At 35.7% G+C, this 72,089-nt stretch overlaps 5 protein-coding genes across 6 annotated transcripts; 1 reads left to right on the top strand and 4 right to left on the bottom strand.

Annotated features, from left to right (window-relative positions):
* Nucleotides 1-27,556: 27,556 nt before the first annotated feature.
* Nucleotides 27,557-31,454, top strand: LOC128210300 (sodium-dependent glucose transporter 1B-like). Its single transcript, XM_052914566.1, has 3 exons — nucleotides 27,557-27,622; nucleotides 29,867-29,983; nucleotides 30,389-31,454. The coding sequence occupies exons 1-3, from the start codon at nucleotides 27,562-27,564 to the stop codon at nucleotides 31,429-31,431; spliced, it is 1,221 nt and encodes a 406-aa protein (XP_052770526.1). The 5' UTR covers nucleotides 27,557-27,561; the 3' UTR covers nucleotides 31,432-31,454.
* Nucleotides 31,455-38,053: 6,599 nt separating this feature from the next.
* LOC128210565 (uncharacterized) lies at nucleotides 38,054-38,963 on the bottom strand. Its single transcript, XM_052914916.1, has 2 exons — nucleotides 38,910-38,963; nucleotides 38,054-38,533 (listed from the first exon to the last, which is right to left on the bottom strand). The coding sequence occupies exons 1-2, from the start codon at nucleotides 38,961-38,963 to the stop codon at nucleotides 38,054-38,056; spliced, it is 534 nt and encodes a 177-aa protein (XP_052770876.1).
* A 1,790-nt stretch (nucleotides 38,964-40,753) lies between these two features.
* On the bottom strand, nucleotides 40,754-43,338 carry LOC128210564 (uncharacterized). Its single transcript, XM_052914915.1, has 5 exons — nucleotides 43,207-43,338; nucleotides 42,708-42,876; nucleotides 42,137-42,253; nucleotides 41,344-41,877; nucleotides 40,754-41,082 (listed from the first exon to the last, which is right to left on the bottom strand). The coding sequence occupies exons 1-5, from the start codon at nucleotides 43,312-43,314 to the stop codon at nucleotides 40,754-40,756; spliced, it is 1,257 nt and encodes a 418-aa protein (XP_052770875.1). The 5' UTR covers nucleotides 43,315-43,338.
* A 1,546-nt stretch (nucleotides 43,339-44,884) lies between these two features.
* Nucleotides 44,885-53,562, bottom strand: LOC128210563 (uncharacterized). The gene is made up of 6 exons (XM_052914913.1): nucleotides 53,455-53,562; nucleotides 52,453-52,621; nucleotides 50,955-51,071; nucleotides 46,019-46,504; nucleotides 45,470-45,562; nucleotides 44,885-44,892 (listed from the first exon to the last, which is right to left on the bottom strand). Exons 1-6 carry the CDS (start codon nucleotides 53,560-53,562, stop codon nucleotides 44,885-44,887), a joined length of 981 nt encoding a protein of 326 aa, XP_052770873.1.
* Nucleotides 53,563-60,050: 6,488 nt separating this feature from the next.
* On the bottom strand, nucleotides 60,051-66,767 carry LOC128211868 (threonine synthase-like 2). 2 transcript variants are annotated; one of them, XM_052916977.1, is made up of 10 exons: nucleotides 66,746-66,767; nucleotides 66,267-66,495; nucleotides 65,276-65,470; nucleotides 64,669-64,821; nucleotides 63,679-63,830; nucleotides 62,544-62,610; nucleotides 62,136-62,284; nucleotides 61,514-61,639; nucleotides 60,721-60,857; nucleotides 60,051-60,604 (listed from the first exon to the last, which is right to left on the bottom strand). In XM_052916977.1, exons 2-10 carry the CDS (start codon nucleotides 66,487-66,489, stop codon nucleotides 60,376-60,378), a joined length of 1,431 nt encoding a protein of 476 aa, XP_052772937.1. In that variant the 5' UTR covers nucleotides 66,490-66,495; nucleotides 66,746-66,767; the 3' UTR covers nucleotides 60,051-60,375. The 2 variants fall into 2 exon arrangements, with proteins under 2 accessions (XP_052772937.1, XP_052772938.1); XM_052916978.1 differs by having other exon boundaries at nucleotides 66,629-66,763.
* Between the last annotated feature and the right edge of the window lie 5,322 nt (nucleotides 66,768-72,089).

Below are 72,089 nucleotides of genomic sequence, written 5' to 3'. Positions count from 1 at the left end.
AATAGACTGAAATGCTTACAGCTACGTAAAGACATTTTAAAAACGAAAGTGTACGTTTTAACATAGGCCTCTTTTGATGAAGAGGCTGCAGATACTTTTGCAAATATCGTTTTGTCTGTCGCTCTTGCCCAATAACTTACGAATGGTTTGAATTGAATTGAATTATTGTACGTCAAGAGTAGATGACCTCTCTTGTTAAAACTGTCGAAGAAGCATGTTTGATCAGCATATATAATTTCTAATAGGATTGAATCATACTCTACAAAAGTGCCTTCGCATAAATATACTTCAAATATTCCAATGGAAACTACATACAACAGCCATTATTTTAAATGATTTTGCCTCGAGCCTCTTTAATCAAAGCACCATTAAACCCTTAATTTAATACATGTTCGTGTTACCGTAAAAAGTTAATACATCTCAGCATTCAATGAAAAGTTGGTATTTGGCGGTTTATTTAATTCATCAATGATTTATGGTTCCAATCATATCACATAAATGTCATGACTTTATACTACAAACACATGTCAAAAATGGAAAAATAACAATAACCTTTCAAATAGAAACATGGATATCTACTTCTCTGGATCGCCTTCGTAAAAATGAACTCGTGATATATTTCTGATAATAAGGACTTGATTCAAACAATATTTTAATTTGAAAATAGAAAAGAAATGAATAAAACGGGTAGAAAGATTTCATATAATCATTATTTCAAATACTTATGCACACAAAAGTAATTATCTACCATGGGAACACAACTTTAGTGGTTAACTTAGTGGTAGGGAGCAAACCAATGACATAAAGCCATCATATTACCTTTTGTAAAGCCATCAACAACGTATTCGCATTGACAAACACCTTTAACAATTCACATACTTAATGACGAGGTCTGGGAATGCAAACTGTTTTTGCCATGGCTCATTACTCAAGTAAAACAATAGTATACAGATTGATTGTTTCCTACGCTGAAAAGTTAGCCTTGTAAAACATCATCTGATATCCATGGGTTTGGCTGATGGTGGTAAACATTTGTTTGACTGTCCGAACATTAAGCGGAATACACACGGCTCACTCAGTTGCTTTTCTGCCAAACAAGCAACGTTATATTCGAGGCTGGTACTTATATGTGCAGGGGCGTAGAATTAACAAATGATTACTCTGGTTATATTTAAAATTCTCACCATGCCTATCAGGAAATGAAATATAAGCACATGTTATTTCTTTCTAGTATAATTAATAGCAATTTGTATTCGGTCTTGTTACAAACTTTCTATTAACTTCTACCTCAATAACTTTAACAAAAAAAACTGATTGCCAAAATGTTTGATCATTTTACGACAGTAGATCTCTTTCATCCTATTAAAATGAAGAACTCGGACCGACTATCAAAGTAACAGAAACAAAACACAATAGTGTATTACCTTTGTATGTGACGAATTATAAACACAAATCCACGCTTTACTGCGTAAAAGTATCCTTTCCAAATGCAATTTTAGTTTTTAGTAATTTCAATATTGACATAATCATGTTTTAAGAGATGTTTCAGTCGATCAACAAGGTTTTCAAGTCTTTTGATGTCTGACCTTTATCTGCCTCCACTGCCATTTACATGCATGTGTATTGTCATGAAGTCATTTGGATGAAAATCATAGCAATTATAATTGAAGTCCCAATATGTCTGGCTTCAGGCAAAAACGTGCAATATTGACTTCATTTCCTGCGGCTGTTGTACGGCATAATATCAATCTCGTATGGCGATGACGTGAACACATCAGGATTAAAACAAAAGGTTAGGGAATTGATATTCTAATGATATCAATAATACAATGAAAACTATAGATACAAACACAGTAGGCGAAATATAAGGTCCTGGTACAAATAACAGAGTTAAATACCGAATCATTAACTGTACGAAAGGATCACAAAGTACAAATGATACAGACCGACGACAACGCATTTACTAGTGTAACAACAAGAGTTCAATCAAATCCAAAAAAGACACACACTAGTAAATAAATATGCTGTCGAATATTCTTGGAGCTGTGTAGGCTGAAATGTAAAACAGAATAATTCCAAATTCTGCCTTGCTTTGTCAGTTGAGTATTTAAAAGATAGGTATCAGTTTAGTTTCATAATCAAAGTATGAGTATGTATATCTCTTATTCGTATTGGCGTATATGAAACAATAATCTTCGAACACATGTTGATCGTATTGTATCTTACCGATATTTCTATTTCTATCTTTGTTTATTTCAGTATTATGTTCGGCTACTGGATTAAAATAGTGTTTTTCTTTTTTTTCTTTTTTGACCGTACACCATCTGCTTTGTCAAATGTATTAAGAGGTTTAACACTTTTAAAAGTTGTGTATTAAAAGTGTTCGTTGTGCTCGTCCTCAGCACAAATCAAGACACTTAATGTTATGCTTTCATAAACTATGTCCTAGGAAACATCACATTTTGCTCTACGTTTCTATTGTCTGTAAACTAGCAGTCTGCAAATCATCTTACATAAGTTGCTTTTACAGATAGATGATCAGTCGTTATATGAAAATGCTCTGTAAGAAAAGAATTTATGCTGCGAATTTCGAAATGACCAGATTTATGGCCCTTTGTTAATCTGTTCTTAGAAAGTTAAGTAATAAGTCAAACATATTGAAATTATGTATGTACATGATTTCTATCCAACATGTTTATAATCAGGTCTTTCGTAATATTCTATTCATTAAGTGTAGGAAAAAAATGTTTTGATGTTCATTCACAATTTTATTCTGAATAAAGCACATACTCACTTTTCAACGTGTTATTTATAAGACAAATGCATGGTCATGGGGTCATCTATGGACGCATCTCTCGTCTAGCTGCCGTTTTATGAATGGCGAATGGGAATGTTTTAGTTCCAACAAACGGCACGCACCTTACCATCGCCGGATAGATTGGCTGTGTTATGACCTTGGGTCAAACGATCACGTATTTGTCGGGCAGCGTATCAGCTTTAGGAAAATATGTTATCACACAAGAGGACCCTGGATAACATTTAGGTGCACTTATTTGCTGTTTATGTTACTTTAATTTAGATAAATTGATTTCAAAGAAACACATCGTCAATGATGACTTAATTGAATTAAATAGACGGACTCTTTAGAAAAAAGAGAGATGCAAACGCCGACACATACTCATGTGTATCTGGACTTATAAACGATAAGTGTACGAACTATAAATATACTGTTTCTCATTAGTCCAGACAGCCAATGTTGATATCATATGCAATGGGGTAATGGTATGATCCTCATCTAAGTATAAAATGTCAGTCTATTAATAAATTCAATGGTTATTTCCGGTTTGGTTTTTCAATTTCTTTTCATTTTCCCATTGGCTAGCGAACAAAGCGGGGACAAACTGAATAAAGAATTTCCGGTTTCCGAGTGGTTTATGCACCTTGCTTGCGACATTTCAGGAACAAAAACAGAAAAAAATGCTTATTTATTTTGTTTAATTAATTGTTATAATCAACGAAGTAAAATAAGATTAATTCAAAAGATCATTTAATTTAAATTGTAGATGCACGTAATGAAATTAGATGATAATGACACTAGCTTTTTAAAAAGGGACTAGATACCAGATTATACAACTGCAAGAAAACAAGAAAAGTGACAAAAACTTTCATACATAAGTTAGATATCGCTGAGTACAGCGCATTGAATCTTTATTACTTATGTATCACACCGCGAGCGATACTTTTATCTTTCGACCTTTTTTATTATTTTTCCAATGCAGAAATTTAGTTGTTCTGTGTACCAGGTAAATCTCAGTGAACTTTAAAAAATATTGTCAGTGTATGTATTTGTACTTATCGTGTGACTAGTTCATGCTTAACATACACAATAAAAATCTAGGAATCCATTATGCACTATTTTTAAACGGGTAAACTCAGTTCGGACAGCGACAAAATATTATTTCAATCATGCAAAATGATGTATAATCGGCCTCAAAGTAGTTCGTATTGACAGTTCTATTGAAATACTGCATTTGCCGATTTCGAAACTATCTGGTGTCTGGTCCCTTTAAGTAAATGTGATGAAACATGAGGTTGTGTATCTAAAAACAAATGTCAAACATTTGAAACATTGAATATGGTATTTCTGATATGCAATGACAGAAAGTCACATTGACTTTCCGCTAGTGAATGTCACTTCATATTCAATGGCTCACAAGTCAATATTTGTATGATGTTGACAAATAAAATGTCAGTTAGAGTTCAATCACATACAGACACTCCTGCCTTATATTTAATACATTGTGGTTAATTTTCGGAAGATCCGCCATCATTGATAGGTACGATGTTAAATAAACCATAGCCTTTAATTGACGAGTTTCTTTGAAATCTGCTTTGTTTGAAAGAAAACAGTAGGAGTTTTATGATTGCCTTGGTTTCGTCGTCGGCGTCCTCGTCTTTAAGTACCAAAATGTAATCTTGGCTGTAAAAAATATTAATAAAGTTAATTAATTTGTAAACGGAAAAACACTTTTGTGTAGAAGGGCTCATTTTCTGAATTATTAATGGGTTATGCCCCTAGGTATCCAACAATAAAACTACATCTTCTTGAGGAGCTTTTGTTTAAATTATGCTAAAATTTCGGCAAATTTAACCAATTTAGAGTCAATTCGTTTTCATATCGCATCCAATTTGTCAAGTAACGTACTAAAGATAAATGAACCTCCGAGTAAAATGGGTTCCACCCTAATATCATAAAATTAAAATGATTTCCTTCTTTTGCATGACATTGCTAAATCAAAGACTGACACAAGCGTTATTGATGTTTAAAAGCAGACGAGAATTGTACAGTAATTACCAGACATAAAACATTCGAGCGTTATTTACGTCAACAAATATTTCCTAAATTATACCATCAGACGGTTTTATTGCTTAGAAGTACTCATTAGCGTTCGACCATCCCCTTAAGAAAGTATTATCAAGGGCACGTTCATGTACTGTCAAAAAATGTGCGTAACATGACTAGTGCATTTGCTTTGCGAGTTATGTTTTACCTTTTGTAATCTTTGTAATAAATTTAAATAATACTTGTCAACTATAGGGGACACGCCCAGTAGTCAAATGTTAAAAATGAGCCCCGTTAAAAAGCACAAATTGACACAACGACAATGAACTACTAAAGACAAAACTACATAAGTCATGTTGCGTATTGTAAGCCTAATATGATATAGCCAGAACGTCATAAGTTGCACTAGTCAAATTCACCCATGTACATTGTTATAAGTAAGCCGAAAGTGAAATTGGAGTTATAAAGTGTTTATTAAATCTTGTGTTACGAATCAATCAGAATCTTTTAGCGGGGCTTAAAGAAATCAAATGTTCAGTGAAGGATTGCATTTTACAATGTATTTTACATTTAAAGATAAATGTCCGGAGCAAATGATTCTTCTTCTAGGAAGTGATGTGCAATATTAAGTATTTACGAACAGTCTCATTTGTATAATTAGTTGGTAATTTAGGTACCGGCATGTACATGGGTAACCACCCTTGTCATTGTTTCTGATATATGTTATCAGGAGTAATATTTCCTTTCATAAAATGAATGATGATATCATTTCTGTTTTTGTATTCTTGTATTGAATACAATTTTATAAACGTCTAAAGTATGTTCTTTTTACATAAAAAGTATAAATTGCCGATCATCAGCATGGGCATATACATAAGCTTTATTCAACCATTCTCCTGGTTCACTTGACCTCATGGCAATGTTTGTCACTCCTTCTTGAGATATTTATGTAACTGTATTCTCATTAGGACAGGAAAAGTAGCTACTTGTGCAGGACGCAATGACAAGCGATCGATATGAGGACATCTAATTTCGATAGCAATGTTTTGGAGGATTGTGATAAAAACCCTTAAATTCACTGTAAATTGCTTTCGCTAGTTTACCTTGTCTGCAGGAATTATTGGATACCGTCTGGCAGTCAGGTATGTCGATTTCTTTTGTGCAGCTCGTTCGTTTACAGATTTTTATATATTGTTTTATGCACAAAGTGCCTCCTTTTTTCTCTAAATACACAAACCATCAAGAATTAAATTTCATCAAATAAAATTTGAGGTTAATTTACCCATCTTTCAATTTCAATGTACATAGAAAACTAGTAATGTATATGAAATTTGTTTCAGGCTATAGATTAAAGAAAAGAGTATTATAGATATAATTTATAAATAATTATACGTTATACCCTCGGCATAAAATGTATTGTATCGTATTACTTGAGTAAACAATTGCAGATTTTTTTATTATTTAATATCAGTTAAGAAAACCTTACAATATTTATTTTTTACCCATTCTATGAATAGAACGACCCGACCGTAACTTGATTTTTTTAATCAAATTACGTCACAATAACGCAGGAAAAAAATAATCCCCTCAAATCGCTTTTAAACGATAAGTTTAAACACTAATGACAACAATACATTTAACATATCATTTGGAAACACCTTTTAACACGTTGAAATGTGTCCCTTCGTTATATATATAATCTCGATCGGTCCGTATATTACTGTATTTTGATGAAAATCAAGATTTATGACGTCAGCGATCCATATTATATTTTTGGCCGGTCCGGCCCTCGCCAAAAAATGTAATATGGACCGCTGACGTTATACGATTGGTTAGTGCGGCTTGCTATTTTCACAACGGCGAAAAATTGTCGCAAATAAACATTATCAGGTTTGTTAAATAAAACACATTTAAATCGCTTTAAATGTATTGTCTTGTTATGAAAAGTGTTCAGTATAATATAAGAAATATAACACACCACATCGGGCCATATGGCATTATAAGGACCGGTCAGTCAGCCCCCGAAGGTAAATGGACCTCGGCTAACACCTCGGTCCATATACACCATTGGTGGCTGACTGGCCGGTCCTTATAATGCCATATGACCCTCAGTGGTGTGTAATATTTCTTAATTCGATATTATCATTAAGCAGAAAAGCTGGCCATCAAATTCGTTCTGAGCTTAATTTGCGACAATGGACATGCTTCACTAAAGGACGAAAGAGGGTGAACATATTTATTACACTCTTACCAAACTCAGGGCTTATAACCTTTCGTTTCAGAATAACACATCTTGTTCGTTACTTGTAGTAAATTTAATTAACGTAACAGTACTCTCAAAAACAATAGATAGTAAGTCTATGTTTGTAAACTCTTAAACTATCTTTAGTGAAGTAAAGGGTGATATCGACAGCCCTGTTTCATGTAAAAACACTGTCACACCTTTGTTTTGACTTTCCTTGAATTATCCAAACTGTTGTAGAAATACAAATGATAAGACAACAGGTAGATTGGGTGATGCTTTGTAAAACATATACATCGGCGATTCATTTTCAATTAAAGAAACATATAGAAGGGATCTGTAAAGAAGCCAATTGTGGTGACAAAATAAAAGTACCCGCTCATTTTCCCAATGACTTCAATATCATGTTCATGTGTCCATACCACGAACGTTGGAAACACAAACGACAGCCCGAGGCCAACGCACGGTAGAATTGTCCAAATTATTACATTTATCTCTAACAGGCCACCAACTGCCAGAACAATATACGACACTATCAATAAACAAAGACACAAACATGCGAGCTTTCTTGGAGAAAGAAAACGAGCGATGACTACCCCAGTGAATCTTCCAGCTGTGAAAAATCCCCAGAGAAGAGACAACAAGTAGGCTCCATCAAATTTCGTCCAACTCATTTGAAGCATGACAAAGGGCGAGAGAAATGACTGCGCTTTGCTTTCGTCAGTACAACAAGTAATGAACATCACTCCTATTAGAAGTATACAAAGAGATGGTTCAGCAGTTGTCAGTTATGCCCTGTGATAAACGACTTCGTGTTAAGGGGTTGATTTGGTATACGGTGGAATTTTGTCAAATTTCTTCTTGTATAGATACAATTACAGAATACCTAAGATAATATATGCCAGTAATAGCACAAGCAATATGAATGGTTGTTCACCATAAACTACATCAGACTCTTCAAAACTGCCAGAGAAAGAAAGTAGTATTTTAAAATTGTTAGAGTAAACGCCAATGTCATAAGGTGTGGCAGTATTGTTCCATTCAACACTTAAATTGCCGAGTTCATTTTGTCCGGTGGTGTTTATGGCAATAGGTCGCAACCTAAGCGCCAGAAACAGGCGTGTGAGAAGCGGCGATAGAACCCCTCCGAGGCCATGCATAAAGTGGGTACCCTGTGTAAAGCGACGACTCTCTGTGCCCCACCTTGATAGTACCTGCAGGTTATAAGAGATAACAGTTATGTTATTTATCGAAATCTGTGTTGGTTGCGTAGTTGTTGTCAATATCGGGGTATGGACGCAGTGGTGCTGGTTAGAGTATGTATAGAGTTCTGTGAACTGTGTTCATATATACGATATTGATTTCAATCTCGCAGTTCATGACTTATGTTTACACCAATAGGTAACTATTTATTTCCAAAATTGTTAAAAATACCTCATTTTATTTAAGAAAACCTTTCAGTGATTCTTTCTCACCGTTTCTGTATATAGAACAAACAGACCTTAACTGGAGACACTTCTTAACATGTTGATTTAAGTTTTTTCTGGCCTGTTTTAGTTTTTCACATGTCTAGAACGTCTAAAACATACATTTAAACACTGTTATTGTGTGTGCGAAGTGATTATTTTTATATTCGTTTAAAGAATCGTGTGGAATGAACGACACTTTGTTTTGTTTTTTGCAAGGTCTTGAATAGCAAAGATAAATGATAATAATAATGATAATGATAATACACCAGGGCAAAGCGTTGCTCGAAAGTCCGTTGATAACAGATATAACGCCTGAAAAAGAACAACCAGTTTATGTTACTGCTGGGCAAAAAAGATGCACGAAAGTCCGTCGATGACAGATGTAACGTCGGAAAAGGAACAACCAGTTTGTGCTACAGCAGGGCAAAGCGATGCACGAATGTCCGTTGATGACAGATGTAACGCCTGAAAAGGAACAATCCGTAAATGTTACACAACGGCAATACGATGCTCGGTTATAATAGCGTCAACGAAAGAATGTATTTTAGAAATATTTTTTTTTTATAACATGACGCATGAAATAAGAAAATTGAATTTAGTTAGGTAATAACTTCTTATGTTTAAAGAATACAGAAATTGAATTACTCAGATATTATGAAGAAATCTGTATCATGTGATCAGTGAGATACTGAATTTAACACATTAAAATGAGATTGCCTATGACTATAATATGTTTGGTGAGAACCAGGCCTGTACTATAAGCTATTTAATGTACTGCTTTGTCATTTGAAATAAATCGTATTAAATATACCGGCATTTACTAGCTACGGTTCCGACCCCAGCGGTCCCGGCTTTTCTCAATATGCGATACTGACAGTAACTACATATAGTCCCGGCCACAGCAGTCCCAGCTTTTTTCCAATAAGCGATCTCGGAAGTTATTAGATAAGATACCGACCTCAGCGGTCCCGGCCTTTTCAAATAAGCGATCCCGGAAGTTACAAGATAAGGTTCCGTCAGCAGCGGTACAGGCTTTTTCTAATAAGCGATGCCGGCAGTTATCAGTAGAAGTCCAGGCCTATTCATAAATGTACAGGGACCTTTAATTTAATGCAGAAATGGTCACATATTCAGGCCGAATATACATACATTATTATTTTCTAAAAAAACAACAACAGAAGTTATATTTTTATGATGTTACCAGACAGAATCTGAACTTCAAGTCCCAATGTTCTCGATATAAGAGGTCCAGATTCATTGTCTTTAATATTTAAGTATTTTCCATATTTCTTAAAAGTTTAATAACAAAATTTATTAAAGGGAAATGCATGCAAAATTAAGATTAAACATACAATTAGTTACATGCGCATTCAGAAACACTTAAACATGCATATTTTTTATAAATGCATGTTAATATATGCATTAAAATAATTGCTATGTTACTAATAAATGTATTATAAGGCATTCACTATGTTAAATAGTTTGTACAGGCTCAAACATTTCAAACGCATAGATAAATCCAAAATTAAAATTTGGGTCCCGGATCCAGGCGGTCCCGAGTCCCGGCAAATATAGTTGCCTCAATATTTCCCTTGAATATAATGCTACTTACAGTTTTGCTACTTAAATGTATACGATTACCCTTTAAGTTATACTCTTGAAAGAACTTACCGGTCTACAGGGTAAAAGAGTCACAGAAATAAATACTATTAACCATTACTCCAAAATCCTTTACAAATCGTTATCGTGATACGTTTAAGCCTAAAATCCGTGTACTTGATAGCCTTTACGTTAAGGCATCAAGGATAACAGACAGTCAATAGGGTATCTGTCAACAGATTACGATAACTTTTGTCACAGTAAATATTATTTGTCTTAACATTGAGGATTCTATTGTTTTATTCATTGCCAAAACATAAGACGGTTTTCACTCCTGTGATCTTTAATAAAACTCATTAAGTTACATAACTTATGTGATGAATTGTAACAATTTTACAGAACACTTAAATTGTCGGGTGGGGTAGCGTGCTGTAAATAAACTGCTCCGGGCTCTATCCCCAGTGCTGTAGAATGCCAATGCGGGTGTATTGGAAGTGTTTTTCGGAATAAAAAAATGGCGGATGGGGTGAGCGGGAGATGGAAGACCAGGGTGCAATGCGGTGCTCGGTCGCAATATTGCGCGTAAACAGCTCCGGGCACTATTCCCAGTGCTGTAGAATGCCAATGCGAGTGTATTGGCAGTATTTTTCGAAATAAGAAAATGGCGGATGGGGTGAGCGGGGGCGGCTAACCAGGGTGCAATGCGGTGCTCGGTCGCAATGTTGCGTGTAAACTGCTCCGGGAACTATCCTCAGTGCTGTTGAATGCCAATGCGGGTTTATTGGGAGTGTTTTTCTGAATAGAAAATGGCGGGTGGGATGAGCGAGGGCAGTCGATAAGGGTGCATTGCTATGCTCGGTCGCAATACTCTGTGTAAACCATTTTTTCTCTGGTCTACATTGTTCATACAGTCAGAGTTGCATTCTAAAGCAACGTGGACAGTCCCCTGAGCAGTTAAGGCACATAAATGAACCCGTATACTGAATTACACTCCTAAAACGCTGAGGATGGTCACCCGACCCTTAAGTTTTTTATTCCATATTACATTGCTCATGCAGCCAGAGTTGCATTCTAAAGCAACGCGGACAGTCCTCTGAAAAGTTTATGCACAGCAATGAATGCGAATATTGAATTACACTCCTAATACGCTGAGGATGACCACCCGACCCCCCATTTTTTATTCCGGATTACATATTTCATGCAGCCAGAGTTGAATTCTTAACAACGCGGACAGTCCCCTGAACAATTTACGCACAGCAATGGCCCAGAGTACTGAATTACACCTGTAAATACGCTGATGATGTTCACCCGACCCACAGTTTTGTTATTTCGGATTACATTGCTCATGCAGCAAGAGTTGCATTCTAAACAACGCGGACAGTCCCCTAAATAGTTTACGCACAGCAATGTCCCCGAACACTGAATTACATCCCAAACACGCTGAGGATGGTCACCCGACTAACATTTATTTCATTCCGGATTATATTGCTCATGTACCAACGGCAGCTGATGTATCGAATTGCTGTACAATAAAAAGTTATCTGCAATTAAGAATCCATATTAATAATTTCATTGACACAATTTACATTTTTTCGTTGAGGATGAAAACTGTTACAAAGCATTTATTTTTCTTTCTTAAAATAATACTAGTGACTTTTAAGTGTACATGCCCACAGCATTTTGTATTTAAAAAAGATAATAAGTGTTAAATGTCTGTTTTATGATTATTTATAGTGTATTGGTGTAGATTAAACAAGGGGAAAGGCGTTAACTAAGAAAGATATTGATGATTTCATTTGTCTGTATATAAAACAGAGCTGTCATGATAGAAATCGGTGACAGAGAATTTACGATTTATACATTAAAATAATAACCATATGCTTTTGATCCTGTGTGACAAGAAACTATGGAATTAGATTTGTTCATATTTGTATCTTTACACTTAATCATACGAATTTCCTTTACACAAGAAGAATAAAGGGTTTATTTTTGTTTTGTTTTGGTATTCTCATATGAAGCAAGGAAAAAATATATCTATTTCACAGCTTACAATTATTTTTAAAGAACAATACTGATTCCTGATTCGTCTTAAAGATGTAGATTGTTCAAAAAGTTGTAAACTTACTACAAATACTCATTCATGTGGATCCATTCTTAGAAGTATGAAAACAAACTTATAAAATCAATGAAAATGTGTTGAAACATACCTTTTAAGCTTCCTTGACATTGGAACGAAAAAAAGAAATATGTAAATGTCTAATTTGTAGGCGACTTTTGACATAAATGAACTTTAAAATCTCCTACTTTTGTTAACAGGCGCTCTCCAGGAATTGGAAAAAACACATGTAAAACCCTTTTTTAAATTTGATATTCATTGAGTTTTGTACTTAATTAAATAAAATACAGCATGAAATACAAAAAAAAAAGTATAAATTTTATCTGCGTAAATTAAAACTCGATTTCATTAATAAGTACTCTGTACCACGTTCTACAGGTTTAGTCACATATTGACAAACACCCAATTTCTTACGCAGTATGCTCCAATTTGTTTCGTCCATCCCAGTTGAAGAATGACATAAGGCATTATGAATGACTAGAATTAAGATTCAGTTGAGACGCACACAACAATAGCAACTCCTAGAACTATCAGGAAAATGGTTATCTGTGATATAGATAAAGATGCTCTTTCACTTAACCTAAGAAATGTTTTGTTGTGCAAATGCCAGTGTGAGCCGACAGGATGTTACAATTTCATTCCCAAAAGAGTATACAATACGAGGTACATGCATCCAGACAAGGCTAAGCCTGCCATAACGAAGGCAATGTGGACGTGAGTACAGCAATGTCCTTAAGTACATTATTCGAATTATTCAATTGTTTTCCATTTATCTGTAAAACATCTGAAAGTGGAGACGTGTAGATTTGTTTTTCTTTCTCATACAAGACATATGCTGTCTGGTTGCTTAATGTGAGTCTAGGCGCGAGGTTAAGGCTTGTTACAATTGGTGAGAACATTCCCCTAACGGCGTACGTAAAGTCTAAAGCCTGCATGAACGGACGGACGGCGCTTCCCCAGCGAACGTGCAATTTTAAACTGGCATCGTCGTAATTCAATTTAAACATTTATAGCAAATACCCTAAAGCAAATAATGACAGATCAAACTCTAGTTCAGTAATTCCCCCCTGTTTTATGTGTAATGTTTGAAACACCACATCAATCAATTTAATCAATTCAGATTACTCTCGGTAAATATACCACTTGAGTTTACGTTATTTGTTAAACAGAATGTTGATGAATATATCAAACATTTTTCAAAAGGAGGTTAGTGTTTTTCACTTATTAGCGTTTCCTAAATTTAGCTAATGACATTTCTACAATACGAAATGAAGAAAGTATGCTATGCTCAAGCTAAAAAGAATATCAAGCAAAAAGTGAAATGTTTGTCACACATTTAAGCTTTAAATACTGGATTGGTTTTGAGTCAGTATATTTACTTACCATGTCCATGCTATCATCTGGAATTTGTCGCATTTCCCAACTGTTTGGAAAAAAAACAAGTAAAAACGATATTGAAAAATGTTAGAAGTTTCTGATTATATTGAATGATTTTTCATCACTTTGTTTCTTTGTACTGACTAATCTGATCAATATCAGGTATCAATGGAGGAGCATGGGCAGAGTTATCCTTTGACCAATTAAGCATTTAAATTACTGTCAGTTTTTGTCAAATACAAGCCATTCTAGTTCTTGCAATATCATGTACTACTTTAATATGTGGCAAATTTAATATTCATTTGTAAGAAACAAACTATGAAGCTGTAATATATCCATGCCTTTTAGTATGTATTCTTACATTTTGCAAAGAAATTTATAGTGGATATTTGATTTCTCTAAGTGCAAGATCGAAATTTACTTAACACATATTTAAACGAGTGGCGCAAAATATCCATGAACACACCTCACGCCTTACAGCTATTTTTTGAATGGCAAATGATATGTCTCTAGATATAATATGAATGAGTGTATTATGTTGCTTGTCTCTGTACTTGTTCCAACAACCGGCACGCTTCTTACGACCGTAGTCTTATTTTGCCGAGTAATTTGGCGTCGAACGAGCTCGTATTTGTCGGGGAGCTAATCAGATATAAGAAAATGGGTAATTACACAAAAGTATCATGGGGGTTTTGCGTGCACTTATTTTCTGTGTACGTTACCATAATTTATACAAAGCAATTTAAATGAAAATTATAAGTCAATGCTAACTTAATTGAAAATAATGGCTGGGGTCGGTACCATCCTGTGAAGTGTTCTCGTTAGATTTTGAACACATTTAGAAAAAAAGAATTCCTATGCAAACGCCGACACAGATTCATATCTATCCTAATGTATTAACGATTATCATATGAACTACCATTAGGCTGTCTCTCATTGGTCCAGACTCCCGTCGACGAAGAAAAATACATATAATATGTCGTGGTATTTTGGCACAAACCTGACCATTGTCATTCTTTTCATAGATTCATGTTGTTATTTTTTTCCGATTAAGTTCTTTGTCTACTTTTCATTTCTTGTTGGTTTGCGACTTCGTTTACTTTTCATTCTAACTGGTTTGCGAAAAAAGCGGGAACAAACTGATTAAAAAAATATTCGTTTCGGTTCCTATTTATTTTTCACCCTACATAGTTTGCAATATTTTAGGAATAAAAAAACAGGAAGTTATGTTCGATACATTGTTTAATAAACAAAACAAACTAAGATTATTTCTATACATCATTCAAGGTTAATCAAAGTTACATGCAATGATATACGATGATTACGACGCTAGCTTTTTTAAGCTTTTAAAGCAAATTTGTTATTACACGAGGTTGAGTTGGCACCTTAAGTAATATAGTATAAAATTTAATATGATCACTCTGATATTCAGTGGCTAAAATATTGTCTTTCTGCTTATCAATTATATTGGATCAAGTGGCGAATTTCCTTTAATTCTGATGTTGTTCAAAGAAAACAGCATATGTATTATGATTGCCTTGGTTTTGTCGTCGGCGTCATCGTCAATTAGCACCAAAATAAAACCTTGGTTAAAAATAAAAACACGTTCTAAATTGAAATGAAAATTTGGAGATAGTTTGCCAGAGGTGTAAAGCTTTTGTGTATAAAGGCATATAATAAAAACAACTAATGAGTGTTGCCCCTTGCTGTCCGGCAACACAGCTACCGCTGGAGAATGTTAATAACATGACAAATTGACCATTTAAGAACTATTTCGCTTCAAACTCGCACCTAAATTGTTAAGCAACATATTTAATTAACTATGCTAAAAAATTAAAACCAAAGTTCTCAACGCAGACTGCAGGCAAATCCAGCAATGACCCTTTGTGTTAAATGGGTTGTGCCCTAAAAGTATAATTATTTCTTTCTCTTGCATGACACTGCAAGATCACTGACTGACACACTTGTTGATATTGTCTTGCAGACGAGAATTGTACAGATATTACCTCAAATAAAACATATAAGCGCTATTTACGTCAACAACTATTTCCTTAATTATACCATAAGAAGTTTTATTGCAAACAATCACCCAATAGCGTTTGGCCATCCCCTTTTGAAAATGTTATCAAGGGCACGTTTATGTTCTGTCTATAAATGTGCGTCAAATGTATGGTACCTTGGCGTTGCGAGTTATATTTCACTTTTTGTATTATTTTTCACTTTTAAAAATACATTGAAATATACAGGGGAAAAGCCCAGTAGACGAACATTAAAACATAAACCATGTTTTAGGCACAAAGTAAGTGTACAGTTTACAATAACCAAAAGATAAAAGATATAAGTCATGTAAAGTTTTGTAAGTCTTATATTTGGCAACGAGAACGTCGTTAATTGCACGAATCAAATGCACCCATAAATATTGTTATAAGAAGCCGAAGGTTAATGTTTTTGTTCTATAGTGTTGCTTCAATGAGAATAGTTCAGTGGGGCTTGAAGAAAACAAATCTTTATTGCAGCATTTTACTTTTAAATGTAAATGCCCGGAGCAAATGATACGTCTGAGAATAGTAAAGTTTTATATAAAGTATTCATATGAAGTCTCATTTGCAAAATGTGTTGTTTTAGCATGACTTGTCATTGTTTCTGATATATTTGATCAAGTCAGAGTAATATATCCTATAATAAAGGAATGGCGACATATTATCTGTTTTTGTATCATTGTATTAAATACAACTTTATATACGTCTAGGTATCCTAAATAAAGATTATATAAATTATGCCGTTCAGCACCATGGGTATAAAACTATGTTCTCTACAACAATCCTACTAATTTACATGTCGGAAGGAATTAAATATACCTCATGACGTTGTTTGTCATTCTGTCTTGGGATATTGATGTAACTGTATTCTCATTAGGACAGGAAAAGTGGCTATTTGTGCAGGACGCAACGACTAGCGATAAATATGAAGACATCTAATTTCGCTAGCAATGTTTTGGAGGATTGTGATAAAACCCCTTTAAAGCCACGTAAATTTCCCTAGTTGGCCTTGTCTGCAGAAATTATTTGATATCGTCTGGCAGTCAAATATGTCAATTCCTTTTGTGCAGCTCGTTCGTATGCAGATTTTAAAGGATTTTTTTATGTACAAAGTTCCTAAATTGATAACTCTATTTTATATACATGAGGACAGGCTTGCCATCAAAGTCGATCTGAACTTAATTCGCGACAATGGACATGCTTTTCAACTTTTATACAATGTATTTTGCTTAAAGAGGATTGTTATAAGGGTAAAATTATTTGGGACACTCTTACCAAACTTAGTGCTTAATTTCTTTCATTTAAGAATAACACGTCATGGTGCTTACTTGTAAGTTATTTATTAAACGTTACGGTACTATCAAATACAATATCTCAAATAACAGCTAACCAAGACATATATGGTAGATCTGTGTAAAACATGTATTTGAAAATGTTTAAATAATAATAAAGAAGTTATGGGTGATATCGACCGCTCTATTACATGAAAAATACTGTCACACCTTTGTTTTGACTTTCCTCGAACTTATCCAAAGTGTTGTAGAAATGAAAATGATAAGACTACATGTGGCCTGAGGGATACCTATGTATAACATATACATCGGCGATTCATATTCCATTAAATAACCAATATAGAAGGGATCTGTGAAGAACCCGACTGCGGCGACAAACTGAAAGAATCCACTCATTTTCCCCTTGACTTCAATAGCATTTTCATGTGTCCATACCACGAACGTTGGAAACACAAGCGACAGCCCGAGGCCAATGAACGGAACAATTGTCCAAATTATTGCATTTATCTCTAACAGGCCACCAACTGCCAGAATAATATACGACACTATCAATGTACAAAGACACAAACATGCGAGCTTTCTTGGTGAAAGAAAACGAGCGATGACTACCCCAGTGGATCGTCCAGCAGTGAAGAATCCCCAGAGAAGAAATAACAAGTAGGCTCCGTCAAATTTCGACCAACCCATTTGAAGCATGACAAAAGGGAAGAGAAATGACTGCACCTTGCTCTCAGCAGCACAAAAAGTAATGAACATCACTCCTATTAGAAATATACAAAGAGATGTTTCAGCAGTTGTCAATTTCGCCCTGTGATAAACGACTTCGTGTTGAGCGCTTGATTTGGTGTATGGGGGATTTTGTCATATTTCTTTATGTATATATAAAGATACAGCCCACCAGAGAATATATTTACTAAACCAGTAATGACGAAGGCAATATGAATGTTTGTTTCACCATAACGTACATCAGACTCTCCAAAACTGCTAGACAAAAAGTGTGGGATTTTAGAAATGTTAGAGTGTGATCTATAATCATTAGGTGTAGAAGTAGTGTTCCATTCAAGACTAAAGTTGCCGAGTTTATCTTGTCCGATGGTGTTAATGGCAGTAGGTGGCACCCTAGGAGCCAGGAACAGTCGTGTGTCGAGCGGCGCCAGAACGCCCCCGAGGCCGTACGATAAGTAGGTACCCTGTGTTAAGTGTCGACTCTCTGTGCCCCACCTTGACAGAACAGTTGCATCATCACCTGTATGTAAATAAAAGTATAATATATCCCTTATTTATCAGATTTTGAGTGCTATGATTTGCTACAGAATATTAAGATATAAGTGTGCGTAACAAGGTTAAGATTTCAGTATCGACCTCTGTTTTTGACACATGTCAAAAAGATACATCACCAGGGTGACGTTTTAAGCACTGTTATTATGTGTGCAAAATGATTTTAATGAACTTATCATTTAAAGAAATCGTGCGGAATGAACAGCATTTTGTTTGGGTTTTCACAAGTTCTAACAATACAACGGATAATTTGATTGAAGCATTGAATTTGATAGCTGATAACATTTTTAAGTATTTAAGGTTTATCCTTAATTTACCGCCTCCCCTTCCTCCGCAGAGAAACCCATCGACACGCCTGAAAAACATGAACAGTCCGTGGATGTTACACCAGGGCAATGCGATGCCTTTATAATCCGTTGATGACAGATATTACGCCTGAAACGGAACAATCCGTATATGTTACAACAGATAAATGCGATGCCTTTATAATCCATTGATGACAGATATTACGCCTGAAAAGAACCAACCCATATATCATATAATAACAGCTACTACGCCCGGAAAGAAACAGTCTGTAGAGCTACAACAGTTTACCGAAGCATATTTTGTAGTCCTGAATGTCATTGTCTAAAAGCGTCAGAGTCATCTGCACTGGATGTATATGTGTTTGGCTCTAAGCCATTTTGCTTTTAATGATATTTCAAGTATGATACTCCTTCACGAAGTTATTAGTATTTTGAAACTGTGAAATAGGAAACCTAAATGTTTAAGAAAGACAAGACGTTTAATCACAGTTTGATTTTTATATGTTAAAACTTACAAAACTACACCTTGTTTGTATGAGCACGGAGAGTCATGAAACAGAAAACAATGTCCTTCCTTACCCAAATTCCTTATGAAGAATAATATTTAGCCTTCTCCTTTCTTAAATTCAAACTTGGTTGGCAATATCTCAAACCATTTATAACAGATACAGATTACAGATACTGTTCCCTCACTGCAGCATAATGCGTTACAATCAAAGGCCTTTTGCCCTTCATCACGCTTGCCATCTCTAATACCCGATTATCTCAATCTATCAAATACTACTTTATGTCAGACTTATTTCTCCCACCTCAGATAAGTAGATCCAATAATTTATCCATGCTAATAATTCTTATCTTACCCACGGGCTAAGATAAAATGCCCGTATGGAACTCCTTTTTAATTGTCGCCACATTGTAATTGCCTCCCTTGTTGAAGACTATCGTCTGTAACATCATGGAAACCTTGTTTTGTGGCAATACTTAGAACGCTTATTAATTATTTCATGCTTCAAATGTCAGCATAAAACAGTTTTTATGCACCTTTCAAGAAATAATGTTTCATTCTCCTTAGAACTATTTAAAGACCAATTTGACTATTAACATAATCTGAATCACTGCGCGCATATCCATGACAACCACGAATTATCCCATATCCATACGCAATTATTTTCACTAGGCACAAAAGAGTTCCAGCAAAAAATACATTTTTACTTAATTTTGTTTAACTAAGGTGGGAAGAAAATAATCTACCATAGCTGCTCGTGTAAGATAGGTTCATCCCGACCCTCGCGCAGGGTGTTTTGCGGAATCGAGGTGACCCTACGCTCGGGTCGGAATGAACCTATCTTACACTCTCGGCAATGGAAGATACTTGTTAATATTTTAATATGTTGAAGTGTTGAAAAAGCAACTTGATATTGTATTTAATGAGTATCAAAGATATCGTTTGATCCTCTAAAATTTACCACGCAGATTGTATTTAACCACACATGCGATATCGTAACTTTAAATAACAAGCACAATAGTACATTCCCTCCATGTGTATCAAAGACCTCTTGTTTGATTAGCAACATATATCATGAAACCAGACATATTTAGATGATTATGATTAGAGGCTGTCCATCATGGACGATAATCGCCCTTTTGTTTGTAATTGACTTTAGGCAACCTTTCTTGAATGGCGTTAGGTCTCCATCTGTAGTAATGAAACCAAATACCTAAGTAACATAATATAAGTACGTTTTCATAACGTACATCATTATAAGATATGTACTGACTAAGAACTATTACGAGAAATGTATTATTTAAACGGACAATTATATTCTCGGCAAAGTTTGACTCTCGGTCAAACGAGTATGATTCAATATAATGGACAGATTACTACCCCCATAAGCGTCAGGGTATGTCAAGGTATAACATTTCTTTAGAGATGTCACTCTTGATTCCTTAATACAAAATTCTTACTTAAGTCGCATAATAAAGTCAGACACAGTGACAGTCGTTAAATCGGTCCAACGTCTAGGACAAATAGAATGTCATTTCAGACTTTGTTACCGAAAACGGTCATTAAATCGTTATAATTGTACTCCTACCCAATAACCTCAGATGGTTCACTTCATCATAGCAGTAGCCCATTGCGAGACTCCCGAGCATATATCCCACAGCATTCATGGTGAATATCAGCGAGGTTTGTTGCACGTTTGTGTTCAATATTAGCTGTATGTCTGGAAAAGCCGTGGTTAGTTGATCGTAGGTCCAACCCTGAAAAAGAATAAATACTTTGTGAAAGAAATCAGCCATGTGATCATGATTCTGAAATGTAAATTCAAAAGTCAACGCGCTAGCCCATTCTCCGCGTTTCTCACAACACAGCGCATATAACAACATAGACATGCTAAAAACGAAACAGATTCAAAATAAACATGACGTGAACTGTTGCATTGCACCACCCGTTCTTTTTTATAAGAGGTGGTCAATGTAGTTCAATTTCTTATACAACCAAATGACATTATTATTATTATTATTATTATTATTATTATTATTATTATTATTATTATTATTATTATTATTATTAGTTCGTTTATTATCCCTGTATTGGTCAACAGAATGGCGGAAAGACAACCAGAGTCATATAAATTAGTGTACATTTGTACTATTGATTCATACCACAAACATTCTAGCAGTATAGTCCTAAACCTATATATAAATGCAAGAAGCACAATCTAATTTGTGTAAATATAAAGGCAATAATATTCCATGATAAAGAAAAAAAAACAGATTTTACTTTTATCTTTAACTCTTATTGCAAAGGCGGAGACAAAGAAACAAAAAGCAGCCAATCATTCATACCAAAAGTATGATGTTGATGTACACCACCAAGTTTGTTACAAGGTTTTTCCTCTGGTTACTGTTCTCAAACTGGAACCACTGCTTGATACGAGCAAATTTACCATGATCCTCGAGTGGTTCTTCACTTGCTTTGATCATTATGTCTGTGCACAAGGGATCACTTAAAGGTTTAGAATCCTTCGCCAAGTCTGATACATCCATTTTCTATTGTTTGGTATTTTAACTGCGTAAAAGAAGTCATTTTGTCATGACTGGTTGAGTAATTTAAGCACGCCAGTGTTTGTCTGGGATAGATAACACATACTACCAAAATATGAGCTTGAATAAGTTAATATAGTAACTGCTATACCCATCCTGAGGTCCTTAACCTTCCTATGTTAACAAGTGTTTATATATTCATAAACTTAAGAATTCCGACCCACAGACAAGCTTGCACACAGAAAGCTCCATTAATCGTATTTTTTTATCGCTTAGCCTGCTGACCAAATCAAAGTTTGGTATCATTTAAAAGGTAGTCGATCGCTGATTACTCACACAAAGAGTTGGTTAAAAGTACATCATAATAAATTTCTGAAGCCTTTTGGTCGCCATTATTCCACCGAAAATGGACGTATTTGACCTTTGAAAGTTCAAAAAATTGTTTTCTTAAAATATTTGTTTTCTTCTTTTTTCTGAACACAAAATCCTTTCAAAGTATACAAAAATAGCATGGTTTACCAGATATTCAAAATTTATAAACATATTGGTCAAATACTACAAGTTCAGTTTAAGACGTGGCTGAAATACTAAGAAGCGTAGTTGATTCGTCAATGATAGACTATATTGTATAAAACTAGAATTAAAACCGTTGATGTTATATTTCAGTTCGAATTGCAAATGAAAATGTATACAATGTATGAAATGTTTACAGATACATCACACTATCAGGTTTTAAATACCATACTCGTAAAATGGGGAAGGTATTTACAGTCTCTTAAATCCAAAATTATTACTGACTGCACTTATAAACCAGAAACCACAGCCAACCAAGAGAAACAGGAAATTGAAATAAAACAGAAATCAATAGAAGGACACAAACGTGACAAATGTTGACGGTGTTCATTTTGTATTTGAATGTCCTAGCTGGTAATATTGTTTAATACTAATAATAGAATATACCTATTTTGTGTTAAATGACAAAATGTTGTCATCAGACCATTCTCATTCATCAAACTTAAGGTTTGATGATGATGAATCTAATTTTGTATTAACAACGCTGTGATTTACGAGAACGTTTTAAACTATGTTAAAGTGTTAAAAGAACATTCTCGCAATATATATTATACATAATGTATATTGTAATAGTTAACGTGTACAGCTATGTAGAAATAAGTAAATGCTTTATTTTCCATAACGCATATAACATTTTGCGATCGGAAATATCATTATTAATGAGTCTCTTCCGTTGTATTAGAACAGGAGAATAACATTTCTTAACGATGGTGTTACACTGTTTATTAATCTCTAATATATATTATATATCTAATATCAGTTCTGTATTTTAAACATGGTAATATGTTTACATCAAACATTTTAGCCATACATTATTTTGTCTCGATTATTTACCTTTATGTTCAAGTTGTACATACACGTACTTGTTTGGCTTGACTAAAGTGCACATCAACATATCATGGATTCTCTCCTGCTAATACGTTTGCTAATGGTAATGAGCTTGCAGGGACAAATTCTACATAACAACAGAACTTATAAGCAGTTGAAGTAAGTATTTAATCAACTTTGGTTTTAAGATTCTCTAATATGTTATTATATAGTCTTTCATATTTTATACTCACAATAACAGTCCATTACGATACGTTCTTTTTTCAGTTTTAGATACGTTCAATAAGAAATCAAAGCACCCATGACGCTGCCAGAACAGGGCTGCATATGCTCCTTGAAACTTTATCAACCTGTACTTAGCTTTCGTCGGTAACCAATGTAGTTTCTTCTGCAACACTTCATGATAAATACTGTGAGGAACTTGCCTGACAAAATCTCATTTTCATGAATATCAATGAGGCAGGGGAGACAATACCCCTTCCAATAAAATCGCATTTTAGAATAAAAAACCTTCAATAACGCTGTTATGTCGGTTGCCTCTACGGGAGAGTGGTCTACATAGCTCCTTTAAATTGTATAGCGTACTGGCGGATCGCGTTCAACTATAGCTATAGCAACACTTCTTTTTCAGTCTAGGTTCATATTTCAACAGTTTCTTACCATCGTCCTTGAGACCACACAGGAATCTATCCACAAGACAAACTAAACATATGAAGCTTATCACCGTCCCTGCCACCACACAGGAAAACAGTCCGCATGACAAACTTAGATCAATGAAGTCTACCATCGTCCCTGCCTCCCCATAAAATTCCGTCCACAAGACAAACAAACAGAGATTAAGCTTACCATTGCCCCCGCCTCCACACAGGAAACCGTTTAGTAGACGAGCACAAAGAAACAACAACAGCATGGATGGCGAATCCCCAGAATGCCGATACTTTGACAATGTCTCTAATAAATAAGAATGTAAGATTAGTTTTTTTTTATTAATTCACTTATAAAAAACACTATCGGTAATACAATGGGACAAATATCTTGCATTAAATTATTTTTAGTCGAATATTTACGTAATATGCTGCAATTTAACTTTTGAAATAAGCCTCCATACATGAATCCGTTCTCCATACGAACATAGAGAGAAGCTTCTCTGCTTCCACACAGTTATCTATCCAAAGAACAAACGTCGAGGAGCAACCCAAACGTGGATCACCAGGACAGCACGGCGCTCCTATCCCGTTCACTATCGAGATATTTCTTGAAAATAGGGTTTACATTTGAAAACCCTTTCATTATTTAGGTAATTCATTTATTTATATAATTTTATTGTAGCACCTTTTTAGGCGCAACCGAGGACGAGCGCCCCCTCCTCCGAACCGAAAGATATAAAGGTAAAAAATGCGTTGGGGGGGGGGGGTAGAAAACAACCCATAAGGTAGTTAGATGCATTTAATAATGGTAAGTCCGCCGGCTGCGTCCCCGCTTCCCTATATTAGCTTGTGATGTATAAGGTAATTGGACATTTTTTTAAAGGAAAATCAAACAAATCCAACACAATAATAGGATCGGAAATAATCGAACGTGGATTTTAATACTGAATATAAGTGTTACTTATATATTATACAAGTATATTTTTTAATTTTAGTTTAAATGTCTAAGAAAAATACTTAAGTTCGATAATTATCAATTATTGGTGTCCGTGTACGATAATGCCGTTGTTGGCGTCCAGCGACAGTTAATGTTTCTATATGTATGTATACAGGTTTATGTGGTATCGCAATGCTAAAATTTTAAAATCCAGCAAAGTTTTTAACATAGTTTATCATGTCCTCATAGCTTGAACAGTTATTCAAAACATGACACTATATCAGTAAAAGAAGTTGCATAATGTACATGACATATATACATATCACTCGCTGACAGCGTGTGGTTTAGTTAGATTGTACGTGCTATTTTACGTAATGGCAGTGAGGTTTAACCACTTCCACATTTAAACAGGATAAAGCACAGCATAATCAAGGTCAGTACAAGTTTCGTTTAAACTTGTCATCATGGACAATATTTGTTTGGTGTACAAAGTCAAACAATTATTTACTTAAATTATTATGCAACATGAATATAATAATAGGATAATGATCAAGACAATACCATGTAAGGTTTAAATGAATTATAGACCATATAAGATGTGAAGATCCATATTTAAGATACGGAAATGACATTAACTAGATATTATGTACAAGAGATTTTCAAGCAATATTATAACATCGTAAGATTAGTTTATTTTTCTGTTTTTAAATCAATGGGAGAAACTCATTTATAATGTTTTTATCGCAAATTATAGTAAATGCATTGGTGAAAATAAATGCATTTACTTAATATTACTTATCTATATTTATAATTAACTACTATAATTTATATCAAGTAAAAAATAAATTACAAGAAAGAAAATTCATTTCCGACTTATAATAACATCTGTCATTTAGCAAATCAAACACATCTATTATAGTATGCGCATAAAACATTTTTTCCAGCCTGCACATATGTCGATGTCTGTAATTATATGGTATCATGTAAGGTTTTAATTCACTGTCAAAATAAAACGTTCAGATACAAAATGAATTAAGACAACATTCGTCACGTTTGTTGCATAATTAACGATTCCTTCTGTTTCAATTTCCTATTTCTATTGGTAGTCTGTGGTTTCTAGTTCGTAACATTATGAGTACATACAGAATTACCTTTGAGAGAGTTGAGAGAAGGTTTTTTTTTTTCATATTTTACAAAAATTGTATATCAACCCTGATAGTGTGGTGTATCTTTATATGTTGCAAACATTGTACACATTTCCATTTTTGCATTTCGAACTGAAATTTTACATGATCGATTTCATTAATAATTCTTTACAAAATAGTCTATCATTGACGAATCAACTACGCTTCTCAGTATATCAGCCAGGTATTCAACTGAACTTGGGGTATCCAACCCCCACATTTGTGAATTTTCAATGTTTGGTAAACCTTGCTTTTTGGTATAACTTGAACGTGTTTTGTATGCAGAAATAGAACATTATAATATTAGTTTTACAAAACAGTCCTCTTGCCTTTTAAAGAGCATATAATTCACTTTACGTCCAATTTCGGTTGTTACAAGAGCAAACAAAAACACTTTTGAGAACTTTTTGTATGATGTATGTTAGGCCATCTATTCGAAATATAAGTAATCAGCCATCGAGTACTTTTCAAATAATAATACCAAAAATATATTGGGTCATAACATTATGAAGTAATGATCATACAATGGAACGTCATGTATACACGCCAATTTGTGGGTCGGATTCCTTAAGTTTAAACATAAATAGAACACATGTTTACATATGCAGGTTAAGGATTTTAAGATACGAATTGCAGATACTACAATTACGTACTTATACAAGCTCTTAATTAGGTCTCTTGTGTTATCTGTCACAGACAAAGACTGGAGGGTTTTTAATTCTACACTGGGCAGGGGAAATACTGACTAATTATCCTCATTTAAAATATAAAGCCATAAACAATGGATGTGTCAGACACGGTAAAGGATTATGAACATTTCAGTGACCCGTTGTGCACGGACAGAATGATCAAAGCAAGTGAAGCACAGCATGAAGAACATGGGAAATTTGCTCGTATCAGGCAGTGGTTCCAGTTTGAGAACAGTAACCAGAAGAAAAACTTTGTAACAACAATGGTGGTGTATTTCAACATCATGCTTTTGGTATACATGATAAGTTACATTTGATTTTGAACCTTCTTCTTATTCGAGGATAAATGTAAAAATAGACATATTTTCTTAACTTGGCATAACATTTAACTTTACATTTACACAACATCGAATCCGATTGTTATTTAGGTTTGGAACTACACTGCTAGAACGAGTTTTGTGAATGCCGTGTGTAAGCTGTAAAAAGTCGCCCCGCACTTACATTTAATATTGTCACAATTTCCAGTTTTACAGAGACTGAGAACGGTAGTCTTTAGTTTACATAACCTTAGACCCTGTGCCAATAAACGGGGTTTATGTTTAAACTGTTGGCTACTGAGCATGTTTCTGTACTTTTTCACATAAGTATTGGTAATGATCACTAGTATTGTACTTTGATCATGCCATTGACTAAAAAACGAGATTATATCTCAATAACGAACAGATTATTTTGTTGTATAACCAGACGAGTTACATTGACCACCGATAACATACGCCGTCGGAGAAAGAGAGCGCAGCGAGGCTACAATTCATGTCATTTTTTTTTTTTTTCCTATTTGTTAATAATATGCCTACGTATTAATGCACTGTGTTATGCGCATGTGCGGTCAGAGTTCTAGCACTTTGAGGTCTAGATTTAATTTCTCAAATCACAAATCTGAATCATTATTATATAGATTGTTCTAGATTAGTCTTTACTCATTTTTAGGGCTGGACATACGGTCAACTTACCACGGCTTTTCCAGACATACAGCTAATATTGAACACAAACGTGCAACAAACCTCGCTGATATTCACCATGAATTCTGTGGGATATATGCTCGGGAGTCTTGCTATGGGATACTGCTATGATAAAGTCAACCACTTGAGGTTATTGGGTAGGTACATGATTACTCGAATTTTGCCGAGATGATAATGTCGTTTAAAAAACATTTCGTTCGTATTTACTCACAATCAGTACATATGTATAGCGGTTTATGTTATAAAAATAAACTTACATTAAGTAACGAATGTATTTGGGGTCATTATGATAGATTAAGACATATGTTTTTAAGCCATTAATGAAATGTTGTCTCCACTTTATTACAGACGGAAAGGCAATTATCGTAAATGATGCGCAGCAACTAATCATTTTCATCTAAATATGTCTGGTTTTATGGTACATTTTGCCAATCAAACTGGAGGTGCTTTTATACATACCTGGTATGCAGGGAATATATTGTTATGCTTGTTCGTTAATGTATAAGAACGTATTTTTATGCTTTTTTTCTTCACTTAACAACAACGTATGCTTCGTTAGGTCACATAAGAGGATCAAACAACATCTTTGATACTTGAAATCATTTGATAACATATCCCATTGCTATTTCATTTCCGTGGAAACAAATGTGTACATAAGTAACTGAATTTAGCTGTATTCATGGGGTTTATCCAAATTTTAGGAAGGACATCTTTCTATTACATGACAATTTCCGTGCTCAAATAAATACGGTGCATTTCTAGACAAATAAAAAAAGTGCTTAAAACTTCGTGTCGTTTTTCCACATTTAGGTTTCCTATTTCTTAGTTTCAAAATATGAATGTCTTTAAGGGGGAATTCCATACTTAAAATGTCATTGAAAGCAAAAACGCCAAGTGTCATAAACATATATAAAGTGAAGATTACTCAGACGCTTTCAGACAATGGCAAGAATTGTTACAAAAATGTTTCCGTGCATATACTGTTGTTTTTTCTTTTCAGGGTTTAATATCTGCCATCAGTTGATAATCGAGGATTGTTTTTGCCCGGTGTATCCATGTTATTTTCTTCGTTTGAATGCAATGCATTAGTAGACAATTTATTTCTCTTTTTGTCGGTAAATATTTTCGTCAGGTATCGCATCACAAATAGATTGGGCACTAACGTAGGTTTCTAGTTTTGTTGTTGTACTTTGTAATGGTAATTGCGAAGATTGTTGAATATAAATCGATAAAGTGACATTGGGCAATTGATATGATGCATTTTCAATTTTCATATTAAGGTACTATAAAATGTATAAACTGTTTATATGAATGCCGAATGATTAACCATTTTCGGAACATGTACAGATCGATCCGTTGCCCTAGTTCTTATTTTATATTTCTTTAGTACTTGAATTTGTTTGTTTGTTTGTCAATAATTCGGATATAAGTTAATGGAAGGATAATATATGTACCGTTCCTTTTCAGGGGTATTATCCGCCATCAACGAATTATCTATCAAAGTATGGCTCTGGTGCAACAGATACATGCTGTTCCGTTCAGACGTAATATCTGTCATTAACGGCTTATCCTGCATCGTATTGTTCTGTTGTGACATAAACGGGTTGTTCCTTTTCAGGTAATATCTGTCATCATAAGATTATCGAACATCGTACTGCCCTGGTGTTACTTATACAGATTAAACCTTTTTAGGTGTAATATCTGTCATTGACGGATTTTCGAGCATCGTGCTGCCCTGGTGTAACTTATACAGGTTGTACCTTTTTAGGTGTGATATCTGTCATTGCGGATTTTTCAAGCGACGGTAATGTGCCCTTGTGTAACTAATACGAGGTGTTTCTTTTTAGGTGTAATATCTGTCATTGCGGATTATCGAACATCGTACTGCCCTGGTGTTACGTATACAGATTAAACCTTTTTAGGTATAATATCTGTCATTGACAGATTTTCGAGCATCGTGCTGCCCTGGTGTAACTTATACAGGTTGTACCTTTTTAGGTGTAATATCTGTCATTGCGGATTTTTCAAGCGACGGTAGTGTGCCCTTGTGTAACTAATACGAGTTGTTCTTTTTTAGGTGTAATATCTGTCATTGACGGATTATCGAGCATCGTACTGTCCTGTTGTAACTTATACAGGTTGTACCTTTTTAGGTGTTATATTTGTCATTGCAGATTATCGAGCATCGTACTGTCCAGTTGTACCTTATACAGGTTGTACCTTTTTAGACGTAATATCTGTCATTGACGGATTTTCGAGTTTCGTACTGCCCTGTTGTAACTTATACAGGTTGTACCTTTTTAGGTTTGATACCTGTCATTGCCGGATTATCGAGCATCGTAGTGCCTTGGTGAAACATATACGAGGTGTTCCTTTTTCAGGCGTTATATCTGTCATCAACGGCTTATCGAGCATAGTATTGCCCTGGTGTAACATCTATGGACTGTTCATGTTTGTCAGACTTGTCGATGGGTTTCTTTGTGGAGGAAGGGGAGGCGGTAAATAACGGATATATATATATACTTATCATATTTGCGAAATAAAGAATTTACCGTGAGATCTTAGAATTAAAAAAATAAAACTGATTTCCTTTCAATACACACGATTTCTCTAATTGAATACTATTTTAAAAATACTTACGTCTTACACACAATAACAATGCTTTAAACGTCCCCACGGGTTATATTGATTGTGTGAAATGTAAACCAATTACCAAAAATTACAGGCGGAAACGTTGATACAATTGCTAGAAATCTGTACATCTAAATTACTGTAGATGTTTACTGGTAATCTGCATATGAATTATCAACAACAATAATGTTATCATTTTAAGATACTGCAACAGATAAAAGCACACAAATTTTGCTAAATTACGGATATATTATCCTTTTATTTACCTATAGGTGGTGATGCAACTGTTCTGTCAAGGTGGGGCACAGAGAGCCGTCATCTAACGCAGGGTAACCATTTATCGTACGGGCTTGGGGGCGTTCTGGCGCCGCTCGTTACCCGACTGTTTTTGGCTCCTAGGGTGCCACCTACTTCCATAAACACCAACGGACAAGATGAACTTGACAATATCAGTGATGTATGGAACACTACTGCCAAACCTAATGACACTGACTCATTCTCTAACATTTCTAAAATCTCACAATCTTTAAATAGCAGTTTTGGGGAGTCTGATGTAGTTTATGGTGAAACAAAAATTCATATTGCTTTCGCCATTACTGGTATAGTAAATATAATCTCTGGTATGCTGTATCTTTATCTATTCATGAAAAAATATGACACAATTCCCCCATATACGAAATCAACAGTTAAACACGAAGTTGTTTATCACAGGGCAAAATTGACAACTGCTGAAACTGCTTTTTGTATATTTCTAATAGGAGTGATGTTCATTACTTTTTGTTCTGTTGAGAGCAAATCGCAGTCATTTCTCTTGCCCTTTGTCATGCTTCAAATGGGTTGGACGAAATTTGATGGAGCCTACTTGTTGTCTCTTCTCTGGGGATTCTTCACAGCAGGACGATTCACTGGGGTGGTCATCGCTCGTTTTCTTTCGCCAAGAAAGCTCGCATGTATATGTCTTTGTACTGTAATATTGTCTTACACAGTTCTCTCAGTCGGCGGTTTGTTAGGGATAAATGCAATAGTTTGGACAATTGTTCCGTTCGCTGGCCTCGGACTGTCGGCTGTGTTTCCAACGTTCGTGGTATGGACACATGAAAATGTTATTGAAGTCAAGGGGAAAATGAGTGGGTTCTTTCAGTTTGTGGGCGCAATTGGCTTCTTCACAGATCCCTTCTATATTGGTTATTTAATGGAAAATGAATCGCCGATGTATATGTTATATGTAGGTATCGCCCAAGCAACCTGTAGTCTTATCATTTTCATTTCTACATCACTTTGGATAAATTCGAGGAAAGTCAAAGCAAAGGAGTAAAATTGTTGAAACACATAACAGGACTGTCGATTTGATCTTTTACTTGTCCTAAGATAGTTCGCCAAAAAAAAACTATGTTTAACACAAAACTACTATATATTTGTTAGCTGTTATTTGAAATATTGTTTTGAAAGTACCGTTACGTTTAATAAATTAGTTACAAGTATTCAAGAAGACTTGTTATACTTAAATGAAATATAATAAGCCTTCAGCTTGGTAAGAGTGTAACAAATAAGTTCTCCATTCTTACTAATCAGATCTGAATAAAACAGAGAAGTTAAAAAGCATGTCCAATGTCGCAAATCAAGCTTAGAACAACTTTGATGGCCAGCCTTCTCTCATATAACTAATATAGATGGTTTAAGAGTTCATAATCAATACATACGGCCCGTGCGTAAAACATTTTTTGCTTATTCATCTGTAATAATGATTATATATTTATTTAAAACTATAGCCTTAAATGCATACACCGCTGGTTTTCTATTTACATAGAAACATAGCAAGAACTTTGTGTTAAAATTGAGGGCAGATCTTGCATGACATATGGGAAGTTGATTATGGTTCTGTTGGCCCGGTTTACGATGGCTGCAATATTTCAATTTTCATTGTCTGGACTCAGGAAATCGTTATGGATATTTCTTGGCAATTGACGGGTTCTGACAGGAAACATTCCTTTTCTAATTGATCCATTCTATATTTAATATTTAATGGAGAACATATCATATATTTCATATATGTCAATATGCTCAAATGTTTGTCCTGCCTAGGAATAAATTCGCTGATAATATTACAAATATGCAAGATCAGAAGGATGCAATGGATTAAGATTTGTATCACGCTTCATGCAGTGAATGTTTACCTCGACCAGTACTTAGTGTGCTGTGTTTTGGAACGTCTTAACCTATATACGCGGACTTGTAGACTGCTCATTAAAGCAAGGATAGTGCTGTTTTTCGTGCATTATACTCATAAACAGATAAATCGTTGAATAATCAGACATTGCACTTCCGTAATTCCTAATGCCAATCCATTTGCTCAAGAAAACTGCATCAACAAATGTGCAAGTACAGTTAAATGTATGTTTTCCATTACAAAAGCAGACAAACATATCGTTCTTGAACACTGCTTACTTGAACTTTTTCTCATTCTGTGTTCATTGCAACATAGAGTGAAGATATAGTCATAGTATAATGCTGCGAAACCTTCTGTCCCTAAAACATTATAATGATTATGATTAAATCACCTTTTTATGAAAAGCTTCCAATGACTTAAATGTTCATCGGATTTACATGAATGAATCTTTAAACCGATTGATATAAATATCAAACCTTAATGTAATATGACAAATACTTAAACCGGAAAACGGGCGTTTCAAATAAGAGTCCATTGAAATAACCATAACAAAACCATGGAAGCTACAGGGACATGTATGTGATGTACGCTTAATTTACGACGCCACCGGACTATCAATTGGCCTCGGCCTTGTTGCAATATTGGTTGCTTTAGGATGTGATGCATAGTGCGCAAACACGATGTATCCCTGGATAAAACTAATCTTAATCTAACTGCCACAGGGAAAATTAGTTTAAAGTCCCACCCGGAAGAGTTTTTTCAGCGGTGAAGCGGGAAAATCAAACCTACCAAACGTGTACTGACAGTCAAGTTTTAAACTAGTAATAACATTTAGCAGCATGAATTTATAGTTTCACTTTTTATGATAAGGTATTTCCCCATTACTAACACCCATTATCAAAACCAATTGGGTTAATTGTTTCTATGAGTTGTTTCACTTTATATGGGTTTTCGAAAATAAAAAGAAAAGCTATTTTAACAGCAATACAATGGTGATATTGTTTCACAAATATGTTTAACCTTGTCCATAACTCGGTAACTTTTCCAAAATTGCAATAAAACATGTTTAGATGTTGCTTAAAACACGAATATATCTTCGTCAGGAAAACAAAACATGATCATTCGAGCGTTTGCGTGCTCTAAGCTGCACTCTTCCTGTCGTTCACAATATGCTGCCCGACGTTAGGTGGGCATGTTTCATTTATTAATTATTGATCACTGTAGGAAAAGTGAAAAATTGAGTATTGTCTGGATTCTGGAAAACGCTTTGGATATTTCTGGTATAATGGGGGTTATATAACATTTACATCAGTACTTGTTTTTTGAATTAATTCGCTCTACAAAAAACAAAATTATTGGATACATAGCAAACCCGACCAACGTAACCATTTTTCAATTGGCATTCGCCAAATACAATCAGCATTGCTCACCAGATACGAGAAAAGAATAAAATCAGGTTTGCGACCATCGTGGTTTGGATAAACACAAACTTTGATATGAATATATTAACAAAACGCCGATTCCCAAACTTGGCCTAGAGCAGAATGTGCCCAGTGGTTTTGTCCATTCCAGTTGATGAATGACATAAGGCATTATGAATAACTTGTCTATAGTTTCACTGGCACACAACAACTGCAGTCCCAAAACATGTAAAAGAATGGCTGTCTGTGATCTAGATAAAGATGCTTGTTCCTTTAAAGGCTGTACTTAAATTGTTCGGATGTCATTGTGAGCCGACAGGTTGGAACAATTGCATGCCCAAAGCCGTACAATATGATGTTCAAGCAGCGAGACAAGGCTGTCAATAATCCTGTCATCACGAGGGCAATGTGAACGTGCCTATCGTCATATACAAACGTGTTCTCAAGTACGTTATTTGAATTATTCAATGTTTCCATTTCTCTTTAAGACATCTGTTAGTGGAGGCGTGCTATTTTTATTTCCTTTCTCATGCAAAACATATGCTGTCTGGTGTACTGATTCTCGCGAGCTTGTTACTATTGGTGAGAACATTCTTCCAACGGCGTACGCCTAAAGCCTTCATATACGGACGGGCGGCGCTTTCCCAGCGTCCGTGCATTTTACAATTGCATATCAAAACTTTAAATGACATTGGTGTATTTTCATTTAATTATTTATTGCAAATACTGACAGATTAACCTCTTGTTCGGTATTTCCTTTTTTTGATTTGTAATGTTTAAAACACATTGAATTTATTCATGTCAGATGACTCTTGGTAAACGTACCACGTGAGATTACGTCATTTGTTAAACATTTTTTTTTTCAGACCGAGCGGAGTGTTTTTCTTTTATTCCTATTTCCTAAATTTGACCAATGGTATTGCTACAATATGAAATTAAGAGTAACCATATGGGGATTAGGTTATATACATAAAAGCCCTTAAGAATGCTACGCAAGCTCAAGCATGAAATAATAATAAGACTAATGGTAAAATTTGTGTCACACATTCAAGTGTTCTTCAATAAGCATATAAACGTACCTCATGTCCACTCTGTTATCTTGAATTTGTTGCATTGTCCAATTGTTGAGATAATAAATGAGTAAAAACGTTGTACAGTAAAATAATTCACAATTTCTGTTTGGACTTAATGTTTTTAATCACGTGGTTTGTACATATGTACTGACTAATCTCATCAAGGTCACGTAGCAATGGAGAAACATGGGCATGTATATCCCTTGCCAATGAAACATCTAAATTAGTCTTTTTTCTAGGACAAATACTGCCATTTCAATTGCTATTGCAAGTTATATGTTTAAGAAATAAACTATGAAGCCGGTATATTTTCTCGCTTTGTCCATGTATCTAAAAATTATTTAGATTTCAGATAATTACATTTCTCTTAATAAACTAAAACCATTTACACAAATTGTCCATTTCGATATTGTAAGGAATATGTAGAGGATACTTGAAAATAAAGACGAACAAAGAGAGTTGAAGCTTACCACCGCCCTTGTCTCCAGACAGGAATCCGTCTACTAGACGAAAAACGAGAGATGAGGCTTACCACCGCCCTTGTCCCCAGACAGGGATCCGTCTACTAGACGAAAAACGAGAGATGAAGCTTACCACCGCCCTTGTCCCCAGACAGGAATCCGTCTAATAGACGAACAAAGAGAGATGAAGCTTACCACCGCCCTTGTCTCCAGACATGAATCCGTCCACTTAGCGAACAAAGAAGAACAACCAAAACTTAGTGCTCAAGACAAACACGGAGCTTGTCCACTATCAATATAATTCCTGAAAATAGTCTTGACATTTAATGACGTATTTTTTGAAAAAGTTTCTGACCTGACGGTACCATTACCGTACATTATTTACATATATTACACCCGGGTATCAAAACATGAAATTAGTCTGCAACTGTTGCGTACGATCAAAAAAAAACTTGATCATCATTTTATAGAAAGGCACACACTTATCAATATATTTTGTTAAAATTATTGGCACTTAGGGTGTTACAAATATCTTGGATTGTAATTAGGAGACTATGTTCACGGGAGAGCGCTCTCTGATGACCTAGGTTGACTAAAACATCACTCTAACTAATAGCTATTCAGATAAGGAAACACTTGATATTCGAGTGATTTTAAGAATTTCTAATAAGTTTACTAACACTTTAAAACATTCGAATAAGTACTGAAAGGTTTCCAGTACAGCGTAAATAAGCATTGCAATAAACGTAAGACAATAACTCACGAGATGTTGGAGTTTGTTTAAACGGTCGTAGAGGGCACATATAAGTAGGCTACCCAGCATAATAGCCGCTACAGTCCATGGAGAAAATAAATGACGTCTGTTGCACACTGGTATCCAGAAAACATGTATGTTGAAAGTCAACCAACGCAATGCCTAGCTGTCCACCAGCCCAACCCTAGTGATTTTAATGCATTGCATTTGATTGTGGCACAATTGTTGTACACATCATTCCATACAATCAACTCATTTCATATCTATTACCTCCACTCGCTATGCAAATGTTCCCAACAGTTATGAGTAACGTTTAAATAACGGACATAGAGGATATGCATGTTTATGTATTGATATAGACGATCTAATAGTACAGTACGAATTATCTCCCCTGTCAAATACTCTTCAATTTACTTGTCCGCCATTACGGAAGTGGAAAACCAATAATCTGTCAAAATATCTCGAATCGATAAAATATCGGACAATTATGCCATATAAACGAGGTGGTGGAAGGCAGTGTGTTGTGGTTAATTGTAGCAAAACCAGAAGAAACTTTACGACTGGGAAAATTCCACCTGCCAGTTTCATAATGATGTAAATGGCAAAGACTGTCTATGTCTTGTACCGTTCAAATTCCACTGCATGAGCAATGTTTTTAAGTCATGGATCAATGACATGTCCCAACATCTGTCACATTGTGTGGTATAGTTGCCAAGAGATACTATTTGAAGAACATTACCAAATTCCTTCAAAACATCATTTCCAATGATAACCTGCATAATAGACTGTTTTGAATTTTTTATTCAAAGACCATTTTCATTAAAAGCAAGGGCTCAGACTTGGAGTACATATAAAAGTAATAACACTGTCAATTTTTTTTTTATTGCGATAGCTCCAAGTGGATTTATAATGTACATCTCACCATTGTATGGTGGACGGGCAAGTGACAATTTCATCACTAAAAATTGTGGATTTTTGGACTATTTGCTGCCTGGGGATGAAGTAATGGCTGATCGTGGTTTCACAATAGGTGAGGATATGTGTAGCAGTCGAGTCAAACTGAATATTCCTGCATTTATGAAGGGCCGGTCGCAGCTATCCGAATAGGAGACCATTGACTCTAGAAGGATTGCAGCTGAAAGAATTCATGTTGATGAAGTATTTTAGACTGTTGAACACTAAATACAGTATAAAAACATTACATAATGCAGATAAAACTGTTCGTGTAGTTGCAGTTTTGTGCAACATGAGAGATTCGTTAATAAGGGATGATGTTGTTGACTAGACATAAACAAAGATCTGTGTATTAATGTAGTTTAATTAAATTCACAGCCGTTTATGTTGTTTATTGTATACAATTTATTGTTTATTGTATACAGTATGTTGTTTATTGCATACTGTATACAAATGAAATTACCTCTTGGTAATTGTACAATGGTTTGGATCTTAAATTTAATAGCCAAATGGTTGTTTTTGCTATTTCATTCATTAATCACACTATGCATGTCTTAAATGAATTTCATATTAAATATGGCACATAAAAAGTAAAAAATATTTTGTCTTATTATCTCTTTTCTGTATAAGCCTACAGTGGCAAAAAACAAGACTAGTAGATGGTGATGCAAATGCCAATTGTATATTGGAGAAGTATTGGGTCTATCCATTAAGTACTGTACAATAAGCTTTTCAAGTAGTGTCCATGACCTTTGAACTATTAAGATATGTATTAAGTATATACATATGCTTGTCCCTTTAAAGTTTGAAAAAGAGTGAGCGAGTCCCTTTAAAATTTGAAAAAGATTTCAAAGACAATAATTTGAGTTTACTCCTATAATTTTATGATGATTATAATAATGTATTACAGTTATAGTTTTTACAAATAATTATATGAATTACCATACGTTTTAACAGATAAATAACAATCTTAAGAATACAAAAGTGTGTGCATTTCTCACAGAAATTTCCATTACAGTTTAGGGTACACATAAAATCACATTCAGATTTAATAATCTTCTTCCAGGAAATTTCCTTTAGTCTCAAGTCCTTAAATTTGGTATGGAATTAACGGCACAAGGATTTGTATTCCGGGGAAATTTTCAGACGACTTGCCTGGAACTCATCTGTTAGTCTAACAAGGAGGTGCTTAAAGTAAAAGTCACGAATTCTAGGAAGAATGCCCTTTATAAATTCTTTACAGAATGGAACATCCACAACACACTGCTTTTCAGCTGTCCACACAACAAACTTGCACAAAGTTGACTCAGTGCAGAACATTGCAACTTGTACTTGGCAATAATAGCCATTTTTTCCCTTGGGGCTCAATTTCGGCTGACCATCTTCGAGTAGAACATCATATTTTCCTAATGATATGAGGTCTACTAGCGGGCGTATTGGACATTTTATTTCAACAATTGTTCTTTTATCTATAATACCGTCTGGGCTGGCGGCAATATATGGCTCCGTTAAACTAACAACAATCCCAGATTTTCTAACCTTGTGACCAGAAATGCTTTCATACCAGGCTCGTGCAACTGGTTCGTAAACATAATTTGTTAAACAAAGTCCGCCATTTTGTTACAACTATACGGTCTACTATTTATTACAATTACATTCAGAAAAAGTGTTCCAATAAAACAACTTACGTAGCTGCTTCTCGGAGGTCATTTTTGGTCTCAATTTTTAAAATCAAATGGCGTGTGAGCGTTCTTGCACACTATCAGGAACTTTCACTTCTGTAATGGCGGACGGTCACGTGATAACAAAATGGCGGCGGTCTAATTTAAGACATAAGAATCGTCTATACTCAAACAAATAAAATAATTATTATCATCTAAAATGCTCTGGCAGATATTGTTTTGTTATCAAAATGAATCGAAATAATGTAAATAATCACACACTGGAAACTTTTGAAACTTACCAGGTGCCCCCTATCCTTAGCAAGCTTAAATGTGAAGGGTTCAAGGCCTGACATATACGTAAGAAGAGCCAGACCACAGATTTTATAAAAACAAACATTAAAATGCCTAAAATAACAACAGTCGGGACTACCGCCTTAGAGCGTCGAGTGTTCTATGATACACCATTTTTCTTTCATTTAAACTAGATTACTAGTACTATATCTTACACCTTTATTACAGTGATTAAAAGTAGATCAATGAAACATGCACAACTAACATTGGGCAGAATCTGCTTAACGACAAGAAAAGAATAGCTGAGCGAAAGCCAACGCTCGTTTGATCATGTGTTGTTTTTTCCTGTCGAACAAGTGGAGTAGCTCAATAACTATTAATGTCATTTCTAGACATCTTCGTATTGCTTTGGGCAATACCTGAACGCTGTTTATTTCAATTTCCCAACGGTTACTGAGTAATGGCCAAGGTTAAAATCATTTACGAAATAATTTCACCATTGCTGTCTCGACAGGCCATCTTTTTTTCTTCGATTAACACGAAGAAAAATAAACAAATTATAGAAACTTATAAATTAAAATACTAAACGACAATAATACTATATCATCATAAGTGACACTTTAAATTCATGTGCAGTAATCATGAAAATAAACATTAAGTTTTAACTTGACTGACAATCCAGGCGGAGTCAATCGATTCACCCGCTTCACCACTAAAAACATTTACCAGGATTTAACTGATGTTTTCGTGTGTCATGTATATTCAGATGAGTTGTTACTAATAATACATTCTTGCTGTGAAAAAACAACCACATCCCAAAAAGACCGATACCGTGACTGAGGTTGAGGCCCATGGATATTCCGGTGGTGTCGTAAAAAACACCCCCTCCATGTCGCTGTAGGTTCCATTGCTTTGTTAGTGTTATTTACTTGGACTCTTATTCAAACCGCTCGGTTTTCCGTTTAGTATTCGTTATAATACACACAGCTTTGATAATCATATAAACGATAAAAGTTGCGATCTTAATCTCACAGTTAATACACTTTTTGAAATATACCAAAACGGATGTATACATATCTAAAACAATGGTTTCTTGGAAGTATAACAAGCTACATTTGAAAGAAGTGTGCAGAAAACACGGTATTTCGACCATAAGAGACGATAGTATATCACAGTAAATATTTTAGCACTCACCAATTATTTGACATTTTTGCGTATTCAGATAGAAAATACACGGTTTCAATCTTGTCATCAGTAATTATTATTACCCATTAATATATTCTTAAGTAAGCAGTTAAAGATTTATCGCTCAAAATCTGTGTTTGTTATGCATGTGTTTGTTTTAATTTCGGTAGGAGTGTCACGTTTAAAGATAAATCCATGTAATTCCGATGCAAAATCATTGGACTCTTTTCATGAATAAATGTTTTTAACATTGTTATGTTTTAGGCACAGCAAGAAACACAGAACGAAGTCTTTATTAACTATATATTCGCTTTATTTCGCAATAACCGAAGAATAAGACAAATATTGTTTACACAAATGACATGCCACAATGGTTTAGAACGACATGTTTTATCTGCTTTTGTAGTTGAAAACATACACTTATCTGTACTTGCATTCTAGTTGATGTTGTTTTCTTGAGCTAATTGGTTGACATTAGCAATAACGGAAATGCAACGTCTGATTATGCATCGATTATTCTGTTTATAAGTTTAATGCACGAAACATAGCACTAATTATGTTGTAATTGGAAGTCTACAAGTTCGCCTATATAGGTTAAGACGTTTCAACACACAACACTAACAATACTGGTCGAAGACAGGCATTCATTCAGAGTGTTACATATATGTTATACTATGACGTTCATCTTCTGTATACTTCTAATCTTGCTTATTTGAAATATGATAAGCAACATTATTCCCAGGCAGAGCAAACATTGGAGCACATTGATGTGTATGAAATAAAGCGGAGATTTATTCTCCATCAGATATCCAATAAAGAGTGGATCGATGAAGAAACCAAGGGCTCCTGAAACTATGAAGAACCCGCCCATTTTACCAGAAATATCCATGGCGATCTCCTGAGTCCAGACAATGAAGGTAATAAATATTGGAGCCATTGCGAACCCGGCCAACGGCACCATAATCCACGTAGCATATGGCACAGCCAGTCCTCCCTCTAGATACACACCGCAAGATGTGAGTAAAAGTAAAATCAAGTATCCAATCATCATTTTTTGGGATGACACAATCTTTGTTATAAAAATATTTACAAAACGACCACATGCAAATGTGGCCCAGAGCAGAGAAATAAGAAATGCTCCCATTTGTTTCGTCCAGTCTAATTGCAAGATAACGTATGGCATAATAAAGGACTGATATTTGCATTCAATGGCAGAGTACGCAACAACTGCACTCCCTAAAACTATAAGAAAAATGCCCGTCTGCGATTTTGACAAAGTTGCTCTTCTTGGATGCGATATAGGCTGATCTTTCGTGACTTCTTGGTGTGCAGTTGCCACCGTGGGTCGAAAGGACAGAACATGTTCATACCCTAAGCAGTACAAAATTAAAAACATACATCCAGACAAGGCCGTCAACAATCCTGTGATCACAAAGGCAATGTGAATTTTACTCTCTCCATACACAATTGTGTCGTCTTGTACAATATTCGAATTGTTAAATGTTTCCCCTTTCTCTGTTGCATTTGGTGTTGATGAAAACATATTTCTTTCTCCAAACATGCTTTTGTTGTAAATCACGTGTTGTGTCATTGATGGTGGAAGAGTGTATTTTTGTGTTTCATTCGCAAACAAGCCATATGATGTCTGGTTGCTTAATACGATTCTAGGCGCCAGGTAGAGACTTGTAACAATGGGGGAGATAATTCCTCCAAATGCGTACGTAAAGCCTAAAGCCTGCATGTACGGACGGCCGGCGAATCCCCAGCATGCCGATACCCTAGCAATGCCTCCTAGAGAAAGTAAACAGAGAGTAATTGTATTGAATCTCTTATAATAACACTATCAGTCTTTCAGTGGGCATGTATCCGTTATTTCACACAGGAATCCGTCCAAAAGACGAAGTTGGAAATATATAGCTTACCACCGTCCCTAACCCCACCCAGGAATCCGTCCAATAGACGCAGTAAGAAATATATAGCTTATCACCGTCTCTGCCTCCACACTCCGCCAATAAGACAAACTTAACCTCCGTCAATACGACTAGCTTACCTCCGTCTCTGCCTCCACACAGGAATCCGTCCACAAGACGAACAAAGAGGAACAACCCAAACCTGGAGCACCAGGGAAGCACGGCACTCGTAACCCCGTTTACTATCGTTATGATTCCTGAAAATAGGCTTGACATTTAATGTCCTTTTTTTCATTTAGATCCTTCAGGGACAGTATATTATAAAGCAATATATTTCGACAAAGTATCATGACTTCCAAATCGGTTTTGCGTAAAGCTGATCCAGAAACGAACTTCATTTTATAAAAATACATACTTTCCAAGCGTATTACAGATTGAATAGAATATTTAGTGCTTAGAGCATTTAGATGGCTACACAATTTCTTCGATTATGCATTGGTACCTAGGTTTTGACGGCGGATAACACGTTGAAGTTGGTCTGAGTAATGGATGTTTAGCGTAGGCAGAACATTAGAACGTTTAAGTGAATTTACCTTTTTCTAATATTAGAAGACAGCTAATTGACAATATAACTTGATCTAAAAAAGGTATTAAAAGGAATCCAATAGCAAGTAAGTCAACGATGCCAAAGAACAGAAAACAGCATCGCACCGAGCAGTTTGAGTTTGTCGAAACGGTCGTAGAGGACACCGATTAGTAGGCTACCAAGCATATAGCCGATCGAGTTCATTGTAAAGATAAGTGACGTCTGTTGCACATTCGTGTCCAGAATCTGTTGTAAGTCCACGAACGCCGTGCCAAGCTGTCCGTACGTCCAACCCTAGAGTGTATAATTGTTATGTACATTGTTGGGTTGCAATCAAATATTTGTAAAACAAAAAATGGGTCAGTTATATAGTTTGTCGTTTAGCGACAAATGTACGCAATATATTAGTTTCGCATCCTTGTGCACATGTGTAAGTACGTCCGAGCTGGACAAAACGTACGTACAGCATTTTTTTTCTTATATTTAACCGTCCACTAGCAAAACGAACACAACAATAAAAGCTTGAATGATAGAAACAAAAAGTTATCAATTTATATGTACTGACAAACTCACACATATTATAAGACAAAACTGGATATAAAATCAACAAAATTAAGGACTTACCAGTAATACGAAGTTAAAATATACACAAAGCGTTATAATAAAGTTCTGCTTGTGACAATTATTTTCAAATCGAAACTTTCCCTTCGCTTTGGTTGAGCCATTGTCCATTCTGGTCAAGAACTTGTTTGTAATGAAATCCCTTCTTTTCTATCGCAATCAATTTTTAAAGTATACTCCAGTGTATAGCAAAACACTTTTTCTTTATAATCCTTCTTATTTATTCACTGCACGAAATGGTCTTCATATGTATGCAACGTCTTAAATGGTAATACATGAATGCATTATCATTGCAATAAAACTATATGGACAAATCAAGTAGCAAAAATAAATGATGACTATGTTTTAAGTCACAAAGTCCAATGCTTGACAAATATTTAACTAGTGACACACAATGTCAAAAGACAATAAACGCATATCGCTTTAATATTTAAACATCCTTATCAAAATTAGTGTTTGGTCTTTTATCTTGGACTGGACAGTGGTCAAAATAATCTGATTCTTACAATATATCTTTGCTGCCAATTTTATTGTTTTACCTGCTCAATAGTGTGTGTGTGTGTGTGTGTGTGTGTGTGCGTGCGTGCGTGCGTGCGTGCGTGTGCGTGTGCGTGTGTGATTATTTTCCAGCTTTGCTTTTTTTATTTACTAGAGGAAAAGAAGTATAAACCAACTGCGTGAAAAAGACACAAGAAAAAACGCAACACCGTTTTAACAACGCAACTATTTATACATATATGGATATTTCCGATAACACAATGGAAAGAACAGGAGCATATCTAGCCAAAACCTAAACCTTAACGTTCAAGGTCTAAAATCTAATCAATCAGAAACACACAACGTCACAAGACAAACACAGATTGCATAAATTAATCGCATTTAAATTTATTTACTAATGACTATTTGGTCTACCGCCTTGCTATTGTCAACGAATCAGGACAAGCCAAGTGGTTCAAAAGGCACTCTTACTTCCAAATAAGATTAAACACAATTACCACTGTTTTTATATACCAAAAAGGATGAAAATTTGTCAAAAACAATGGTTATAAGAGACGATCGTAGATCACAGTAAATCTATTAGCACTCACCAATCATTTGATATTTTTGCGTTTTTAGCTATCAAGTACACGGTTAAAATCTTGTTATTAGTAATATAATTTTCCATAAATGCATTAATTAGTAAGAAGTTAAAGGTTATCACTCACAATTAATGTCAGTCATTCATGTGTATGTATTGATTTTGAATTAGAGTGTCACTTTAAACATTTCAGAATAAATCCGTTGTGATGAGTTGAAAACAAATTATTGCACTGATGCTTCAGAAGTTATGATAGAGAACTGAAAATGTGTGCAAAATAAAGTGTCGTATGGTATAAATATGCAAATCAAATGCAGTGCCTTCTTTGTATAATACATTTCAGGTTCGTTAAAAAAAGAATCAACAATGTACATTCACCAACACTTAAAGAACCCCATAGAAATAGGTAGAGTGTACCTGAGCTATATATACATACCAACAGGCATGCACGCACGGTGCACTCAAAAAGGCACACAATTGCACAATTATTTGAGTAAAGATTTCTGCTATGATAATGTTGCTTTACTTTTAATCTTTAGATAACGCAGAAGACAGTTTAAATTTCATAGTCTAGACTTATACTTATGTGCAATGAATCAGACGTTAAGAGTCTAGGGTGCATTTAAAAGTAAAACATTAAGGTATAATTTATATTAAAAGAACGATTGCATGCAGAGCATTCGAAAATAACTATATTTTCGTTTTGGTTTTATTCAAAGAGTATAAATAATGGAGGTGGGCACCTCATGTATTACATGTTTATGCTATTTTGCAATCTACTTATTTTGTCAGTGACAGGTTTATACCAACAGTTCCTGCATCACTTTATAAAAGAGTACGTATATACGTGTTCCCTTGTCGGTTCCAATGAAAAGCGCTTTCTTGCGTAGATTTGAATTGAATTTCGGAGAACGAAAATGCCTTGATGTTATTCAAGGTTGTATATATATTTTGAGTATAACAACTGTTTAAAAATACAGTACCATCATTTTGCTGGTACACAAGATTGGTTCACTAGCATTGCTGAATACTTCTCTAAGGTTTAGCACTCCCAACACAAGTCGATTAATGACATGAGCTACATATATGTTACATTATGAAGTTCATCCGCTGTACCGGGCCTTATCTTTCTTTTAAGCTTTCTTATTTGAAATAGTATTAGCAAAAATATACCAAGGCAAAACAAACATTGAATCACATTGATATATATCAGGTATAGCGGCGAGGAATGTTCCATCAAATATCCAATATAGAGTGGATCAATCAAAAATCCAAGTGCTCCTGTAAACAGAAAATATCCGCCCATTTTACCGGTAATATCCATGATGTTTTCTTGTATCCAGACAATAAGTGTTGGAAATATTGGCGCCATAGCAAATGCAGCCGCGGGTACCATAATCCACGTGGTATGTGCCACACCCAACCCTCCCTCCAGATAGACACCAGCAGAGGCGAGTAGAAGTAGAATCAGGTAACCAATCAACATGTTTTGAGAGGAGACAAACCTCGATATGAATATATTAACAAAACGTCCACTCCCAAATAAGGCCCAGACAAGGGAAATTAGAAATGCCCCCATTTGTTTCGTCCATCCCAGTTGAATGATAACATACGGCATAATAAAAGACTGATATTTGCATTCAATGGCGGCGTACGCAACAACTACACCTCCAAATACAATGAGAAATACGACTGTCTGTGATCTTGATAACGATGGACGTGTGTGATGTGGGCTACCTTGATCTTTAGTGTCGTTTTGCGGTGGGGATTCCACCGTTGGTCGATAGGAAGGTACAGTTTCAAACCCGAATCCGTACAGCACGAGGTACAGGCATCCAGACAAGGCCGTCAATATTCCTGTTACCACAAACGCAATATGAACGTGACTCTCTCCATATACAACTATTTCGTCTAATGTACTATTCGAATTGTTGAATGTGTCCCATTTCTCTGTAACATTTGCTGTTAAAGAATTCTCAGCTCTTTCATCGACCATGGTGTTGTAATTCAAGAGTTGTTTTGTTAACTGTAAAAACGTACTGGCGTTTGTATAATTTCCATACGAAATGTTAGTTGTCTGGTTGCTCAACGTGATTCTAGGCGCGAGAAAATGACTTGTCACAATGGGTGAGATAATTCCCCCGAATGCGTACGTAAAATGTAAGGCCTGCATGTACGGACGAACAGCAAATCCCCAGCACGACGACACCTTTGCATTTCCTCCTGAAACAAAAGAGCTTGTATACAGACATGCCGGGAGTGGTGCTTAGCATTGAAATGCCGTCGGCCATTTCGACAGAGCTGACCTGGCAGCCCCAGAACGAGGCGCAATCAGTACGGTATGCAAATGAAGCTAGTGTTTGACACATATTTGAGAGAATAACTGCCTTTTTTACATGTAAGAGATAACTATTTCTAGTATATAGTGAAGTCATAAAATAATAAAATGACACTTATTTGTTGATTTCTAATTGTCCCCTGTATACCATCCAAAACGAAACTTTAACACTGTTTCTCAACCCAAAGGATACTGTAACACTGCTTATCAACCGGTTACTACAACATTTTACCTGCCAAATGGGTACTGAAACACTGTTTATCTGCCAAAAAGATACTGCAAATCTGTTTACCATCTAAAAGGATACTGCAACACTGTTTACCTGCCAAAATGATACTGCAAATCTGTCTACCATCTAAAAGGATACTGAAACACTGTTTACCTGCCAAAATGATACTACAACACTGTTTACCAACACAAAGGATGCTGCAACACTGTTTACCTACACAAAGGATGCTGTAACACTGTTTACCTACCGAAAGGATATTGTAAACTGTTTACCTACCAAAAGGATACTGCAACATTGTTTACCTACCAAAAGGATACTGCAACACTATTTACCTACCAAAAGGATACTGCAACACTGTTTACCTATCAAAAGGATACTGCAACACTGTTTACCAACACAAAGGATGCTGCAACACTGTTTACCTACACAAAGGATACTGCAACACTGTTTACCTACCAAAAGGATACTGCAACATTGTTTACCTACCAAAAGGATACTGCAACACTGTTTACCTACACAAAGGATACTGCAACACTATTTACCTACCAAACTGATACTGCAACACTGTTTACATACCAAAATGATACTGCAACACTGTTTACCAGCCATTAGGATACTGCAACACCGTTTACCAACACAAAGGATGCTGCAACACTGTTTACCAACACAAAGGATACTGCAACACTGTTTACCAGCCAAAAGGATACTGCAACACTGTTTACCAACACAAAGGATGCTGCAACACTGTTTTCCTACACAAAGGATGCACCAACACTGTTTACCTACCAAAAGGATACTGCAACACTGTTTACCAACACAAAGGATACTGCAACACTGTTTACCTACACAAAGGATGCTGCAACATTGTTTACCTACCAAAAGTATACTGCAACACTGTTTACTTACACAAAGGATGCTGCAACACTGTTTACCTACACAAAGGATGCTGCAACACTGTTTACCTACCAAAAGGATACTGCAACACTGTTTACCTACACAAAGGATGCTGCAACACTGTTTACCTACAAAAAGTATACTGCAACACTGTTTACCTACCAAAAGGATACTGCAACATTGTTTACCTACCAAAAGGATACTGCAACACTGTTTACCTTCACAAAGGATGCTGCAACACTGTTTACCTACACAAAGGATACTGCAACACTGTTTACCTACCAAAATGATACTGCAACACTGTTTACCTACCTAAACGATACTGCAACACTGTTTACCTACCAAAACGATACTGCAACACTGTTTACCAGCCATTAGGATACTGCAACACCGTTTACCAACACAAAGGATGCTGCAACACTGTTTACCAACACAAAGGATACTGCAACACTGTTTACCTACCAAAAGTATACTGCAACACTGTTTACCTACCTAAACGATACTGCAACACTGTTTACCAGCCATTAGGATACTGCAACACCGTTTACCAACACAAAGGATGCTGCAACACTGTTTACCTACACAAAGGATACTGCAACACTGTTTACCTACCAAAAGTATACTGCAACACTGTTTACCTACACAAAGGATGCTGCAACACTGTTTACCTACACAAAGGATGCTGCAACACTGTTTACCTACCAAAAGGATACTGCAACACTGTTTACCTACACAAAGGATGCTGCAACACTGTTTACCTACAAAAAGGATACTGCAACACTGTCTACCTACCAAAAGGATACTGCAACACTGTTTACCTACCTAAACGATACTGCAACACTGTTTACCTACCAAAAGGATACTGCAACATTGTTTACCTACCAAAAGGATACTGCAACACTGTTTACCTACACAAAGGATGCTGCAACACTGTTTACCTACACAAAGGATACTGTAACACTGTTTACCTACCAAAAGGATACTGCAACACTGTTTACCTACCAAAAGGATACTGCAACACTGTTTACCTATCAAAAGGATGCTGCAACACTGTTTACCTACCAAAAGGATACTGCAACACTGTTTACCTACCAAAAGGATACTGCAACACTGTTTACCTATCAAAAGGATGCTGCAACACTGTTTACCTACCAAAAGGATGCTGCAACACTGTTTACCTATCAAAAGGATACTGCAACACTGTTTACCTACCAAAAGGATGCTGCAACACTGTTTACCTACCAAAAGGATGCTGCAACACTGTTTACCTACCAAAAGGATACTGCAACACTATTTACCTACCAAAAGGATGCTGCAACACTGTTTACCTACCAAAAGGATACTGCAACATTGTTTACCTACCAAAAGGATACTGCAACACTGTTTACCTACACAAAGGATACTGCAACACTGTTTTACAACCAAAAGGATACTGCAACAATGTTTACGAATCAAAATGATACAGCAGCGCTGTTTACCAACCAAAAGGATCCTGCAGCACTGTTTACCAACCAAAAGGATCCTGCAACACTGTTTAACAACCGATAGGCTACTGCAGCCCTTTTTACCAAAAAAAGTTCCAAATCCCTGTTTATCAACCAAAAGGTATCTTAACACTCTTTACCAACCAATGTTTGCTGTAACACCTAACGTTTTTAGCGGACGAAATACGTTAATTGAATTGTAGAAACAATCAAATAAAGATCTAGAGAATGAATATAGCCTGCGTGCTATTGCAAATATTATGTTTATTTCGCATGTGACGATATTTTGAAATACATATAGCATTTTTATTGCACTTGTGAACATCACACCACTATTGTTGATTTTGAATAGAATTTGATTTGATTTGTTAAAAGTGTTCTTAAACCACCAATTTTTGCGTATTAAAACTTATTCAATGTAAGAAAGATATGCTTCTACTACTGGTCATAAAACTATATCAAAATTAAAAAATTCAACAAGGTATTGTTCTATGTTTACAAGCTTTGAATGCCTAGCACCAAAATTTTATGAATCTTTCAAAACATGGGCTACTTTATGGACTGTTGAACATGGGCATATCGAAAAAGAATAGTAACATGATTCAAAGTGGACAGTTAAATAGTTAAGTTCGAAATATTTCGGGTTTTGTTTTCAGGATATGGTTCACTTGTCTCACCCAAAGTGTATGTTAATGTCATTTATGTTTATATATCTTGAACCTCTGAAATGTGCTTTTTTATTATCAGAAATACGTTGCTTTATCTGTATGTATAATAAATACATAAAAAAGAAATACATTTTTTTATTTTTTTCCGACCTCTTAATTCTGCTTAAGATAGTTCAAAATTATAAACATAAATTATGGCATTTTATTCGTACTCCATATGTTTTCTGATCCCGTATCTTACAACAGCCAAGTAAGCGTGTTTAATTGTACATCATATAAACCACGTAAAGAAAGAAAAGAATACTAACACTATCTTGATTGGTTTCTGGGATTGTATCACTCTTCGTTTCTTCCATAAAGATATATCAGAAGAGATAAATCTCACGAGATCAATATTGAATTCACGCAAGCAACTCGACTTACATGAAATTCCCTACGTATTTGCTTTTAATTTATACTTAGTACTTTAGTATATGGGTCGTGTTAACAGTTTTCAACGTGTCTCTACGATGGGCTTACCTCCGTAATAACGACTAGCTTACGTCAATCATAAGGACAAGCTTACCTGTCTTATCGATAAGCGTACCTCCGTCATAACGACTAGTTCATATCTGTCTATACGATAAGCTTACCTCTGTCATTACGACTAGCTTACCGCCACCATAACGACTAGCTAACTTCCGTCATTACGACAAGCTTACCTCTGTCCCCATGATAAGCTTACATCAGTCCTTTCGATTAACTTTCCTCCGTCTCTTCGATCAGCCTACCTCCGTCATAACGGCTAGTTCATATCTGTCTATACGATAAGCTTACCTCTGTCATTACGACTAGCTTGCCTCCGCCATAACGACTAGCTTGTTTCCGCCATAGCTACTAGCTTACCTCTGTCATTATGACAAGCTTACCTCCGTTCTTACGGATAGCTTACCTCCGCCATATTGACTACTTCTACATCCGTCTCTACAACCAGCTTACTTTTGTCCATACACCCAGCTTACCGCATAGCTTCACTCCGCCATTAAGACTAGCTTAACCTCCGTCAGTACGACTAGCTTACCTCCGTCTCTGCCTCCGCACAGCATCCCGTCCACGAGACGAACAAAGAGAAACAACCCAAACGAGGAACACCACGTAAGCACGGCGCTGGTTATCCCGTTTAGTAAGGTCAGGAGTCCTGGAATTAAGCTAAACAGTTAAGTTCCAACAAATAATCGATTGTGTTTAAACATAGTGCATGCCATAGGTATTATGTGTAAAAATTGAATCTTCTTAGGAATACCAGGACTATATCATGACAGGATTATTATGTGAAAACATAAACCAAATTATTGATTATTTCAAAAGTGTTGCTTATAAGCCTTTATGACAGTTGGGCGTGGTTGTGGCTCAATGAAAAGTGGCATGTACACGATTATTAAATTTCTCAAATGATACACAATGGTCAATGTTTTGCACTGACATGCCCCGTATTGCCATTATACTTGCCTTTATTACTTTGCATCTGAAAACTATGACATCTCCAGTTCATCGACATAGTTAGTGATCGGGCATGTGTAATAAAACTCATTTAACCATAGTTTATGGAATGCTTAGAATACAGCTTTTATTTTCAGTTAATTGTAGATAGGCATGTATTAATACTTATTAAGTTCTTGGCTTAGTCATTAAGGATTATAACCTTCGCGGTTGTTTAAGGTCCACCTACTACCACTCATCCGATACACACTCCCTGCGTCTGATTTGTGTCAGCAAATGGAGAATACATTTGAAATCAGTTAGACAACCTGAAGTAATATCTTAAACTCTTAATGATAAGGATCGGCTCGCTCGCTACACTCACTCATCCCATTCTTAATCATAAAGAGTTTACTTTGGTCATCTAACTTTAGCATGAAAATAAACATTCTTATCAGGTTTCATGCAGTTGAGGCACAAAGCATGGAATTTCTATGATAAAAGGGATTTGTTTACAGATTGTTTACTGGCGACAATTGTTTTTCAACCTTAAAGTTTGTTAAAAATTGTCGCATTCTGCCAATTTTATTAACAAACAACTAACAAGACCTGGCAGATACTCATTTAAACGGAAGTGTGTAAATTTAGCCTCAAATCAATCAATATTCATCAAAGTCACTAAACACCTTCGCGCAAAATGCAGATTTATTTCTTAGTTTTCAATATACGTTGATGGGAGTAATGGTAGTTTATCATTGATACAAGCCTTTTAATCCAATCTCACAAAAAAATACTTTTTTACGCTATCTGTAACATCTAACGTACTTTTAACGGACAAAATACATTAATTCAATTGTAGAAACAATCAAATAAAGTTCTAGAGAAAAAATATAGCCTGCGTGCTATTGCAAATATTATGAAAAAAAAGAAGTAACTTTTTTCAACCGACATAACACATATTAACTAAAATTTGACCGATAGACATTCTAACAAAGTTTCATTAAAGATTGAATAAACCTTGTTTTGTTTCCATTGGTTTATTAAATCCAAAGCTCCTTTATGAAATGTATATATATACATAGTTATAAAACGTCGCTTACCGAGCAGTTTGAGTGTTGGTACGCGGTCGTAGAGGGCTCCGATAAGTAGGGTTCCCAGCATATAGCCGCACGAGTTCATGGTGAAGATAAGTGACGTCTGCTGCACGCTCGTGGAAAGAATCTGTTGTAAGTCCACGAACGCCGTGCCAAGCTGGCCATACGTCCAACCCTAGCATCGCATAAATACAAGTTTATTGATTTTATGATATGTCCCCACTGTGCCAATGAGTGACTAGCCCGGCCTGGCAGTAAATAGCTCAAGAGCTTTTACCCGAGGGATTGTTTTTAGTGCAGGGCTGCAACGTGCCATGCTAGCCATAAGTTCAACCCTAACATCGCATTTATACAATATTTATACTCAGTCTGATTTAAAAATTATATTTCGTTACTGATATATGCTGTACCAATGAGTCAAAATAGGCCAGGCCGTAAATGGCTTAAGAGCTTTAGATGCACTCTTAGTCCCAATTTAGATGTACACAATTAATACATTGTTTATTTACCGAAAGGGATGAATAAACATCGAAAACAATGGTCCTAATGAATGTTTCTTTGATTTGATATGAAGGAAACCTGCAGAAAACAATAATGCAATAAGTGCATTGCAAGCTATTAAATACACGGTCACAATCATGTTATTAGTAATTAATATTTTCATAAATACATTATTTCGTAAGTAGTTTAACGTTTATAACTAAAATTCATGTTTGTTTTTCCTGTGTATGTATTGATTTTAGATAGGGGTGTCACTTTAACTCGACAAGGTTGTTTTTTTTCAGTACTGAGCTGTGACCACACATTTGCAACGCGTGGTCATTTATTAAACTGTTTTGAATAAATGTTTATTTCCTGAACGTTTTGACGTTGTTTTCATGATTTGATCATATAGACAAACTAAAATGTCACGTAGTTTACATTTATTCATTGGTTTTAAATGCTTTCATTATCTGATTACAATCATTTAAAAAGCGTTATATAGAAAGAAAAAGGTATATAACTTACCAGCAATATGAAGTTAAAGTATACACAAAGTGTAATTATGAAATTCCGCTTGTGACAGTCATTTTCGAATCGAAACAGTTTCTTAACTTTGGAGCAACCCTTGTCCATTTTGGTCAACAAGAAATGAATGGGTGGGAAAAGTGACCACTTCGTTTCTAAGCACAACACATCTGAATAAAGCTGAATTTATAATGAACACAATGATGTGAAGTTGTATGTATTCATTATAAGGCTAATGAAGATTGAATATATATTAATTCAGTGCATGACATATTTAATAAGCAGCACAAATTCACAGTTCATCCTAGGCTGTTTACCTACATCTATAATTACTCCTACGCTAATACCGTGACTAAATGTTCTTAAATTAAACCGTGGTGTAAACTTGCATTTATTTCAGGTGAGAATCTGATTCGGAATTATGTTTGATATTTGATAAAAGTGGTTCAGTGTATCAGTGTTATATAAATCTGCACTCTCACAGATTTTAACCATTATTCATTATTTTGTCTCAAAATCAGCTGATTTGGCATCAATGCTTTAGATTGATAGATTTATTTCGGCAATGAGTGCATAACATGGACAATCAAAACAACATGTTCAGTAAATATAAAAATATAACATATATGCGAATATGACTTGTCCATGCCTTGCACACCAGCACCAAGGATAGCTCAAAAAAGGGTCACAGAGAACCCTTATTTCCATTGAGGGTCTTAATGTCGGTGGCATGACACAGATAGGTTAAATACATAAAAATAATTAAGACTACACATGTATATAATCATATCGCTTTAAATAAGTATCACAGTAAGTATTTTGTTCGTATTTTATCACAAGCATACCATAAGTTACATCCAAATCATATCAGTTTAGAAAAATATCACAATTTAATTTATGCACATTTACTAAAAAATGAAATATTAATAAAATAGTTAAAAATAAGATTTAATACAATTATGCACTTGTTGCAAGGGGCTTTAAACAAAAGCATTTTTTTAAATCCTCCATCGATTAACTTGTAAAATATTATTTTAATAAGAAATTCACCTACACACAATATTTAAAAATGAACATATCACAATACTAAAATATCAAGCATATGACGCTTAACAGCAACCTTAATATTTGCTATATGAACAATTAAGGTAAATTCTTGCAGGCAATTTGTTCCAAAGACTATAACCTTAGTACCAGATGACTTTAATCCTAAGCCTTTAACCGTTGGAACAGCGTAGGCACGTTTTTCTCTAAGTCGTGTACTATAAGAGTGAATTTTGTCTTTAGATGTCAAGTGTTCCCCCATATAACATGAGGCCAAACCATGGTTTCCTTAATAACATGGCACAGAATAATTTGATCAATTCTCTTATCCTCTGGTAACCAGTTAGGAGACTGAAATTGACGTGTTCCATGTGAGATCTACAGTCAAGATTGAGTACGAATCTAATAATCTTATTTTGTGTAGTTTGCAGGTTTTTTAAAGACCTGTGTAAGACCATGACACCATATGGAACAGGCATATTCATAATGACACTGAATGAGGGACATAACAAGTAGTTTCTTCGTATGTTGAGTAAAGCAATCCTGTTTCGGTACAATGATTTTAACCTGGAATTGGCCTTCTTAATAACTGAATGTGCCATTTCATTAAATTAAAGACAAATTCTGATACAAGGTAGCACCAAGGTATTTGACAGAAGAGGTGGATTCTATAACTGTACCATTACATGGAACACTGAGGTTAGAGTTAGAATTTAGCCTACACTTGGATCCGAACAAAAATTGCCTCGGTCTTTCTTAAATTCAAAAAATGCAAAAAGTATGCCAGAATCATCTGCAAACAAACAAAAGTTTGTTTTTAACCACTGCAAACATATCATCCCCACTCAATTGTTTGAAAAACTTCCGAAAAACTCTTTTTAAAGCGTTAGTGACGCATTTAGTCAAATTACATCAATTTTCAAAGGTAAATATGAACACTTGCGATCTAATCTTTTTCTAGAGCCTTTAGGCAGTGGTTTACAGACATTAACGCAGAAATGGTTCATTACAAGACAAAAGTTTTAAAAGTTGTCAAAACGGTCAAACGGTTAATCTATGAGAGTGCAGCTTTAAATATTGATCTTTTTTCTTGCGTTTATGCGATGAGCAATTTCAATGAAGCAAGCTAGCAAGTTGAAGTATGCCACTTCTGGCAGGTGTGATATTGGGTTTAACCCTCGTGTATACATGATTTTTGTTGAACGTTCAAAGGCGGTTACCCCAACATTCAATTTCAAACAATATATAGATGCACACTTACTCCCAAATAAGATTTACCACAATCAATACCAATGTTTTAATATACTTAAAAGGAGGAATAAATGTCGAAAGCAATGTACCTTATGAAGTTTAATTTGAAAGAAATGTGCAGAAAACACGGTATTTCTACCTTATGAGACGATAGTAGACCACTGTAAATATTTTAGCTCTCACCAATCATTTAATATTTCTGCCTTTTCAGTGTTGAATTCACGATTATAAACTTGTTATCAGTAATAAATATTTTCCATAAATGCATTATTCAGTAAGTTTAGTAAAATCAATCACTAAATTGTATGTTTGTTCAACATGTGTATGTATCGACTTTAAATAGGAGTGTCACTTTAAACTCTCTGCTTAATTATGTAAGCTTGTTTTTACTGACCGTTTCAAAGCGGTAACCCCAAGAAATATTTGTGACAATATTAAATTGTTTGTTTTTTGTTAGTTGTTGTTTAATCTTTGTTGTTTTTTTTATGAATTTTTTTAGCTGTGTGTCTGATAGATTTGAACATTGGTCCTTTAAACAAGACCGTACTTAGATGAAAGTTTGCCTTGTACTATTTGTTCAACCAGTTTTACACTAGAGAAGTAGAAGCATTAAAGTGACTAGACACCAGACGGTCCAAAATTCTACAAATACAGTATTTCCTCTAAACAAGCCTAGAATTGTTAATACGAGCTACTAGGAGGCTGTCTCATATGTGTTTCCCCGTTTAAAAAACGCATAATGGTTTCCCATTTTAAATCATGATTGTTTATGAGTACAGAGAAACATACCGACGCTATATATTTAAACTTATTTGAAATTACGTAGTAGACAACCCTGGTAAATTTCGAATTGGATAAATGTACACAAGATGAAGTGACTGTCTCGTAATCGATGTGATACATAAGTAAGTAAAAATCGATGCGTTGCACACACCTATGTAAATTTTAAGTAAGATTTTGACATTTTTTCCTTATTCTTGCAATTGTATCATCTGGTGTCTAGTCCCTTTAAACGCTGAGTACAACATATTGCCAAAATAATACAGACGCAACGTAAATATATTCCTTCATGTATGCAACGAACCGCTTGTTCAGAACTGTGTTAAAGCTGCCAACATGATTAGTAACGACATCGTTGTTACTTTTTGAAGGTAAATTGTGCTCATCTATTTAAATGAAGCAAGAAAAGCCGAAACGGTTATAATATCTCGTTAGAAATCAGAATGATACCACAATTGTATGATATTATCAAGCATTAACTATTAACATGAAGGTTAATAAAGCTATCCGAGAACGAGCTTATTTGTGGGCTAGGTTATGTAAACGTTTCTTCTCGTGCAATATCAGTGAGTAGGTATTTATTTTCTGTGTTTTTTTCAGGGTCATTAACTATGACTAAGATATGGTTGAAAGTATGCATTTTTACCATATTGTTGTGTCGTGTAATGTAAATTCTGATACCGCTTTGAGCGAATATTAAAACTCGTATACCCCTTACATGATGGCTGACTTCTTCCATTTCGTGTGTACCGTAGTTTTGCCGTGAAAGGCGAACATGCGACACTGCAAAAATGCACTAAGTTGCGGGGCAAAAATGCAATAATAATGCTAGACTCTGCGGCACATTTTTGCCTCGTCATTGGGCGTATCTTCGCATTTTTTCCTTCCGGTAGCATGGGTAGGTGTGCTTTATCCTAATGAGATTATTTTAACTAAATGCTATTTATCAGGATGTGGTCCAATATGCCCGCTCTATATTTCATGGATGCGAAACAGTGGCTCCAGCTCTTTTAGGAGCTGTATATAAACATGAGCCAATGACACTTCCGAGCTAGAGCAAAAGAATGGACATCATCTTAAAACGTAAGTATGACTTGTTATTTAATCTAATATCACAATTATGAGATCTTATTTGAGAAATCGGGGAATGCAGTGCCATCTGAATATGTTTTAATCATCAGATTCAGAAACCAGATGTATATATACATACAAGGACAGTGAGAACATGTACAGAAGTGCCATGCATATTTGCCGAGAAATTATGTATTAATGCAAATCCGCAAATTTGCTCAAAACTTTCTTTATTTTTAAGTTATAATACTGAACTAAGATGCCGTTCGAAAACTTATTTTTCGCAACATTCTAGACGCACATAAAGAAAATGTCCACTTACCCGTCACTTTTCCTTACATTTCGCCATTTTGTTTGCGTTTTATCATATACATAAAAATATCTATAATTTGACGTAACATTATTGCATTTCCTTTCTCAAAAATGTCAACAAAAAACTAAAGACAAATATATTTAAATAAAAAACAGCCTAGATACATGTTGTTTTTTTTAAATAACCAATGCAGACAAATATCGTCTACACAATATTGATTTCACCCTTCACAATGAGCGGATTCTTCCTTTGTTAGGCAGCACTTCAGATTTCAAATTAATCCAGTCTCTACAACCAATTTGTCTAGGACAATCACATTTAAATTAATGATAATACAAGACGTATGGGTCTAAAACGAGGCAGACAAAAGTGTTGTTTCTGGCAAAAAGTAGTACATTTGCCGTGATTATAATAACTGCCCTTCCTCAGCGTGAACTAAAGGAACGGAAAGTACTGCAGGACAGTTGACAAGATGTCACTGTACTTTTATATGTTGCCTGGAGAGGAAGATTGAAATTATTTCGTGAAGAATTCTTTCACAGCTTATGCACATGTTTTATTATGAATAATTTTATAAATGTAGATAAAACATAAACGCATGTTCTTTCGTGCGTGCATGCGTGCGTGTGTTTGTGTGTGTGTGTTTGTGCGTGCGTGCGTGTGTTTGTGTGTGCATACGTGCGTGGGTCTGTGCGTGCGTACGTGCGTGCTTGTGTGCGTGTGTGTTTGTGTGTGCGTGCGTGCGTGCGTGGATGCGTGCGTGCGTGTGTTTTTGTGTGCGTGTGTGAGTGCGTGCGTGCGTTTCCACATTGTAAACACTCCCATGTGTAGTTTTTTCGCCAATAGGATGGAACTCTTCTATCAGCGGATGAGTCGGACAGTATTCAAAATGTAAATTACCTCTGACCTTGAACATTCATTGCAAGAATGTTGTAAATGCTAATTAGGCAATGTTAGGTTTTATACAGTTTTACACCGAACATTTTGAATAAACACGCGATAACTGAAAACTATCCTCCCCAAAAAGATTTTTTACTTCACATTTCTTTCTAAATAAATAACAATGTTCCAAACCATCAGAAAATTGTAAATTATTTTCATTTCTACACATTCGAAAACATGCCTTTTTATCTTGATTCTAAAATCCAACACTAAGATATTCGTGATTCTCTATCAAAGAAACGGGAGAAAAATTATCAGTGCTATAAACGTATGGTGGAAACTCATTAAATTAAAATGATATTGTCCGAGGTTTAATTTCTAAGCACGACTTATGGATCTCATTTGAGTGGAGAGAGGTAAATTGTTTTTAAAAAAATAGCTTTTCATGGTAAGGGGTATGACTTTGATCTCGCGCTTCGCCACAATCTGTAGGACTAGGGTATGCTAGTCTCAGCATACAGCATTTGTTTGCATGCATTTGTTGCATAGATACCATATATTTGCAGTTAGCGGCATAGATGCGTGAAAATAGCGGCATAGCGGCCTGACGGCATAGCGACGTGAACTTTGCGGCATAGCGGCCTGGCGACATGGAGGCATAGCGGCCTGGCGGCCTAGCGGCGTGAACTTAGTGGCCTGGCGGCCTAGCGACGTGAACTTAGCGGCATAGCGGCCTGGCGTCCTGGAGGCATAGCGACGTGAACTTAGCGCTATAGCGGCCTAGCGACGTGAACTTAGCAGTATAGCGGCCTGGCGGCCTGGAGGCATAGCGACGTGAAATTAACGGCAAAGCATCCTGGTAGTAAAGCGGCATTGATTAAGTGGCCTAGCGGCGTGAAGTTAGTGGTCTAGGGACGTGAAGTAAGCAGCATATCGACGTGAGGTTTTCCACCTAGTGGCCTAAATTGTAACGTTTGTATGCACAAATTAATTATAACATCCTGTAGGGATTATCAGCATTTTTTCAAAATGTCGATCTAGCATGCATAGCGGCTTTGTGGCCTAACGACGTGGATAAAGAATCCTGTTAAATTGTGAAAAAAACTCATAAAATTGTTTTCCTAGAAAAAACTTATCAAAAAGTACTTTTAAATGGTAAAATTTAGGCCGATATGACGATAGCCCGCCATTTGTTTATAAACTTCAAATATTTGCAATGCAACGCTCTTTTAATGAATAAGAATAAAACATGTCATAAGTTTCCTGATATATTTTATTGTAAATGCATACAATAATTACAATCTTAACGCTTGTTCTTTTTAAAAGCAGTAAGTCGGCCTTATAATTGGTCAAATAACCCGCAACTTGCGGTCATATAAATGATCTTCGTTTAAAAGAAACAAAACAAGATGTATCTGATTTATTTTTAAGTATATTTTACTTGTAACATTTATTTAAAACTACCAGACACTAATACAGGGTGTTAAAGCTTGCAAAATGTTCAACCAGAAGGATATACTTATTATAGTCGTTGAATGGATTCTACAACACAAAAATGGAGATAAAAATCAGAACAAATATCAACAGTTCCCGGAGGCGCGGCGGCGGTTAATGTCTTCTACGGCGTCTCTGATCGCCCGGTCCCAGTCCTCGTCCTTCTCCAGGTCTCGGTAGCGTGTTGGTCGCTTGAGCAGCTCGTCGACGCGGCCGTCCGCAGCCACCGGAAGTTGAGCTGCCTCAACCGCCTCCCGAAACTTAGCCACCGACGCAGTGGCGATGCAAATTCTAGGGTCTCGGTTGCCACTGTCCCTATAACAACAGTAAGTATATGGATAAAAATAAAACGTTTTAAATTCAAAACCAACGATTTTTTAACAAAACAAAAATTTGAAAGAAATATGCACAGCACTCTAAACGAAACTTACCATTTGTGAAGGTGGTAGGCGACAGCAGTTGCGGTATGTGGACACGGGAGGTAATGGCCGTCCTCCCATAGCCGCCTCATGGTAGCGGTCACTGTCGCATCACTTACCACGTATGTCTCACAAATTACAGCCGAGATCTGAATAGATACACACAAAGGGTCAGATAAAATGTTTATATTTATTATCAATACCACTATCATTATAATATAATACTTTTGTATCAGTACTATTCCCTGCGTACCGTCTGTTATTAAACCTTTGAAAACAACATTAACTTCATCCAATGAAACTGCAATCATTAAATACTAAGCTCAATCATTAAGAATTTCAATTTTCGCAGGTGCTTAGAAGTCCGCTTACTGCCACCCCTATACACGAGCCATTGACAGTGTGTCTGCTAAGCAACTTGTATTCTTGGTCAGTTAGGTGACATGAAGTAACATCTAAATGATTGAGAAGAGCTCGTTCGCTACGCTCACTCCGCCCATTCTTTATCATTATATTACTTCATGTCATCTAGCTATTACCGAAACGGAACAGTTTGAGCAGCAATCATCTTTTACCGGAGAAGGTTGGCTACACGTCTGTATTTAATATAATACTATTGACCTGAATGATCCAAAAAAGTTTAGTAAGTAGTTGCCGCTAACCTCGCTTACTTAAAACACAAATACAACTATTATATGCTATATGTCTGCATCGTAGTTTTTCTAGTGAAAAATTAATTATCAAATTTCTTTAATAATTGCGATTTTTGGGGACTTTAAAACCACAGCGCATGCGTGAAGGATACCTTGTCACGGAGATCGGCGGGCACCTGCACGGCCCCGGTCAGCTCAAACTGGTCCATGAGGGAACGCACCAGTTTCCAGTCACCGCCGCTAAAAACGTGCCAGATACGCTCCATGTTGTACGGGATCTAAGTTTGAATATGTTTATTTTTATCTTGCCCAGAAAGCATAATGAATCATTGATAATAATAAGGACATTTCTTTTTGGAGTTCTGTTATAAACCCGCCGTACTTAACTTAAACTTACGCACCAGTCAATTGTTACCACGGCCCCCAGGTCAGGGGTATACCTGGGATAGCCGGGGAAATGGGCCGTGTTTTTACCTTCCAGGTGGCCCCAGATTTACCGGGTGAATGCCGTGGTTTTGTCTTCGAGCCCAAAATAGCGGGAAGTCGACCTTACCTAGTGTCCCTGGGGTGCGGAGGCTTGGCTGGACCGAAAGTCAAAGTCCGCACTATTCTCCGGACCTGGGGGGCCGTGCTTACAATTGACTGGTCATTATGTGCTGACGGTCAATTATGAGGACGATGCAATTTGAAATATATCTAGGAAAATTATGCCTTTTTCATGTTTAGTTTTTGTAGTTATTTGATTTGAGTAACGTATTCGTTATCGAAATTTACCTGAATGTCCATAGCGGGCGCGAGTGTGGGCGTAACCCCAGCAGACACGCTGTAGTCGCCACGTGACACAGCGCGTGCCACGATGTCGTTACACGTGACTGCACACACAAGTCGCGCAGGCAGTCCCATCTTGCTGGCGATACATCCCGCTGCAATATTAAATGGTAAATATTAACAATCCTTTAAAACTATAACACTCAAAACATCATATATGAGCCACTAAATTATATATTATTAATCTTCCATCCGTGTAAATCCATTGGCAGATCTCTTTAATTTCAATGCCAGATATTTAATACTCTATTTTTGGAAATTTTCCCGATTGAGAAACACCGAAGTGTTTTCCCCTCTTTTTCTGATTGGGGAAATTTGCCCATTATAACACCGAATGGTGATGCTGATGCTTACAAGTTACATTTCCACATGCTCCTGTAGGCACCACAATTTCAACAGTTTTATCACAGTCGGGGCTCATCTGAAGAAAATGACGCATCCATAAACCTTAATGATCAGTGAAACTAAAATAAAATTTCAAAGAGGAAAGAAATACGTATGCTTTCTGTGGTTTTTAAACAAATACCAATGGTAATAATTTATTTAAATTGAATTAATATCATGAGCTAAAACAACAAAGGATATATTTTTTTTAAATATCCAAGCATTGCACCTCATGATTGATAAATAATACAATGTAAAACATTTGCTTTTTCACCAGGAAACCTACATCGGATGCAAATGTATCTTAAGGCGGCCGAAGTAAATTTTCACTTGATCGAGCAATTCGGAATAACGCCTCATCAACAACTTTAATTTTGGTATCCTTTTAAGTTTAATAAACTGCAGTCGAGCCCCGTTGACTCGAACTCGCTTAGCTCGATTTGGATCGAACTGGATGTTAAAAACCGGTCCCTTGCAGATCCAGCCAACGGGATTCGACTGTATTCCAAATACGTTTTTAATAAAAAAAAATTGCAGATAGTATTTTTGTTCATGAGTTCAACTGATATCGGTCGTGGGATATCATATTCTGCCAAATTCCACGGCAACTTGCAATAACTTGTTCACAATCGTTGTAAATAAATAGGTTTAAGCTAAATTTTATAACACTTCTCATTTAACACTTTCAAGTGCAACTAAACTACATGGGCAAACGGGCTCTTATTTATAAGACATTTTAAGTCGTTTATTAAATTAAGTCGAATTCCTAAAACTTTCATAGTCGTTCAAATTAAAAGGATAAATGTTATGTACGTTGGCATCATCCTATAATGTTGGTTGTCCGGTTAGCACAGTGGTTAGCGCACTCGCTCCTCACCAGGGCGACCCGGGTGCAATTCCCGACCTGGGCGCATGTGGATTTGGTTGGTGGTCACCAAGTCGGACAAGTGGGTTTTCTCCGGGTACTCCGGTTTCCCCCACAACACAAGACAACACTCTCGCGCAACATCGTGCCAACGAGAGTGACTTAGTATAAGCTATCTTAGCTTCCTTCACAATCGTTGTAAAATATATAATGGTTAAAGTAACCTATATTGTTACCGACCTGAAAGTAGGCGTAAAAGTAGTGCACAATCTGCACGAGTATTCGTGCCCAGTTGATGGAGTTGATTGAGGTGAGCAGGTGGCGGGCTCGGAACTCCCCGTCCATGAACACGGGCTTGATAACAAGGTCGAGGTCATCCGATGTTCCATCAACTGGAATGTGATTTAACCGTCGTCTTATTTGCAAACTTTCGTATTGTGACTAGAAACACACTTCATTTAAGCCATCCTTAATAAAACAAAAACATTGCTTCTGGTAAAGTTTCATTCTGAAGACTTAAGGTTGAATATTTTTAAAGTTTTAGCCGGTAGCTTTTTTAAACATTAATTGTTTTTCTGCAGTTTTGGTATCAACGTGTTAAAAAATATAATATTAGTGTTTTCAGATCTATATTTCCTTTCTAACAGTATCGGTTTGGGCTGGTACTGACATAAGTAAAATAGATGAAACAGAATTTAAAACTTTTCAAATCATGAGTGTTATAAATGAAACAGAATTTACAACCAGAAAACGAAATCACATAGAGGAGCAATAGCGCTGACTTGATAAACAACCCCACTTCAGTTTCATTCTAAAGTGTTAGGTTTTAATAGTTTTAAAATTTTCATCAATAGTTTTTTGTAAATAGGAATTATGTTATTTAAGAAACAAATCAATAAATTGCTATATAATCATAATATATATTTTTTATAACCCTCCTTTTAATATATCATATCATAACAGTAGGGTCACTTTTGAGTTAATCAAAATTGTAGTTTAGGCAAAATAATATAATGTGATATCATTATAACTTAAACAAAGAAATAATAATGATGTAAAAACAGTCGAACCCCGTTGGCTCGAACTGGATTTAAAGGACTGGTTTCTTTAAAATGAAAGTAAGCATTCCCGCTTTGCTCGAATTCCCCGAGGCTCGATGTATTTTTGCCGATTTCCTGGGAGTTCGAGCCCACGGGGTTCGACTGTATCTCAACACGTTCCTTCCCTTACCTCTGAACACGTGCACGTTGTCATCTAGAACAGATGTCATCTGACGCTCCTGCACGAGCGACGTGCGGCCTCGGGGCAAAAGAACCACGATATCCACCCACGGAAGCCCCCGTACCGCCTCGATAGCCGCGCTTCCGGTATCACCGGATGTTCCTTATTCAAAAAGAAATTTTGATATTGATTTATGAAAATAACAGTATCGCGAATCATAAACAAATACTGTATGTCCATTCAAATACCATTGTGGATAAAAATAAAAGGTTTATAAGCATATATTCGAATTAATCGTTACAGTCGTTTTGAGTGTTTTATAACTCTGTATTAAAGCTTAACCAACATATAACCATAAGCTGCTTGTGATGTAACTCATTGCATAAAACCGCGCTATATTTCTGACTTTACGTTTCGGTATTAAGCATAGTGTTCAAAGACAGATTTTCCTGTCTACACATTTGAACACGAGTATGAACAGGTGTTTTGTGATACACTTATAGATAGATAGATAGTTTAAAATATGCTATAACTTCCCCGTAATATTCGAAAAAAAACATAACATTTATAATATTCGTTTATGTATATAAAAGTAGATATATACATGTATACTTGCCAACGATAATTGTATAATGCTTTTTCGACTTTGAACAGAAATAGTTTATGAACTGCCCCACACACGATAATGCAACGTCCTTAAACGCCCAAGTTCGACCGTGGAACAGCTCCAAAATTGTGACGTCATCTTTAAGGCGCGTAACGGGGGCTACTTCCGGAGTACTGAAAGTTGCGAAAGCTCTGTCTACAAGATCTGAAAATAAATTGTAAGAAGTATGGCGCCTTGTCTCTTTTAATTTTGCTATCCTTCAATGGTGCACTCTTAATTCCACATAACAACTACCACAATTTAATTCAACGAAAAGAATGAATAAATATCGAAAACAATGCTTCTTATGGAGGATATTGTGTTTAACATGGACGAAAGGTGAAGAATACACGATATTTCTACCTTATGAGACGATAAGATGATCACTGTAAATCACCAGTCATTTGATATTTTTGCGTTTTCAGTTATAAATACACGGTTACAATCTTGTTATCAGTAATTAGATTTTTCCATAAATGCCTTATTTAGTGAGTAGTTAAAGGTTTATCACTCAAGTTTGTTATACGATCCTGATAAAATTGCTAACAACTGACACTTTATAGGTTTTAAAGCTGCACTCTCACAGATTGAACGTTTTGACAACAATTTTTATTTTTTGTCTTGGAAAGAGCCAATTTATGCGAAAATGTATGTAAACCAGTTATATAAGACTGCAGACAAAAAGTAAGATCGCAGATTTTTGTATTTAAGTTCAAAAATTGATGTTTTATGCATATTTTCTTAAACCATTAGTAACGCGTTTAGCCATAAAACATTAATTTTCAAACGGAAATATGAAAATGTGCGATCTAATATTTTGTCAGTAGTCTTTTATCATTAGTTTGCAGATATTTACGCAAACATTTGCTCATTCCAAGACAAAAAAAAAAAAGTTATTAAAACAGTTAATCTGTGAGAGTGTTGTTTTAATGTGTCAAATATATGTATTTTACAAACTTGCCTTTCAAGTCAGCAGTCGGGATCTCGTCGTTCGAGATGAACAGTTGCATTATTTCCTTCGCCAATTCTACAAACGACAGCTTACTCCAGGCTTTGAGTGTTTCCATGGAGACAGGTTGTATTTCCTGTGGAAGGAGGATCCCTCCGTCTGCCGCATATCCCGTAAACACCGCCTCCTCGAACGTGGCGTCACTGACACCTCCGCGTGTACTACAATACTTCATCGCGCCCTAGTTAAGGGAGGTAAAAACGTATCAGTCGACTATCAAAAATAAAAGAGTTGTTTACCATTTAAAACAAAGGAGAAAAAAGCAACAAAGTTTTAAGTCTTAAATTACATTATAATTAATTAAAACTACTTACTTCTGTAACACACAGTTATTTCATGTAATGAAAAACATATGTTCACTGCATTGGCTGACTATTAAACATCCGACATACACATGTATAAGTGCTTAAACACGTATGATTTAAACTTACTTTAACTCTATGTCGTTATCTCTGTTAATGAACTCTTTTTTGACCCATGACTTTAACGATCCATATACAGAATAAACAGCATTCGAAACACCTCGGCCATTTTACATCAAAAACTACCTCGGGCATATATTACCGGTTTACATGTCAGAATTCTTTACTTTTAACTTCGCTGCAACAATAGTTAATTGCACCAGTCAATTGAACAACTGCCCCTCCCCCAAGGTCCGGGGGTATACCGGGGATCGCGGGGGAAATGGCCGTGTTTTTACCTTCCAGGTGGCCCCACAGTGCCAAGTGAATGCGAAAGTCAAAGTCCAAGCTTTAATGCCTAACCCAGGGGTCGGGTGTGTGGTTACAATTAATTGGTGCATTATTGGTACTTATTACCCAAAATAATACGCCCGTACGAAAAGATGTGACGGAATGTAGGCAGAACTCAAGGGCATTCCAGGATTTGAAGGTGGAATTCAATAGGGGCGTGATCTTATGACCTGCGCCCCTCCATAGGAATTAATTTGGTTCAAAGTGTTGGCAATTGGGCTTTGTACTCCCCAAAACGTTTTATCAGTTTCTTATCCGAAAAGGTCCATTTTGGGCACATTAATATATTTTATTAATTCTTTCTCCTATATTGAAATTAAAATAGGAATATTCGACTGGGGGATAGGGTCGCGCACCGAATGTACCCCCCTCCCTGTAGCCGCCAGTGGATTTTGCACGCAATGAATAATTTTCGCACGGCATATGGAAGTAAAATCATCGATAGTTCTGGGCATGCAAGAAATCCGCAGTTAAGTTAACATTAAAACATTTCAGCAGGGAGGGATTATGGATTAAGTCTTCTCAATCCCAAATCATTTCACATGGAGCCTTTTCACATGGAGCCTTTTTTATTATGCAGAAATCCTTATAATTGCAGCATCGGGTATTTATTGACTCAAGATTCTTTAGTGTGACACACATACATGTTATAGAGGATTATTGTTTGTTTCAGGGTAAGATCGTAATATAATTTCATCGACTAAGCACCTAACATAAACTTCTCGAGTGGCGTAATCTTACACTGAAACAATTAATTTTCTCTTTACTATATATGCCTGAAATTGGAGTAAGAACTTAGATGTCATTCAATTACAAAAAAAACGCACAAACTGGTATGCGTTCGTATATGGAAAGGAATATCCGCCAGGACATTCATACTGCTAAATGACATTGTGATGCTATTAACTTGCTTATGCGTTCTTCAACATGACAACTGCATTTTAGTTTCTTACATTTGATGTACAAACAATTCATCTTTCTTGCTTCTTATTGTTAAGGAAACAATCCTTTCATGAATATCATTCATTCTTGCATGATATTGTCAAGCGCGTTCAACCTTTTTGTTTGCTTACTGCAATATTTACATGTTTATTTATACTATTCATAACTGCATTCTAGTTTTCCTTCACGCCTACTGAATATAACGAGCAATTAACTTCCTTGTGGATCTTTCGTATTTCTTAAATTGATTGTTACTGCCTTTTGGAATTTACATTATTCATGTTTGCAGCCATTTTTTTTTTTTTATAGAACAGTTTCCCTGAAAAAAATAAACCAACACACACGGCAGTAATAAATATGTAAATTTGCAGTACAACGAAAATTTTATTCTGGTAAGTGCATTTCGAATATGATGTCGTTGAAACTTAGTCCCGGCCCTGTGTGCGCTGAAGTTTTAATTTGAACTGAGTGCAGGCTAAAATTTAAAAAACGTAAAAAATAGTATTTCTTTAATATTCTAACCACCGGAAAGCATATAATAAGTAGTTTTCGTTTTCTCTTCAACGTATATGATCAATTAGACAACTAGTAGAAACCTGAATCCATCAACACTATTGGGGTAACTTCTAATTGCCGTCAACATATTTGAATTAAACATCCTTTTAGAAAATAATTCCAGCCATATGTCCGCCTACCGGTGTCCGCCCGGAGATTACCCGTTATCCACCTATGGCAAGCAGATATTTAGATGTAGGTGAAGTTAGCGGCCTGGTGGTTCAGCGGCCTGGAGGCGTAAAATTAGCGGCCAAGCGTCCTGGTGGCCTAGCGGCGTGAAGTTAGCGCCCTAGCGTCCTGCCGGCCTAGCGGCGTGATGTTAGCGCCCTAGCGTCCTGGTGGCCTAGCGGCGTGAAGTTAGCGCCCTAGCGTCCTGCCGGCTTAGCGGCGTGATGTTAGCGCCTTAGCGTCCAGACGGCCTAGCGGCGTGAAGTTAGCGGCCAAGCTGCCTGGTGGTGTATGGAGGCTTTTCGATGCCAAAAGTCCAGACGTGTAATTCCCACAATGTGCTTCTTAATCGTACTAAATATATCTTACATTTGTCAATGTAGACGTGCTATTTGTTGTGTCTATTCGTCAGTTTTGGCGTATTGATTTGTCATTTGTCATTATAGTAGTCAAAATGTATATTTGTCAGATCTACCTTGTATAAACTCACTAAAACATAGATCGTATAACGTGTGCCTTTAACAACATGATGATGTAATTTAGAAAGCCGAATCATGCATACTTAAAACTGCAATCCTACAGTCGACACTCGCATTCGTAAAATGAACATTTGCAGTCCAACAAGTCCAGGTTTACAAAAGTGAATTGACAAGTTCAGAATTACATGGATAGACGATTTCGCCTATACCTTATATGGTAAATGTCACCGAAGGAAACGAAGGTGAATGGGCGGAGCTAACGAATTAGATTTTCTTTCGTTCATTTCCGTCCAATCAAGCAAGGGAGATAACATCTTCGCCTAACTCCTGTAAATTCCCGGTTGTAAGTCCGAGTACTCTCTCTTTATTTCACAATAAAAACTAAAATTAACTTCATCTTTTATTTTATTTTGACGATCAATGTTCCTAAATGGGTTATAAATTACCATATCATTTAGTCAATTGCAGTTGGGTGTATCTGAGCTTGGCTCACGGACCCAGATTTATACTGCCACTGTCAGTTGTTGTTTTTTTACTTCTATACCCAAGCAAGCAAAAATTGTTCATTTATTTTATATTTACAAGTGAACCATGGGCGGGTCGGTCAGTGGGGGGGGGGGGGGGGGTGCGCTGCAAGTAAACTTAAAGGTTAACTTTTTTGTCAATATTTCTCAGAAAAAAGTTCTTATTTACGCCATAATGCACCAATTCAGACTAAAAATATTTAAAATATTCTAGGGGGAGTACCCCTAAACCCCACTTCCCACATTTTAAGCATATTAATGTCATGCCCACTCGAGGGATCATGTCCAAAAAGTTGTGCCCCTAAGTAACGACCCTCTAACGCAAGTCCATGTTCAAAACCTGCTCCAGCAAACCCACGAAATATTTGATGGACATCATAATGATATCCACCTAGTTTTGTCTGATGTTATACATTTACTATCTTAATAAGCATGTATGGTGTAAACGTGTAATTTCAATACATCATTGAAACAAAATATCCATGTGGATGGAAGAACAGTCCTCCAACCCACTTGTTCCCCAAGTTATGAATTACGGGATCTGCCTCTGTGAACCATAACAATCAAGTGGGGGATTTCAGGAACATGAAAAAAAAAGATATCGTGAGTCTTAGATTAGAAAAACAAACGCGCGATTTTTCCCGTCCAAAAGGGCTAGGGCCGCTTCACCAAAAAAGCCCTGACTGTTGAGTGTGGGTGGTGTATAAAAGGTAGCAGCAAGTAATAATTGTTTATTAGCAATAAATTGACTTCATCATTAAAATACTTTATTAATTACCTATAAAATGATAATCGTTACAGTATAATGTACGAGTTATACGAAGTTGTAATCTTAGTGTATTTTATCCATACAGATCCAGCTACCAGGCAAGAAACCTCTGGGGCATCTTAGTGAATAATTTCAACCTAATAAGAATTTAGATTTTTTTTCTTCGTAAATTTTAAATTATTTAATATTACTTGCATCTTAAACATTGCAAAAAGGCAAGAAAGTGTCCTCTTATGGTATAATTTAAAATAGTGTGTATAGTAATTGTAAGCTGCACTCTCACAGATTGACAGTTTTGAAAACCTTTTTTTTTGTCCCAGACTCGGCTGATTTTGGCAGCTATGCTTTCTATACAAAGAATAAGATTACTCACAATAAAACAGACCTAAATTGTTTGGAAAACTGCCGACATTTTTCATTTTCTTAAAACGTTACTGTAGTATCACTTTTGGCCATAAAACATCAATTTGCGAACGTAAAACTGAAAAACTGTATCAGATCTTTTGTCAGCAGTCTTATACCACTGGTATCCAGACATTTACGCAAAAATTGGCTAATTCCAAAATAAAAATAGTTGTCAACACGGTCAATCTGTGAGAGTGCAGCTTTAAAAGAAAAATAAGACAATGGAACTTTTCATTCTTGAAGTATAATTTAATGCTAATGACTTACATTTTGTTGAGTTTGAGTCAAGTATCATTTTGCATACATCTCATTTCATGTCATATGTGCGTATTAATTACTATTATATAGACAAAAACATATGGAAAATATCATATATTATTTTATTCGACATGAAATAATTTATAATCCATCCTGTTTCCAAAGCATAGTCCATAATGTCATAATATAGATGATTCGTAATGTCCATAATAAGGTTCGCAATGTCCATGGTCCAAAGTATCCATAATTGGTTTAAATAGAGCCGAGTGATAGCGGAAATTTCCGAAAGACGTAAGGAGGAGTTAAGACATGGTTAAGGCGGAGTTAAGACATGGTTAAGGCGGAGCTATCTATAGGTAAAATTAATATTATCTCGTAAACATGTTCAACTGCGAATGAAAAGTCACCACCATACAATGTACTTTGTAGAGCTACGAACTGAAATCTGTCTTCTGCACACCGCAATGTAAAACTCGGCATGTGACTTTCACAGAATGACGTGTGTTTAACATACACAACTTTATAAACAAGACTGAATCATCTGTTGAATAAATGCAACGAGAATAAAACTCCAATCGGTACAATGAAAAATGAAAATGTGCAGTGTAAAATGTAAACATACAACCGATGAGTTGGCGGTTGTAAAATGTAAATTGGTAAATCATCAATGTTACAAACCTAAAATACACACATACACGTCTGGACTTTTGGTAACGAATAGCCTCCATAGTGGTGTAGCGGCCTGGCGGCCTAGCGACCTAGCGGCATGAAGTTGGCGACCTTGCGGCCTCACGGCTTAAAAACCTTTTATTTTTTTATTTTAAAGCGTGTTTTTATTCGTTTCCTTCAAAAACATACTAACACCCATCAATCCTAATTTCTCTTTTCACCTTAAGATTTCTTAATTTTTGATAGAATTTATG

This window comes from Mya arenaria, chromosome 12, assembly GCF_026914265.1.
Source record: "Mya arenaria isolate MELC-2E11 chromosome 12, ASM2691426v1".
Classification (NCBI taxonomy): Eukaryota; Metazoa; Mollusca; class Bivalvia; order Myida; family Myidae; genus Mya; species Mya arenaria.
The sequence above is the reverse complement of the archived record's forward strand: the minus strand, read 5'-3'. Positions and strand labels throughout refer to the sequence as shown.

Bases quoted from the DNA above. Each gene is read 5' to 3' on its own strand.
- LOC128210565 (XM_052914916.1), bottom strand. From the start codon at position 38,963: ATGTCAGGCCTTGAACCCTTCACATTTAAGCTTGCTAAGGATAGGGGG. The intron at 38,534-38,909 runs GTAAGTTTCAAA...ACAAATTATGTT, and splicing joins CTAAGGATAGGGGGCACCTG to TACGAACCAGTTGCACGAGC.
- LOC128210563 (XM_052914913.1), bottom strand. From the start codon at position 53,562: ATGGACAAGGGTTGCTCCAAAGTTAAGAAACTGTTTCGATTCGAAAAT. The intron at 46,505-50,954 runs GTAAGCTAGTCG...CTTTTGTTTCAG, and splicing joins GTGCGGAGGCAGAGACGGAG to GAGGAAATGCAAAGGTGTCG. The intron at 45,563-46,018 runs GTAGCCCACATC...TTCTGTTTACAG, and splicing joins AAACGACACTAAAGATCAAG to GAGCACTTGGATTTTTGATT.
- LOC128210564 (XM_052914915.1), bottom strand. From the start codon at position 43,314: ATGGACAATGGCTCAACCAAAGCGAAGGGAAAGTTTCGATTTGAAAAT. The intron at 42,877-43,206 runs GTAAGTCCTTAA...TATACACTCTAG, and splicing joins ATTTTAACTTCGTATTACTG to GGTTGGACGTACGGACAGCT. The intron at 41,083-41,343 runs GCATTTTTCTTA...GTGTGTATCTAG, and splicing joins TTTGTCAAAATCGCAGACGG to AGGGAGGACTGGCTGTGCCA.
- LOC128210300 (XM_052914566.1), top strand. From the start codon at position 27,562: ATGCTCGGGAGTCTTGCTATGGGATACTGCTATGATAAAGTCAACCAC. The intron at 27,623-29,866 runs GTAGGTACATGA...TTCCTTTTTCAG, and splicing joins CAACCACTTGAGGTTATTGG to GCGTTATATCTGTCATCAAC. The intron at 29,984-30,388 runs GTAAATAACGGA...ATTTACCTATAG, and splicing joins TTGTGGAGGAAGGGGAGGCG to GTGGTGATGCAACTGTTCTG.
- LOC128211868 (XM_052916977.1), bottom strand. From the start codon at position 66,489: ATGAAGTATTGTAGTACACGCGGAGGTGTCAGTGACGCCACGTTCGAG. The intron at 62,285-62,543 runs GTAAGCATCAGC...TTAATATTGCAG, and splicing joins AGCATGTGGAAATGTAACTT to CGGGATGTATCGCCAGCAAG. The intron at 61,640-62,135 runs GTAAATTTCGAT...ATTCAAACTTAG, and splicing joins CGCCCGCTATGGACATTCAG to ATCCCGTACAACATGGAGCG.